The following is a 72,089-nucleotide window of genomic DNA, read 5'->3' as shown; positions in this document are numbered from 1 at the left end:
GCAGCCAAACTGGTTTGTAAGGTGGTTCACTGGAAACTTGCAGCATCTGCCACTGAATGCTGCTGCATGGAGGATAAGGAGCTGGTGATTACTGGAGGGTGTTGTGTGACATGGCAGAGGAGGCACGGGGGTTACTAGCTCAGCACCACGCAGGGGCGTGCAGCTGTGTTTCTGCACAGTGCCAAGTTAATAACCCTTATCCTGGCACTGTTGGCTCTTGACACCAGCTAGAAAGAGTATTGGGCCTTCTTCTTCCATAGAACGATGCTCAGTGATGGGTTCTGGTGGTCTCCAGTGGACCACCCCATGATGCGCAGTTGCTGGGGGGAAGTTTCAAGTGAAAATAGTGTTGCATGAAGTGGTGCTCAGTTGTGTCGTGCTATCTGAAAGAGCTCTATATGGGCTTGGTGTGCTTATGTCCAAGCTAGAAATACATTATGACAGTGGGAATGCTAGTGGCTATATTCATATTTTCATAGCAGTGCCAGTGATAAGACTTCTCTGTCTCCAGCTTGATGCTTGGGATGTTCCCCACCTCTTGTTCGTAGCAATTAGTCTTGGAAAATCTGGCCATGCTCTAAGCCTAGAACTCATGCTATTGTCCTACAGTAATTGTTTTTCTCCTCTCAAAATGAATGGTGCATCCTTGGCCCTAGATCAGTGGGGACCCTCAGCCCCATTGCTTATGATGGTCAGAAATAAAATGGATAGACTTCCAATTGGAACCAATGTCGCTCTGGTAGCATCCCATGGGCTCTCCGTGGGAGCTTTCTCAAACAGCTTTTTAAAAGGTTGAAAACCCTTTTCATTCACCCCTGGAATTAAAAGGGAGGCAAGGCAACATCTGGATAGCATCTTGGAGAAAAGTACCTCCCTCGACATAGTGGGGGGGCTGGATTCCAGGATTATCTCCCCAGAGCTTTACCAATGCAAAAAGCTCTTCTGAGACTCCTATTTCATAGGAGAAAACTGGGCTGATGTGTTCCATAATAATATATGCTTTAAGAAATATCAACAACTCCTGAGGGATGATTTAAGAAATTTAACAATATTTGAGAACATCTGAGGACCTGCAAGATCTGTTTGAGAGAAACATGACTGCACCAAGGAGAAGAAAGGAGCTGGCATCAACTCCCCCCGTACCTCCTGTGTCAAACGTTTCAAAAACAGAAGATATAGGGGAATTATTTACTCTGATAAAGACTTTATCTTTGCAATTTACGGAGCAAGCCAAAAGACTGGATTTGATCCAAAATTCCATCACCACCTTGCAAGGAGTTGTGGATTTAATTAATGCGTCATGGCAAAAAATGGAGATGAAAATTAATGAGCTAGAAGACTGAGCGGCAGGAAATGAAACTACGACACAAATTTGTTTTAAAAATGCCTCTGACAGAATTTCTTAACTGGAGGCCTTCACGAGAAGATCCAATGTATGTATTATTGGGACTAAAAATCTGTCTAATTATGTAAAATTGCCTATTTTTGTGGATAAACTTTTGCATGAGTTACTCCCTATCCCATCTGATTATTTACTTGATATTGAGCAGGCATTTTGTGTGCCAAATGCTAAAGCGACTGACTATACGATCATAGTCCAATTTGCAAAAGTCTCCACAAAGAATTATATCCTGCATTTGGCAAGAGAGGGTGGAAGCCTGTCCTGGAAACAAGATAAAGTTATGTTATTTCCAGATTACATCAAAGAGGTGGCGAATAAAAGCAGGCAATTTATCAAAGCAAAAAATATGGCAAAACAAATGAACTTACAATATTACTTAAAATATCCTGCTATACTTTGTATTGTCTCTGAAGGTCAGATGAAGAAGTTTCTAAATCGTGAAATGGCGGTGGCATGGCTGAACGTAAAAATGCGTGAGATTTCTGTTACAACCCCATGAATTGGAATCTTTAAACAAGCTTTGTTAACTGTTTGTGTTTAGTCTACATGATCCAGGCTAGGTCACAAGATAAATGATTATACATATATTCGTTTATTCTCTTTCATCTTTTATTTTTTCTTGCTTTTCTTTTTATTTTTTATTTCAAAATAGATATGGTATGCTGTATTTAAATTTATTGTTTGAGGGTATATTGTGTACTTATATATCTACTATAAAATATATTACTGACTGTTGAAGGTTTATTTTAAGTTTTATTATTATATAACACTATATTTTTGATTATTATTATTATTATTAATAATAATATAGGCTACTGGGAATGAACTGTAGACCTGTTTCTTTGTTATAAGATTGATGATATGATATTGAAATGTAAGGTTGTTTATTAAACTGTAAAATTGTTAAGGTTATAGATATAGTTTTAAAAATAGAATGGCATCGGAGGCCGGGGGGTATTGGAGTTTAAACTTAATTCTTTAAGGGAAGGGAGAGGGGGAGGGGGAGGGGGAGGGAAGGGGAAGGAATCTTCTTTTTTCTTCACTTCCTTTCCTCCTCCCTTTTCCTTTTTTCTTTTCTTTTTCCTTCTCTTTTTGTTATTGTGGTGTCCTCATCAGAATATTGTATTGTTGGGAAATTGTAGTATTGATCAGGTTGATGGTAATTTTGGTATTATTTATTTAATTTATAAAGATAAAATAAATAAAAATATATTCAAAATAAAATAAATAAAATGGATAAAAAAAGAATCAAGCATAACAAGGAATGACATGCATTTGTTGCAATGTCCCAGGCTCAGCCAGTAGAGGGCCCCTGACCACAAAGCAGCAGCAGCCCTGAATACCAGTCCCATATTTAATTGAAAAGAAAGCCAGAGAAGAAACAGCATCCCCTAAGCTCCAGGTTTACAAATGGGGGCCAGTGTGGTGTTGTCTGCTTTAGAGGTCCACTCAAACTTCCCTTCTCTATTGACACATGTACTTGCTTTGAGTCCAGCGCCGATTTCCTCTTCATTGTTTCCCCCCAGTTTCTGGACAGCTGTCCATCCTCTTCCGAAAACAATGTGCCAGGTGATTTCCGTGGACGCCCTCCCACAATGCCTGGCTCTGAGGAAGGACCCCTCAGTGCCAGGCATTTGGGCCTACCTGCTCTCTAAAGAATCGTGCCGGCTGCTTTTTCTGGCTGATGTGGCCCTTCAGTGAGCCTGCCCACCCTCTGGATCGCCTGAGAGGATCAAGGTGAACCAGAGGGGGGTGGCGGCTCTGGAGAGCCCTGCTGGCTGCTCTCCCCCTGTGGCATTTGCCACAGCAGAAGAGTGGGGGCTGCTGGGGCTCTCCGGAGAACCTGGTGTGTGCTGCTGGGCAGGTGACAGCTCCAGAGAGCCCCGCTGGCAAATGCTGCAGTGGGAGCATGACTGGTGGGACTCTCCAGAGCACCTGCATGCCCCCCCTTCCCCCCTCCGCTTTTGAAGCTGTTTAAAGTCTCATTTCGGCACTTGGAAAGTTAGCCAAAGAAAATTGATTTAATCTAAAGAAATCAAAATTGAAATCACGTTGAGGACCCTGTGGAGCTATGGGGGCTGGACAGGAATGAGGAGTCTCTTGGTCACATCTACATGCAACAGTATACCCCAGAGAGCTCTGCTGGCCCTGCTCTCCTGCTGTGGCAAATGCTGCCAGGGGAGAGCAACCAGCGAGGCTCTCCAGAGCAACTGGTGCAGTGCTACCTTACTGGAGTGAAGCAGCGGCTGGGGGCCCTCTTGGTGGGCAGGGGGGAGCATGCAATTTGCTCCTCCTCCCGCTCCACTGCCTGAGGTAGGGGATCCACCTCACTTCACAGGAGGACTGGTCCTGGAGTTGGTGCTTACATCATACTGCCAGCAATGTGTGTTGAGGCCATCTGGTTGACCACTGTGGGAACAGAATGCTGGGCTAGGCAGGCCTTTGGCCTGATCCAGCACAACAGCTCTTCTTATGTTCTCATGTAACCTTCCAGCGGCCCTATGCCAGTGGTGGGCAGGGACTGAGCTGGCAATAGGCAGCACCTTTCCCTTTCCCTCCCCCCCCCCACACGCACATGCACACGCATACAAAGCAATACAGCACACACCACATATATATGTACAATGCTCTGTCCCCAGAATGAATGCAACTTTTTTTCCCCCCATTGTTGCATTTAGATGTGACCATCTCTAGAAGACTCCCCACTCCTGTCCAGCCCCATAGCTCCACAGGGTCTTCACCATAATCTTGGCTCAATTTTCATTGATCTCTTCAAATTCAATCATTTTTCTTTGGGGAACTTTCCGAGTGCCGGAACGGGACTTTAAACAGCATCAGAAGGGGCTGGTGGGTAGAGCACTGGAAGCTGGGCTCCGCTGATCTGTCCGGTGCTTGCTGAGCACATCTGAAACTTCCCAAACACTTTCAATGTTCCCCAGCTCTTCTGATGTGGTACGATGCTTCCTGAGCGCTTCTGATATTTCCTGAGCACTCCGGAATCATAGAATCATGGAACAGTAGGGTTGGGAGGGGCCTACAAGACCATCGAGTCCAACCCCCTGCTCGATGCAGGGATCCAAGTCAGAGCATCCCTGACACTTCTCAGGAAAGGGGTTTAACTAACCAGGGCAAAGCACATAAGTCAAGGACAGAGCTGGGGATATGGGCAGGTGGGGAGAGTACAGAACACGTTCCAGTGAGCAGAATTAAACAGCAAAATGCAGATCAAAGGCAAGGGGTGTGTGGCAGTGAAAAGGGTCATGCCCAGCATGGAGAGCTTCGTGGGCTGGATTAGGTCCATAGACTCAGAAGTACCCCATCTCTGCTCCAGATCAGCCTTTTCCCAACCTTCGGTCCCCAATAATAAAATAGAGGTTAAAAGAAAAACTTAATGAAAACATAACATGAAAACAAATCAATTAAAAACAATTAAAAACACAGCAGTAAAAGAAATAAGCAGCACCCAGCCAATTAAAGCCCCCTTCAGCAGCAGCCCAGCTGACATGCCAAAGGCCTGCCTGGAGAGAAGTGTCGTTGCCTGCCGGTGGAAGGACAGCAGAGAAGGAGCCACCCTTGGCAGGGTGTGGCACAGCCTCCGAACTGCCATCAGGAAGGCCACCAAAAGTGCCTCTGATGATGGTGGTACTGAGAGAAGGGCCTCCCGCAAAGAACGCAAAACTCTGGCAGGCTCATATTTACCCATTACCTTCCTGTCCCCACAGTGGTTAGGCAGCCCTCCTGCCCTGCTCCCATTAGGATGGTGGAGAAATTCATTCAGCTCACATTTTAAAGCAAACTTACCTAATTATGTACTTTTGAACCAATACGCGAACTGAAACTCAGTTATCCTTTGCAATTTGCGCTTCTCTGAATTTGGCAGTGGTGTTTATCCACCACCACCCATATTAGGAAAAGTGGTGTTTATCCCCCCCCCCCATATTAGGGTGCATATTAGGGAAAAGTCCACACAAAAACCCATGTGTTTGAGAAAATAACATTCAAAAATTCATTACATGAGGAAAATTGCTTGCCAAAAATGTGTATATTAGGCAAAACTGCACACAAAAATGGATGTATTAGGAGAAATGCTTACAAAAAAGAATCTGGTAGCAGATGACTTTGCCTAAGCTCTTGGAGAGTCCTGCTAATTAATTAGTGGTTAATGGATCAGTGGTCAGAGAGCAGGTTGAAATGCCTGGCTCTGAAGGCGGCCTTCCCACAATGCCTGGTTCTGGGAAAGGACCCCTCAGGGCCAGGCATTTCGGCCTGGCTGGCTCTCTGTAGAGTTGTGCTGGCTGCTTCCTCAGGTAATGCGGTTCTCCAGAGAGAGAACTCTTAAAAATGGATTAAGAAGGCTCAAAGTTGAACACATACACAACTACTTCAACATTCTCTTCCAGTACTATGCCCTTAATAGAATAGGATAAAACCATCAATGGGTCTGAAGATATACCATATCCTCTCATATCTTTAATGTCTTTCAGAAATAATATCAGTAACTTCTGATTTTGAGGCATGACCAAAAACTATGAATCATATCTGCTTTTTTCGAGCCACATCTCCAACACTTTGAGTGTGACACGGAAATCACACCTGGCACTATGTCACTAAAGCTGACATAGATTCTACTCAGCCTCAGAGGAGTCAAGTACCACCTATAGAGCATCTTGACAAAACTAACATTGAAGCATCATGTAATTTTAGGTACCTTAATCCATACCCATTTCCCTCTTTCTGCTGATTTTGTCCTAGAGGGGACTTTTTCCCACTTCACCTGACATTGATTTTTAGACAATTCTATTTTAACAATCATTTTATAAAAACCGCTCAATATTCACTGTGACTTATTGGAGTGAATCAATATTTCATATTCAGAGCTTTCTCCTAGGGAGCCATGTTTCCAAAAGAACTGGTTAAGAATATCCCTCACTTGCAAGTATTGAAGAAATGAGAGTTAGGTTTGACGCATTTCTTGTTTAATTTGTTGATCAGATTTAATTAACCCATTCACCAGTAATTTCTTAAATTCCATCAATCCTGCCTCCCCCAGAATTTCATATTTCCCAGTGAATCCTTTAATTCTTTGTTAAAATTGATAGGTGTAAAGGATGATAGACCTGGACTTAGCCTGCTCTTAGACTTTTGCCAAACTGAAAATAAAATACTAATTCATGGATTTATTTATTTCAACAGCTGCTAAGTCTTCCTTACCATAATACCATTGAGAGGGGTTTTTTTCAATTTGTGTTGAGAGATTTTCTTGTTCCAAGATTTTTTTGTTTTCCCTTTGCAGTCAAATATGTACTGCCTCTGCTCATGGAGGCTCTCCTCAGTGATCTTGCAGAGAAGAGATATTACTTGGGAAATGGGAGGCCCTGTGGCCCCTGAAAATGACTCTTGGGGGCCCTGGGAAACAGGGGTCCTGTCACCCCTGGTAGGGGCCCCACTGTACCCTCTGACCTGTCACTTTAATGAAAGTTGTGCCCCTAATACTACTCAGAAGAGCTTCTTGGTGGCTGGCTTGTGATTCTGCTGTCCCTTGGCATGATAATGCCCAGGAAATGATGACATAATAAACAATCTTTCTGCTTCGATGGCCGCGGTGGCTCCTCAGTGGCCAGGTGATTCTCAGTGACAGCTGAAGTAATGGCTGCTGCCAGGTGACAGTGGTGGGAGGAGGTTCAATCCCTGTTATCTCATTTTACAGAATCTTACGTAGCTGTGCTTGAAAGGACTGTTCCAGAAGCGCTACAGAGCTATGGCCAGTTGGAGTACACAGTACTAGACTTCATGGATCATAGGTCTAGCACAGGGATAGGCCACCTTTGGGGGCTGTGGACACATTTGAGAAACTGTCCTGGGCACCACCACAAAATGGCTGCCATGGGAGGCATGACAAACATCAAGGAACCTGCCCAAAACACTGAGTACAAGGCAGAGCTAGGGTTTGAGCCCCAAACACATGAAACAACACACTAAACAACAGCACCAACAGAGACCTATTTCACAGCAATCCCAACTGCTGGTAAGAAAGTGTATTAATTTTTTTTAAAGTAGGAGAGATAGGGCACCTTGGGGGGTGCCAAGAAAGGTGCCCAGGGGTGCATTGGTGCCCACAGGCACCATGCTGCCTACGCCTGGTCTAGCAGAATAAGGCAACAGCTCATCTCTCATCCTATCTTTCCCCTTACATACTTGTGGCCTGCTGCAGGTGCCCTGTCCCATCCTGTTTCCCTCATGCTGCTGCTGTTGCCAGCACCATCAACCAACCAATTCTGCTGGGAACAGGGCAAGTGAGAACCTGGATCAAGATGGGGGTGTGGGAAAGGATAAAGCCTCTCTCCCCTGCTCAGTGATTATGTGTGTGTGAATGTGTGTGTGTGTGTGTGTGTGTGTATGTTTATATGTGTAGTGTATGTCTTGGCCCCACCCACTTTGACCTCCAAAGAGTTCTGCAGGGGCCAATGTGCCCCCAAAGGTTTCCCACCCATCCCCGATCCTCACAATCTGAGACAAGTGGGGGAGGGATCAAAAGTTGCAAAGCTTCTGATTTGTGGTACCAGAATAAGGGAAGCAAATAAGTCTAAATAAACTACTATTTTCTTTGAAAATAGTACACCACCATGTATTTCCAGTTTGTGTGCAATATGTTTGAGTTTTAGGGATGCTAATACATGTATTGCTTTTCAGCATAGGATTGTGGACTGCCCCTGGTAAACTTTGGCATGAGCCAGTATTGTTAATCAGCTTGTTGCCAAATTACACAATTGGTGTAAAGTGAAAACATAATAGCCATGTTGCTTGAATGCCCTTGAGAAGCATTCTCAGTAATAAGTGATGGGCCCTTGGGTTACTGCCGATGTTTCTACCTTGTACTGCAATACGGCAGCGGAGAATAAACATGTTCTTTGTGTCAATAGTCCTGTAGCATTAAGAGGACTTGGAGTTCTTATCTACTAATGTTCAAGGACTGCAAATTAATGCGGTCAAAACAGCCCAGCTGCCTACGTAGGAATGGGATGCAGACCCTTTCATTATTAGCCCGGGCTCCTGGCTTTGAAATATATGTTACTCTGCTAAATACACATGGGCTACGAAGTGTGAGCTGAGGAGGGCTATTTCTTTTATAGAGCGTGAATTTCAATTTGATGACCTTTACCTTATTGGAGCCAAGAAGAAAATGGGTGTGTGTATTCGTCATGAAAAGGGCAGGAGGTGGCTCTTGAATTACAGATGTGCAGCTTAATTGGAAGAGGGGTTTGAAAGCTTTTACATGGCCGAAAGGTGACCTCCCACTCTGTACGTACCAGAGGAGCAGTGAATCCGCCCCAGGTTTCAGTCAAAACCAGTCAGAACTCTAAAGAAGCTATCCAAGGTGCAGATGGCTCCTTTAGAGTTCTGACTGATTCTGACAGAAACTCGGAGAGGATTCACTGCCCACTGACATCATAGCCACCAGCCTCCACTGTTACACACACTTTGGCTTCACCAGCCTGGGACCACTACAGGAGTCATTTTGCCCCATGGGACTTCTGATGATCAGGGCTGAACAAATGTTTAGATGTTATGAGCACAATAAAGGGTCATACTAGATGCGAAGTTAAATGTGTCTTTGCAGTTAATGTGCAGGTTTTTTTAAATTGCAAAGAGCAAAGATGCCCACAAAATGTGTGCATCTGGAGAAAAGCACACAAAAATGCCTAAGAATTTTCATACAAACTTTAAAAAAAATCTCAAAGTTTGGGGGGAACTGTAATACTGGAAAAATGAGAAACTGAGCAGAACTGAAACTGACAGATTCATCCTTCCCCGCTTTCAGTGCAAGCTGGTCCGGTGCTCATAGCAACCGAAGCTGTTCCTGAAGAATCATTATTGCAGTCAGTGGATTCATGAATCACAACTTCCAAATACACTTTTTAAATTGAGTTTGAATTGAGCTTTCACCTGTGAATGGGATTTAGAGCAGATAGCATGTTGTAAACAAGCTGCATTCAACTCTCTTAACTAGGGCAATTCATAGAAGAGAATCTCCCAAACAATACTTGATTTGCCTGCTTTATTTACTAAAGAGAAACTCATATCTCCATTTACTATCCTTGAAATACCATCCAGACTTGAAATGCTGGAATATTTGTTTCAGCAGTGTATCTGGCTGCCGTACCCCAGGGAATACGTATTAGCTCAATGGTTGGGAAGCCCAAGTGCAATAAGTATTCACTTAGCAAGTGGTACAATGCCTCTCCTTCATCTGACACCCCCTAATACTTGTCACCTAAATGGCTATCCTTGATCCTGAATACATTATAGGCCAGGAAGACTTCTATTAGTTGCTCAGAATATCCATAGCCTTCAAAGGGACATTTAGTTGAACAGAGATTGGGTGGGGCAAAGGGAGGGCATAACAAATGGTTGTCTTGTTGTTAGCGTGGACACTCCACAGCATACAGAAGGCAGGTTTATTTTATTGTATTTTTTATACTTACATTCTGCCTTTCTGTTTTAGCCCTAAAGCATACAACACAAAACTAAAAATCATTATAAAACAACTTTTGAAACAACCAATGATGAGAGGGTAAGCAGGACCCATTCTACCAGTCCTCATGAAAGTCTACTTAATTTTTGCCTCTTCCCTCCCCATCACTTTTTCCTTGTGTGTTGTGTCTTTTTTAGATCATAAGCCTGCAGGCAGGGACTGTCTCATTTACTGATTGATTGTAAGTCACTCCAGGGGCCTTTTTTGGCTGAGGAATAAGATAAAAATACTTTAGATTGATAGATGATGACAGATAGCCAGCCTACTTGGTGGATAAAATACCATCAATCAAAAGCCTGTTGATATAATAACAGTTTTCAGAGGGTACCTAAACATAATCAAGGCAGCCTCAGAGTGGATCTCCCAGAGCAGGCTGTTCCACATCCTCAGTGCTATTACAGAGAATGCTGTCATGCATATCCCTCCCAACCAGCCTCACCTCTGAAGGTGGAGGAAGGTGCTGAAGACCCATTCCTGATTATATGAGTGGGTGGCCAGTTTCATGTGTCAGGAAACAGTCGTTCAAGTAGGGTGGCCATAGAATCATAGAATAGTAGGGTTGGAAGGGGTCTACAGACCATCGGGTCCAACCCCCTGCTCAGTGCAGGAATCCAAGTCAGAGCATCCCTGACAGATGGCTGTCCAGCCCCATCTTGAATGCTTCCAGTGTGGGAGAGCCCACTACCTCCCCAGGTAATTGGTTCCATTGTCGTATTGCTCTAACAGTCAGGAAGTTTTTCCTGATATTCAGCCAGAATCTGGCTTCCTGTAACTTGAGCCCATTATTCCGTGTCCTGCACTCTGGGATGATTGAGAAGAGATCCTAGCCTTCCTCTCTGTGACAACCTTTCAAGGACTTGAAGAGTGCTATCATTTCTCCCCTCAGTCTTCTATTCTCAGGCTTAACATGCCCAGTTCTTTCCGTCTCTCTTCATAAGGCTTTGTTTTGAGTCCCCTGATCATCTTGGTTGCCTTCCTCTGAACCCTCTCCAGCTTGTCTGCATCCTTCTTAAAGTGCGGTGCCCAGAACTGGACACAGTATTCCAGAGGAGGCATAAGCAGTGCTGAGTAGAGGGGAACTAGTACTTCCCGGGATTTGGAAGCTATACTTCTATTACTGCAGCCCAAAATAGCATTTGCCTTTTTTGCCACCTCATCACATTGTTGGCTCATATTCAGCTTGTGATCTACAGCAATTCAAAGATCCTTCTCGCTTGAAGTGTTGTTGAGCCACGTATCCCCTGTCTTGTAACTGTGCAGGCCACGTGCGCTTTGCCCCCAAAGAGGAACTGCATCACCCAAAAAAGAGGACAGAAGATGACATAGACCTGCATAACATTTGTATGTGCTAATTTATCTGTATTGATGCATATTTAGAAATCATGGGTATAATTTAAATGGAAATACAATGCATGTGCCCTGTGTGCCTTTTTGATCTGCTTGCTAGATGCTAACTGTTGATGGTCCATTTCAAGACCCTTCCTCTCCATTCTTATAATTCTTTATCTTTAAACTGGACCTGGATTGGACTGCCCCACAAATAGACAATGCCTTCAAATAGAGAACTGTCCTCTGTAAAGTAGGACAGATGGCTATCCTGCCTTCCAGTAACTGGGCCCAAGCTCTTTAGGGAGTAATCCTATCAGATCCACCCTTGATACTGGTAAGTCTCCCAACTTGATGGCATATGAGTATCCAGTGCAGAGTGGGAGGTGTGGCAAAGGCGATACTTGTCTCTGCAGTGCCTCCCGCTCTGCATTTTAGCAGATGGGCATTTTCCCCCATCTAGTTGAGGCATCGGGGAGGGGGAGGGATGGAGTGGAGGCTGGGGAAGCCTGGGGATATGGTGTAAGCCATGCCCTCCCCTCCCCACCCACCTGCATGCCCCCTTTCCCTCGTCTCTGAGGTCGCTGTTGCAACCTTGGAGATGCAGCAGGCACCATTATTTCCCCGCCGGCTATCTAGGGGCAGTAGGATTGCCATAGACTCTGCCAAGGGGCCATAGAGTTGCTCTCCCCGGGCTTTATTTTAGGTTTGATTATGACTAGTTGGCAGTGTACATTGCCAATTATGATTTGTGTATTAGGGAGGAAGGAGAAGGGGAAATTCCACAGGTCCTTTCTAAGAAGAAGAGACTGGCTAAAAAAAGAGAAAAAGTTAGGAAACTTCTGACTTCAGGGTTCTGTCCTTTTTGTGACATGAGTGATTCACAAGAAGTGAATCATCAACTGTAATTTCCTTTGCTGGATTTGTAGCATGTGCAGTCGGCTCTATGTTTTGTCTGTATTGGCAAGTCCAGTGTAGGAAGACTCGGGGAGGCAGAAGCATCCTGGAACAAGCTGTACAATTTCAATCAGGGACAGGGTGGTGTGAGATGACGCAGAGCCAACACTACTCCTTACACAGTGCAGATGCTGACACTTAGAGCATATTTGTCTGCAGCTGAGACTGCGTGAATTGTTGTAAATCAATCAGTGGCAGCCAGTGCGCACTGGGACTGGTGGGAGAAAGGGCAGGGCAGCTAACAGTAGGCGGAGCCAACAGGATCACAATTTGTTGTTGTTTATTTGGTCAGTTGCTTCTGACTCTTCGTGACTTCATGGACCAGCCCATGCCAGAGCTTTCTGTCGGCCGTCGCCACCCCCAGCTCCCCCAAGGTTGAACCCGTCACCTCCAGAATATCATCGATCCACCTTGCTCTTGGTCGGCCCCTCTTCCTTTTGCCTTCCACTTTCCCTAGCATCAGCATCTTCTCCAGGGTATCCTGTCTAGGGATGTACAAATCACTTACCTGTTCCAGTTGGGGCATCCGCTGGGGGGGGGGAGGCGCTCCGTCCCTCCCCCCAGGAATCCTCGCTGGCCGGCTCTGCTCTGCGGGGATTCTGCAGAGCCGCCAGACGGCTCTGCCAGCAGCCAGACATCCGGCCACTGGCTAGCAGGGACGCAAATGGCAGCTGCCGTAGCCGCTGCCATTTGCGTCCCTGTATTCAGCCGTGATAGGCTATATAAAGACTTACGTCGCCTATCACGTCTGGGTTAAAAAAAAAAAATGCATATGCAAATGGCGGCCCACTACGCTATTTGCATTCTCCCTTATTTTCGCCGTCTTAGTCTACGTAAATATTTACGTAGACTAAGACGGCCAAAAATAAAGAACGCAAATGGCGGCGGCCGTAGCCGCCGCCATTTGCGTACGCGCTGTTTGTTTGTTTTTAAACCCAGACGTGATAGGCTACGTAAGTCTTTACGTAGCCTATCACATCTATGTAAAAAAAGAAAAAGAAAAAAGAAGCGACCAGACTGCAAATGGCGGCGCTGGCTAGGGATGGCGGAGAATTCCTCCACGAATCTCGGGGAGGCCGAATGCCAACGCATTCGGCCCCCCGAAATTGGCGGTGAAATTCTTCGCCACCTTCCCGCCCCCCCCTGGGATGGGACTTACCTCCTTCGAATGTCCCTCTCGGCGGCGGGTCAAGGCGGCGTTTCGGCGGGGGCGGCGGCCGGTCTTCCGTAAATCTTTACGTAGACTACCCGGTCTTCCTTCGTAAATCTTTACGTAGACTACCCGGGCCCAAATAAGGAATGCAAATGGCGGTGCCCATGGGTGCCGCCATTTGCGTACGCGCTTTTTTTTTTCCTTTCAAAATCACCCGTGATAGGCTATGTAACGATTTACGTAGCCTATCATGGCTGAGTTTGGAAATCTAGCTGTGATAGGCTACACAAATCGTTACATAGCCTATCACGGGTGTGTGTTTTTCTTTTTTTTACATTTACTTTTTTATTTCATGGCCGGGGAGACGGGGCGCTTCTCCCCAGCCTGAATTTCGGCAGCGAGGGATGGGGCACCTCCCCCCCGGCCTGAATTTTGGCCGGGCGAGGCGGGGCGCCTCCCCCCCCCGGCCTGAACTTCGCGGGGAGAACCAAAGCGCCTCCCCCGCACCGCGAAGCAAGCTGCGGGACCAGGTAAGGAACTTTCATCCATCCTTAGCGGTGGCAGCTGGTTGGAAGACCAGCTGCTGCTGCTGAAGCTGCTACTGGAGTAGGGATGCACAAAAGTAACTTACCTGGTCTCGCAGCTTGCTTCGCGGTGGGGGGGAGGCGCTTTGGTTCTCCCCCTGAAGTTCAGGCTGGGGGCGGGAGGCTTCCCTCCTTGCCCAGCCAAAATTCAGGCCGGGGGGGAGGCTTCCCGCCTCGCCCGGCCGAAATTCAGGCCAGGGAGGAGGCGCCTCGCCTCACCCGGCCGCGAAATAAAAAGTTAAAAAAAAAAAACGCCCCCGTGATAGGCTACGTGACGATTTACGTAGCTTATCACGGCTAGCTCTGCAAAGTCAGCCATGATAGGCTACGTTAATCGTCACGTAGCCTATCACGGGTGACTTAAAAAAAAAAAAAGCACGTATGCAAATGGCGGCCCCCATAGGGAGCTGCCATTCGCGTTCCTTATTTGGTCGCTGTAGTCTACGTAAAGATTTATGTAGACTACAGCGAAAATAAGGGCAACGCAAATAGCGTTGCCCTTATTTTCGCCGTAGTCTACGTAAATCTTTACGTAGACTACAGCGACCAAATAAGGAACGCGAATGGCAGCTCCCTATGGGGGCCGCCATTAGCCGTACGCGCTTTTTTTTAAAAAAAATTTAAGTCACCCGTGATAGGCTATGTGACGATTTACGTAGCCTGTCACAGCTGACTTTGCAAATCTAGCCGTGATAGGCTACGTTAATCGTCACGTAGCCTATCACGGGGGCGTGTTTTTTTTTTTTACTTTTCTTGGAATGGCGGCGGTGGTAGCCGGTCAAAAGACCGGCTGCCGCCCCTGCCCCTGTCGAAGCCCTGCCGAACCGCCTCTGCGACCCGCCACCGGGAGCGACATTCGGGAAAGGTAAGTCCCATCCCGGGGGGGTGTGTGTGTGCGGGGGGCGGGGGGGTGCGGAGAATTTCTCCCCGAAACTACTTCAGGGGGCCGAATACGTTGGCACTCGGCCCCCCGAAGTTTTGGGGAGAAATTCTCCCCCATCCCTACGCTGGAGCCGCCGCTGTCCGGAACATCCGCCCCAGGTAAGTCTCATCTTGGGGGGATCCATGGAGGGCGGGGGGGGGGTGGCAGGCTGTTCCGCCATGGATTTCGGGTGGCTGAATGCACTGGCATTTGGCCTCACCAAGATCTGTGGCGGAATTCTCTGACATCCCTAATCCTGTCTTCTCATTATGTGGCCAAAGTACTTCAGTTTTGCCTTTAATATCCTTCCCTCAAGTAAGCAGTCTGGCTTTATTTCCTGGAGTATGGACTGGTTTGATCTTCTTGCAGTCCAAGGCACTCTCAGAATTTTCCTCCAGCACCACAGTTTGAAAGCATCTATCTTCCTTCGCTCAGCCTTCCTTATGGTCCAGCTCTCGCAGCCATAGGTTACTACGGGGAATACCATTGCTTTCACTATGCGGACCTTTGTTGTCAGTGTGAAGTCTCTGCTCTTAACTATTTTATCAAGATTGGTCATTGCTGTCCTCCCAAGAAGTAAACGTCTTCTGATTTCCTGGCTGCAGTCAGCATCTGCAGTAATCTTTGCGCCTAGAAAGACAAAGTCTGTCACTGTCTCCACGTTTTCTCCCTCTATTTGCCAGTTCTCAATCAAGCTGGTTGCCATAATCTTGGTTTTTTTGAGGTTTAACTGCAACCCAGCTTTTGCACTTTCTTCTTTCACTTTCATCATGAGGTTCCTCAGCTCCTCCTCGCTTTCAGCCATCAAAGTGGTATCATCTGCATATCGGAGATCGTTAATGTTTCTTCCAGCGATTTTAACTCCAGCCTTGGCTTCATCAAGCCCAGCACATCGCATGATGTGTTGTGTACAGGTTGAATAGGTAGGGTGAGAGTATACAGCCCTGCCATACTTCTTCCCAATCTTAAACCAGTCCGTTGTTCCGTGGTCTGTTCTTACCGTTGCTACTTGGACGTTATACAGATTCCTCAGGAGGCAGACAAGATGACTTGGTATCCTCATACCACCAAGAACTTGCCACAATTTGTTATGATCCTGGGGAAGGAGCCTGGGGAAGGAGGACCAGCCAGCAGCTGCACCGGGTGATCCTGAGCCTGAGCCTGCTTCTGCCCCCGCCCACAGGTACTTAAGGCGGGGCTGCCAGAGGCAGCGCCTCGGCGTCGCGCCAAGTGCGACGCTAAGTGCGCACTTAGCGTCGCACTTGGAGTCGCGTAGGACCTGAAGAGCTACCCACCTGCTTCTCCAGAGACACCAGCAGCCACAATACCAGAAGCAAATAGCGGCAGCAGAGGGCAGCATCTTTAAAGACAATGGGAAAGGGGCAAACGTGGACTTTATCTGCTCCTTCTTAGCTGCTGTTCTCTTTTATCTCTTTTATCTTTTATATTCTTTTAAACTGTTGAATCATTTTATACTCTAACATTTTAATATGTGCCTGGGAGGACTATTGGGCAACTCAGGGGGTCGGGGAGGTGCCACCATAACTGTGGTCACGGGCAGAGGGAGGTATGGCGTTGGGGGATTAACAGGCCAGCTGAGGAGAAGAGGGGCTAGACATCTTATGGCTGTCCCCTCTTCTGGTTCTTCCCCCAACCTGATGGTTCCTGGCAGCCTTACCAGTCTGCCCTCGGGTCTGGTGGTGCTGCTGCTGAATGCCAGGTCGGCCCAAAATAAGACCTCCCTCATCCATGATTTGATTGTGGATGAGGGGGCTGACCTGGCATGTATTACTGAGACCTGGGTGGGGGAACTGGGAGGGGTCACTCTCTCCCAGCTGTGCCCTCCTGGGTACTTGGTGCAGCACCAACACCGACTTGAGGGTCGGGGAGGGGGGGTTGCCGTGGTCTATAGGAATTCAATCTCCCTCTCCAGGCTTCCTGCTCATTCGAGTGCAGATCTTGAGTGTTTGTATCTTGTGTTGGGTACCCGGGACAGATTAGGGATTCTGTTGGTGTACCGCCCACCCCGCTGCCCATCAGACTCCCTGCCTGAGCTGACGGAGGTGGTCTCGGACTTGGTGTTGAGGACCCCCAGGATGATGGTCCTGGGGGATCTCAACTTCCATGCTGAGGCCGCTGTATCTGGGGCGGCTCAGGACTTCATGGCCGCCATGACAACCATGGGGCTGTCCCAACATGTCATCGGCCCAAAGCATATAAAAGGACACACGCTTGATCTGGTTTTCTCGACTGGGCAGGTGGATGGTGATCTGAAAGTGGAGGAATTAACAGCTGTCCCTTTGTCATAGTCAGATCACTTCCTGCTGAGGTTTAGACTCCTGGCAGCCTTTCCCCTCTGCAAGGGTGGGGGACCTATTAAAATGGTCCGCCCCCAGAGATTAATGGATTCCGATGGATTCCAGAGGGCTCTGGGGGATTTTCCTGCTGGTATGGCTGGTGCTCCTGTCGAAGCCCAGGTCGCTCTGTGGAATGCAGAGATGACTCGGGCGGTTGAAACAATCGTGCCCAAGCGCCCCCTCCCTCTGAGCAGAGCCCGGCCAGCTCCTTGGTATACACCTGAGCTGAGGGCAATGAAGCAAGAGGGGAGACGGCTAGAACGCAGGTGGAGGAAAACTTGTGCTGAGTCTGACCGAACACAGGTAAGAGCCCACTATCGAGCCTACTCTGTGGCGGTGAGGGTGGCAAAGAGGCAGTTCTTTTCCACCAGCATTGCATCTTCTCAGTGTCGTCGAGCGGAGCTTTTCCGAGTGGTTCACGGCCTGTTACATTCTGGGCCAGGGAGAGAGATGGTGGAACCCTCGGTAGCACGCTGTGACAAGTTTGCGCAGCACTTTGAGGATACAGTCGCTCAGATTCGTCATGAATTGGACACCACCATTAATGCAGTTCCATTGGTAGAGGCGTTCAGAGCACCGTCTGGTCCAGTTTTATTGGATGAGTTTCAGTTACTGAGGCCTGAGGATGCGGACAAGGTGCTTGGCCAAGTCCGATCGACCACTTGTGTGCTTGACCCTTGCCCTTCATGGCTTATTAAATCAAACAAGGAGGGGTTGTCTGGCTGGGTCCAGGAGGTTGTAAATTCCTCCTTGAGAGAGGGAGTGGTGCCTGCCGCTTTAAAAGAGGCGGTAATTAGACCACTCCTGAAAAAGCCTAACCTGGACCCAGAGGATGTTAACAATTATAGGCCAGTGGCCAACATCCCCTTCCTGGGCAAGGTGCTTGAGCGGGTGGTTGTAGGACAGCTCCAGGCACTCTTGAATGAAATGGATTATCTAGATCCATTTCAATCGGGCTTCAGGCCTGGTTTTGGAACGGAAACTGCCTTGGTCGCCCTGTGGGATGACCTCTGCCAGGAGAGGGACAGGGGGAGTGTGACCCTGTTGATTCTCCTGGACCTCTCAGTGGCTTTTGATACCATCGACCATGGTATCCTTCTGGATAGGTTGTCTGGGTTGGGAGTTGGAGGCACTGCACTACAGTGGTTCCGCTCCTACTTGGATGGCCGATTCTAGAAGGTGGTGCTGGGGGATTATTGCTCTGTGCCATGGCAATTGTGCCATGGGGTTCCACAGGGCTCTATTTTATCCCCCATGCCGTTTAACATCTACATGAAACCGCTGGGGGAGGTTATCCGGAGGGGTGGGCTGAGGTGCCATCAATATGCAGATGACACCCAGCTCTACCTCTCTTTCTCATCAAAACCAGGTGAGGCAGTGGCTGTTCTGAATCAGTGCCTGGGCACGGTAATGGACTGGATGAGGGCTAATAAACTGAAACTCAATCCAGACAAGACGGAGGTACTGTTAGTGGGTGGTTCGTCTGCCCGGCTAGGTGATATTCAACCTGTTCTGGAGGGGGTTGCATTCCCCCTAAAGGATCAGGTTCGTAGTTTGGGGGTGCTCTTGGATCCAGAACTGTCACTTGAGGCACAGGTGAACTCAGTGGCACGGGGCACTTTTTATCAGCTTAGGCTGGTATACCAACTACGCCCTTATCTGGACAGAGATAGCCTAGCTACAGTTATCCATGCTCTGATAACTTCTCGTCTAGATTACTGCAATGCGTTATACGTGGGGCTGCCTTCGAAAACGGTCTGGAAACTTCAGCTGGTCCAAAATAGGGCAGCAAGATTGTTAACAGGGACTGGCCTGTGAGCTCATATTATGCCAGTACTTTTCCAGCTGCACTGGCTGCCAGTCCATTTCCGGGCCCGATTCTAAGTGCTGGTGTTAACATTTAAAGCCCTTAACAGCTTGGGGCCAGGTTACCTGAAGGATCGCCTCCTCCCATATGTGCCTGCCCGGACCTTAAGATCATCATCAGCGGCCCTTCTCCGTGAGCCCCTGCCAAAGGAAGTGAGGCGGGTGGCTACTAGGAGGAGGGCTTTTTCTGCTGTGGCACCCCGGCTCTGGAATGAGCTCCCTAGTGAGGTTCGCCTGGCGCCTACATTGTACTCCTTTCGGCGCCAGGTGAAGACCTTTTTATTTTCCCAGGCATTTTAGCATTTTAGCTTTCTAAATTTTTATCTTTGCTGTTTTAAATCTGTATTTTAAACTCCTGTACTGCTGCTAGGTTTTATTGTGGTTGTATTGTTATATTGTGGTTTTAATGTTCTATATATTTTAAATTGTTTTATTGTGTGTTGTTTGGTTTTAATTTTTGTGAACCGCCCAGAGAGCTTCGGCTATTGGGCGATATAGAAATGAAATAAATAAATAAATAAATGATCCACACAGTCAAAGGCTTTAGAATAGTCAATGAAACAGAAATAGATGTTTTTCTGAAACTCCCTGTCTTTCTCCATTATCCAGCGGATATTGGCAATTTGGTCTCTAGTTCCTCTACCTTTTCTAAACCCAGCTTGTACATCTGGCAATTCTCATTCCATGAATTGCTGGAGTCTACCTTGCAAGATCTTGAGCATTACCTTACTGGCATGTGAAATAAGTGCCACTGTTCGATAGTTTGAACATTCTTTGGTGCTTCCCTTTTTTGGTATGGGGATATAAGTTGATTTTTTCCAATCTGCTGGCCATTCTTGTGTTTTCCAAATTTGCTGGCATATGGCATGCATCACCTTGACAGCATCATCTTGCAAGATTTTAAACAGTTCATCTGGGATACCGTCATCTCCTGCTGCCTTGTTATTAGAAATGCTTCTTAAGGCCCATTCAACCTCACTCTTCAGGATGTCTGGCTCTAGCTCACTGACCACACCATCAAATCTATCCCTGATATTATTATCCTTCCTATACAGATCTTCCGTATATTCTTGCCACCTTTTCTTGATCTCTTCTGCTTCAGTTAGGTCCTTGCCATCTTTGTTTTTGATCATACCCATTTTTGCCTGGAATTTACCTCTGATGTTTCTAATTTTCTGGAAGAGGTCTCTTGTCCTTCCTATTCTATTATCTTCTTCCGCTTCCGCGCATTGCTTGTTTAAAAATAATTCCTTCTCTCTTCTGGCTAACCTCTGGAATTTTGCATTTAATTGGGCAGATCTCCCCCTATCACTGTTGCCTTTTGCTTTCCTTCTTTCTTGGGCTGCTTCCAGCGTCTCAGCAGACAGCCATCTTGCCTTCTTGGTGTTCTTTTTCTTTGGGACGTTTTTTGTTGCCACCTCCTGAACAATGTTGCGAACTTCTGTCCATAGTTCTTATTTATTTATTTATTTATTTATTTCATTTCTATACCGCCCAATAGCTGAAGCTCTCTGGGCGGTTCACAAAAATTAAATCCAAACAACACACAATAAAACAATTTAAAATATACAGAACATTAAAACCACAATATAACAATACAACCACAATAAAACCTAGCAGCAGTGCAAGAGTTTAAAATACAGATTTAAAACAGCAAAGATAAAAATTTAGAAAGCTAAAATGCTAAAATGCCTGGGAAAATAAAAAGGTCTTCACCTGGCGCCGAAAGGAGTACAATGTAGGCGCCAGGCGAACCTCACTAGGGAGCTCATTCCAGAGCTGGGGTGCCACAGCAGAAAAAGCCCTCCTCTTAGTAGCCACCCACCTCACTTCCTTTGGCAGGGGCTCACGGAGAAGGGCTGCTGCTGATGATCTTAAGGTCCGGGCAGGCACATATGGGAGGAGGCGATCCTTCAGGTAACCTGGCCCCAAGCCATTAAGGGCTTTGAATGTTAACACCAGCACTTTGAATCGGGCCTGGAAATGGACTGGCAGCCAGTGCAGCTGGAAAAGTACTGGCATAATATGAGCTCGCAGGCCAGTCCCTATTAACAATCTTTCTGCCCTATTTTGGACCAGCTGAAGTTTCCAGACCGTTTTCGAAGGCAGCCCCACGTATAACGCATTGCAGTAATCCAGACGAGAAGTTATCAGAGCATGGATAATTGTAGCAAGGCTATCTCTGTCCAGATAAGGGTGTAGTTGGTATACCAGCCTAAGCTGATAAAAAGTGCTCCGTGCCACTGAGTTCACCTGTGCCTCAAGTGACAGTTCTGGATCCAAGAGCACCCCCAAACTACGAACCTGATCCTTTAGGGGGAGTGCAACCCCCTCCAGAACAGGTTGAATATCACCTAGCCGGTCAGACGAACCACCCACTAACAGTACCTCCGTCTTGTCTGGATTGAGTTTTAGTTTATTAGCCCTCATCCAGTCCATTACTGTGCCCAGGCACTGATTCAGAACAGTCACTGCCTCACCTGGTTTTGATGTAAAAGAGAGGTAGAGCTGGTGTCATCTGCATATTGATGGCACCTCAGCCCACCCCTCCGGATAACCTCCCCCAGCGGTTTCATGTAGATGTTAAACAGCATGGAGGATAAAATAGAGCCCTGTGGAACCCCATGGCACAATTGCCATGGCACAGAGCAGTACCATGCTCTTCCGGGACCCTTTCTACTAAATCTAGTCCCTTAAATCTATTCTTCACCTCCACTGCATATTCATGAAGAATATTCGTGAGCTCATATCTAACTGATCTGTGGGTCTTCCCTATTCTCTTTAATCTGATTCTAAATTGTGCAATAAGTTCATGATCTGAACTACAATCAGCTCCAGGTCTTGTTTTTACCAACTGCATAGATGTCCGCCACCTTTGGCTACAAAGGATGTAGTCAATCTGATTTCGGTGTTGACCATCTGGTGAAGTCCATGTATAAAGTCGTCTCTTAGGTTGTTGGAAGAGAGTGTTTGTTATGCACAGTGAGTTGTCTTGGCAAAATTCTATCAACCTATGTCCTGCTTCATTTTGTTCTCCCAGACCGTGCTTGCCTGTAATTCCAGGTGTCGTTTGACTACCCACCTTAGCATTCCAGTCTCCTGTAATGAAAATAACATCTTTTTTTGGTGTACTATCCAGTAGGTGCTGCAGATCCTCATAGAACTGATCTACTTCTGCTTCTTCAGCATCTGTGGTTGGGGCGTATATTTGGATCACTGTGATGTTAAATGGCTTACCCTGAATTCGAATTGAGATCATTCTATCATTTTTTGAATTGTATCCAAACACTGCTTTAGCCACTTCACTATTAATTATGAAGGCTACTCCATTTCTTCTGTGCTCCTCTTGTCCACAGTAGTAGATCTGGTGGTCATTTGATGTGAAGTGGCCCATTCCAGTCCATTTCAGTTCACTGACACCCAACATGTCTATATTTAATCTTGACATCTTCCCAATAACCACATCCAATTTGCCCTGGCTCATAGATCTTACATTCCAGGTTCCTATGGTGTGTTGATCTTTAGAACATCGGATTTGTCATTCACCACCAGCACCATCGGCTGCTAGCCGTCCTTTCGGCTTTGAGCTAGCTGCGTCATCACATCTGGGGCTAGTTGAACTTATCCTCTGTTCCTCCCCAGTAGCATTTTGACCATCTTCCGACCTGGGAGTCCCATCTTCCGATGGTATACTGACATATCTCTGGTTGTACTGATCCATTTAGTTTTCATGGCAAGAATACTGGGGTGGGTTGCCATTTCCTTCCCCAGGGATCGTATTTAGTCTGACCTTTCTGCCATGACCTTCCCATCTTGGGTGTCCCTTCACGGTTTAGCTCATGACGTCATTGAGGTGCTCAAGCTCCAGCACCATGACAAGGTAACGATCTCCTTTGCTGAAGCAGGATCACAATAGGTGGAGCCAAATGTCAGGAATGAAGCTAAGCGTGTGGAGATGTCTGGCAGCTCAGATTTGGAATCAGAATGGGAACAGCAAGAACAGAGGGAGGCAGCCTCCCTAGTGAGCCCAGATATGGTGAGACTTTCTTCCCAAGACCTTGACACACAGATGGCCCAGCCTGAACTGCTCCCCCATTCCTCCACCATGAGAACTCAAGGCCCTCTTCTTTGTAGCCATCCACCTCACTTTCTTTGCTGGGGGCTCCTGGAGGAGGACTGCTGAAGGTGATCTTAGAGCCCAGGTAGGTATATATGGGAGGCAATGATGCTTCAGGTAATCTGGCCCTAAGCCATTTAGGGCTTTGAATGTTAATGCCAGCACTTTGAGCCGGGCTCAGAAATGGACTGGCAGCCAGTGCAGATGGAAGAGTACTGGCATAATATGATCATGCTGGCCAATCCCCACTAACAATCTCACTGTCCTATTTTGAACCAGCTGAAGTTTTTGGACCATTTTCAAAGGCAGCCCCATGTATAACTCCTTGGAGTAATCCAGACGAGAGGTTACCAGTGCATGGATAACTGTAGCTAGGCTATCTCTGTCCAGATAAGGATGTAGTTGGTATATCAGCCTAAGCTGATGAAAGGTGCTCTATGCCACCAAGTCTGCCTGTGCCTCTAGTGGCAATGCTGGATCCAAGAGCCAGAAAAGGGGTCCCCATGTTCTAGCTGATTTCCTTCATCTTCGAAACATTAGTGAACACTCTGAGAAGACTAGCAGTGGAGGCTGCAGGGAGTGTCTTTGGCAGGGGGAGGAGAAATGCCTATGTTTGGTAAGGCCTGGAGTTCCAGAGGAGCCTGTACTTTACTTTTCACGTTGTCATCAGTCCTTTTTTTTCTACATCAGCTAACATAATACAACTTTTGCATGACTTGCATGACTTCCCAGCAGCTGTGTGGGTGGGAAGTTTCAGTCTGTTTCCTGTCTCCCAGCTGAGCAGAGCAGAGCAGAGGAAGCTGCTCCAGCTGGTCTAGGGGCTATACAAGCAAGCAAGCTCCCAGAGATAGAGAGAGCAGAGCGAGCAAACAGGGGAAGCAAACAGGAGTTGGTCAGGGGAGTTTGGCAGGGGAGGTCAAGGGGGAGGCCCCTAACATTTTTAAAAACTTTTTTTAAAAAATTGTTTTCTTGTAACACACACTTCCATGCCAGTGGGACTCTGTTTTTAACCTCCAGTGAGTAGAGTACCAAGCACAGGCTACTCTACAACAATCAGAAAGCTAGGCACAAAAAGGGAAAAGAGACTATGGAAGGAAAGACTCTCCAGTGGTGGTGACCTGCAAGGTCTGTGCAATGTTTGTTTGTTGTTTTATTTACGTTAAATATTTACGTAGGCTAAAATGGTGAATCAAAAAGGGACACAAATGGCACCCGCTATGCTATTTGCATTCCCCTTTATTTTCACCGTCATAGTCTATGTAAATATTTACGTAGCTTAAGATGGCGAAAATAAGGAACGCAAATGGTGGCGGCTGTAGCCGCCGCCATTTGCGTACGCGTTTTTTTTTTTTTACCCAGAGCCCTCCGCAGCTGGAAATCCGGCTGCAGACGGCTCTGGCCTGGCTGGGCCTGGCCGGCTGCTCCGCGGAGCTGCCGCGGAGCACAGCCAGCCGCGGAGGATTCCGGGGGGGAGGAACGGAGCGCCTCCCTCCCGGCGAGGATGCTGGGGGGAGGGACAGAACGCCCCCCCCCACCATCAACATAATCCGCGAAAGGTAAGTGACTTATGTACATCCCTAGCTAGATGAAACAACGATCAGGTGGATCCACAGTTGGCTACAGAAAAGGACTCAAAGAGTGGTTATCAATGGGATCTTCTCAAACTGGGGAGAAGTAACGAATGGGGTACCGCAGGGCTCAGTCCTGGGCCCAGTGCTCTTCAACATTTTTATTAATGACTTGGAGGAGGAGGTGCAGGGAATGCTGATCAAATTTGCAGATGATACAAAATTGGGTGGGGTAGCTAATACCTTGGAAGACAGAAACAAAATTCAAAGTGATCTCGATAGGCTGGAGTGCTGGGCAGAAAATAACAGAATGACATTTAACAGGGATAAATGCGAAGTTCTGCCCCTAGGAAAAGGAAACAAAATGCACAGTTACAAGATGGGGGATATTTGGCTCAACAACACTACAAGCGAGAAGGATCTTGGAATTGTTCCTTCACAGTGGAGACATTCAAGACGAGGCTGGACAGCCACCTGTCAGGGATGCTTTGACTTGGATTCCTGCATTGAGCAGGGGGTTGGACTCGATGGTCTTGTAGGCACCTTCCAGCCCTACTATTCTATGAATTTTTGAACTGCACAAATGGTCTTTTACAAATGGGCATTTGTGTATTTGGTTGTACGTTTTAAAAAGCCCTGGTGATGTTTTGCATTCAAAGTATGTGCTCTGCCATGGAGCTACAGCTCTTGTAGCTAAAACATGGACTTAATACCCTGTTAAGGTGCAAGGTACATATATGCCAAGGCACAATCTGAAAAACAAAAAGGACCCCCATAACCAAGGTGTTTATATCAGTAAGGGCACAATCGTAACCGAACTCGGAGGTGACCACCTATCCAATGCAGGGTAGGAGAAGCACAGAGGGGGTCATTCCCTCCATGCTTCTCCTGCCCTGCATTTTCAGCTAGTCAGCTGTCTAGCCGCGGGATGGCGGATCGAGGGAGGAGGCTGCTGGATGATACATTGGATGTGTCATACCAGCATTTCCGCCCTCCCCACCCCTAAAAGCCCCCTGGAACACCCTGTTTCGGCTGCTCTGCACTCCTCTTGTGAGTGTGGAGCATGGGGTTTTTCCACGCTGCCTGCAAGGCGGCATGGAAGGGGGGGGTCAGTCCTCCAGGAACCGACCTAGGAGAGCGGGATCTGAGGTCAGTTCCCAGAAAACAAGATATCTTATGGCCATCTAGCTGCTGACTAGCGGCCATAGGATTGCTCCCTAAGTTTATACTGTTATAAACAAGATTCTCTAGTATATGATAGCAGTGTATTGTAGTGGTGAACACTCTTTTCTGGTCAGAAGTCACATCTGATTGAAAATGAGCTACAGAACATTGGGCAGTATCCAGTGCTGACATTCTGCTTACACCATTGATGTAGTGCTAGCGTAAGTGACCTCTAGTCTAGCGCAATGCCCATAGTGTATGCTGGTGCAACGGGTTTCCCTGAGAAACCCATCGCACCAGCATATGTTACTGGTGTTGCGCTAGAGGTCACTTACACTATTGCTATGTCAATGGAATAAGCGGAGTGGCAACATTGGATACAGTCCAGTGCTACAAACAAGGACACATTTTTGGCCTCCAAATATGAATATGGATATTCTTCAAAGGGCAGAAATTTCAACTCTTACTTTTATACCCCCCAATTAGGTAGTGATCTTTCTAGGATTGTACTGAATTGACAAGGACCATTTCTCAGACATTTAATCTATCTTGATATCAGATGCTTTGTTTCTGCTATATATTGGGGGAGGTGTGTGATGTGAAATTCCTGGAGGTGGGGAGAAGAGATTTGGAACCCTTCTGTTTTTCCCCCAAAGCCCTGTCCCAAGGTGCTTTTTGAATCTAGGGAATATCAAAATGGCTATCACCCCCACCCCCAAATTAGCTGCCTCCTTTGCCATTCACTGTGGGCTGCCATTATTGGGAATACATACATGCTGAATACATATAGAAAAACACACACTTTTACTGAGTGAGCAGACTTTTCATCCAGCTGTTCACTTTATTTGAGAGGTGCAGTGTTAAATACCTCTCCAAAGAAAGGGCAGTTATTGGAGCAGGCCTGTTAACAATATAAAGTCACAGTGTGACATTCCATGCCACTCTATTTTTAAACCCAATATTTTTTTTTAATGTTTTCATCCCCCCCACCCACTTTTTAAGAATGTCTCGTAAAATCCCCAAAACACCATCCCATGCCATTTTTTCTTAGGGGGTGGGGAGAGGGGTGGAATCAGAGATTAAGGGCACAATCCTATGCAGGTTTAGACATAAAAGGCCCTACAACTGCCAGCATTCACTGGAGCATGCTGAGAATTGCTGGACTGACCAAACATGCATAGGATTGCACCCTAACAGTGCACTACTATGCATGTCTAATCAGAAGTGCATTCCACTGAGTTCAATGAAACATGCTCCCAAGTAAACATGCTGATGAAATGATTTGGCAAAACAAATTTGGGGACAAAAATGTCATGTTTTCTATGTCAATTTCATAAAGTTTTGGTTGAACCACCATTTCTCTACTATGCCAAATCTTTCTAAACTAGTCAAACTTATACTGTTATTATATGTGCACATTTAGGACTGCAATACTATTTATTTTCCTATGTCAGGGGCGCCCGTTTAACGCTGTTGCCAATCAACAAAGCCCCTTACCGGAGGGTTACACTGAACATGAGGGAGTTCTTTAGAACTCCCTCTTTAGAGGGAGGAGCCAACCAGATCAGGGCTGTGGCATGGAGGAAGAGAAGGGGTTATTTAGCCCTTTGCCTCCACTGTGGTCCCAGTCCAAATTGGGACCACTCATGGTTGCTATCTGCCCTAAAAGGATAACTGCCATTAGTACCAGGACATATAACGTGTGTGTGTGTGTGTGTGTGTGTGATTTGGATCAGGATCACAGTGATGGATGTGGTCCTGATCCCCCCTCCTGTTTGTACCCCCCCTCCACTGTGGCCGCTATTTAATAAACAAAAGCAAGCATATAAGGTCATGAGGTTAGTGTCCATGTCTAGTTTGGCACATATCTCGAACAATGTGACCAATTTAAGTCTCTTTGTTTTCAGTGGGACTCAGGGCCAAGTAGGCATGTACAGATTTTATGGAATCCGTTCCATCTGTGTTTCGCGGATGGACGGGTATCTTTTGTTCCTTCGTCCACTCAGTGATGGAATTGTTTTTTTAAAAAAACAGGATTTTGTTCTATTTGTGCTAATCTGCATGAATGGTAATTCGCACTTGCACACTTGCGCAAATGCACTGATATGCATTCGTTAATGTGCATGCGAATTTGCGCCAATGCAAATTAGTGCCAAATCCCCCCCCCCAAGTAAAAAACTGGTCCACAAGTCTACATGGCTCAGAAAAAGCCAGTCCACTGTGGAATCCACATGTTGGATTCTTAACCCATTTGAATTCGTTGTGGATTTCTCCGACATCCCTAGGGCCAAGTTACATGGTATGTCAAACACATTGTTTACCGCTGCATTTTTTTTTCCTTTTAAAATTGCTGGGTGGAGGGGAGTAATCAGCATCATCATCAGGACAATGGTGTGTAAGGAAGGGTTGTTAAGACTCCCCCCCCCCCACTGCAATCCCCTCCCTCAAAGCTGCAATTTGTCGTAGGAGGAAAGATGATTGCAGTTTCAAGGAGGCAATTTTCACTGGGACTGCAGCAGAGAGGAAAGGGTTAACCCACTCTCCCCTGTGTGCCATGGTCCTGATCCTGATCACCCCACCCCATGTTGCTGCCATTTTAAAAGAAACTCCCCCCAGCTAGATATGCAATGGCAAACTATGTATTTTTAACATACTGTTAGGCTGTAATCCTAAACACACTTACTGAGGTGTAACCTGCATTGAACTAATGGGATTTACTGCTGAGTAAGTATGCTCAGTCAGGAAGGCCTGGAGTGCTCTGGTCCATGGGGTCACGAAGAGTCAGACACGACTGAACTACTGAACAACAACAAAAGTATGCTCAGTGGACATTGCATATAGAATTTACTTCTACCTAAGATGTATAGGACTTCTGCACAGTGAGTCACAACTTCTTTAGTTGGATTGGGACCCAAATCTTAAAAACACCTTTGACCAACACCGTGAGGTTAAATATGTATGGTTCTGCTAAACCCTTACTGTGGGAGCTCTGCACCATTTCTTAGCCCCCCACCCCCACCCCGGCCTCTCTCCCAGAGCACAATGTATTATGCTACAACTAAAGTAATCTCTATGTCCCACATTTTGGCATGCATTCTTCCTTTGATAACACTGAAATGCTTTCATTCAGGCCATAGCCTATTTTGCTTGAAATCAACCACCAAGTATGAGTTAATCTTGCATTCTTCTTGCATCATTTCCAAAGAGCAGCCTTTTCCAGAGCATTTCACAGACTGCACATGGGGGATCAGACTATCCTAAAATGACTAAGGCAGGGCAATGACTCTACAGTTATTACTACCAGTGTATACATGGCCAATTACTCTTGAGTAAGCAACAAAAACAAGTCTGTTCCTTTTCTTTGTGGTTAATGCTAGCATACGTATTTCAAATAAACATGTGGTTCCAGCATTATGTTTTGTGCAGGGGTGGGGAAGCAATGTGGAATGTTCTTCCAGATGGAGGGCTCCTAGCAGTACCAGTCAAAAGGTATTGTGTGCTGCTATTCCATCTTTGTCTCCTTGACAGATTTTCTGCATTAAGAAAAATGAAAGAAGCAGCAGCAGGGGGGAAATACAGGAGGGCTGCAAGTGGAAGGCTCGTCATCTGCATCCCTCACAAAATTACATACATGAGGCAAGGCGGTGGCATAATGAAAGCTTCATTGGGAAGAACCCAGAGTTTAAGGGGCTTATTAATCCAAAGGAAACAACTGTGGGTGCTTCCTGGAAGAAAAATGTCTGAAAAAGTGTTGGGAAAACACAGAAGGATTGCAAGTGGAAGACGACAAATTCCATGCACGAGGCAGGGTGATGGCAAAAGAAAAACCTTGTCTGGAAGCACCCTGTGCATCAGTGGTGGGCAACTTGTGGCCCTCCTGTTTGGGGGCGGGGGGCTACAACTCCCATGATTCCTCACCAGTGGCTATGTTGGCTAGGGCTGATGGGAACTGTATGGCAAATCACTTTAAAGGTGCAATCCTATTATTTTATTTATTTAAAACATTTCTATCCTGCTCTGTATTATTAAGACCTCAGGGCACCATACAGATAAAATCAATCCTATGCATGTTTAGCCAGAAAAAAGTCCTACAATCCCCACCATTCCCCAGCAAGCCATACCGGGAGTTGTTTAGATGGAAAAAAAGTCCTACATGCATAGGATTGCACCCTAAGTCCATAAGTTGCCAACTCCTGTGGGCTATGAACCAAGGTTGATCAGAAACCAAGGAGAGAAAACAAGCACAGGCTTAAAAACTAAAGAACAATCTGTCAGGTCTTCATAAAAGCGATCTACTTTGCCATCTTTGTGCCTTCAAGAAGGATCTACTTGGGGGGTTACAGACACCAGCCTGGAAAGCCAAACCATCGAATGACAAGCTATTGCCAGAGGGGCAATTTGTCCATGTGGTTTCTTTCAAGTTAAGAACAGTCTTCTAAATATATGCCTGAGAGATTTCTACCTGGCGTTTACACGATTCTTTCGGCCACGGCTCAGAAACAGAGTAAGCAGAAAGAAGCCAAACGCGGGGGGGAGAGGGAGAGGGAGAGAGAGAGAGAGAGAGAGAGAGAGAGAGAGAGAGAGAGAGAGCGACTAGCATGCCAGATGCTTCCATTGACGACAAAACCTCAGGACAGCCCCCTGACTTTTCCTTAGCCAATAAGGTGCCCACTTTGGGTCGAGCCTCCTTCAAGCCTTCCCCTGCTTTTACTGTGATAACCTCCCTGGCAGTCATGTGATGGGGATATAGTACTATGCTAGGAGAGCTAAAGGACACATCACCAGCCGTATTGCTGGTCTCCAATCGGGACCCCGTTTGCCTCCAGGCGGTTCTCAAGGACAACTCTGGCCACCCAGTCAGTCATCTTCTTGGGGGAATTGTTGGGGGTTTAAAGTATCCTTGATTATTATTATTTATTCATTATTATTTTCCCCCTGATCTTTTTTTCAATGTTAAGAGCAGCCGCTGCCTATTGGGATCCTTTTTCGTGATTTCACTTTTTTTTTTGTGGGGAGGGGCTTTCTTCCCCCTCCCCAGACTAACCCTCATCCCGGGTGTTGACAGAAACAATTCAGGTAAGAAGCAAATGACACAATCCTCACTCATAAGGTAATTTGGTGGTGGTGGGAGGCGGGAGGGTGGAGGCTGCAAGACGGAAGCTTGGGGGGGGGGGAGAAAAAACCGCAAGGGGAAGAAGACGCTAGCTCCTGCAACGGAATCCGACAAGCGGTGTGTGCACGCGCGTGCAGCGCTATGGATCGGTGGGCTGTAGATCTCCAGGGTCGCTGGAGAGAAGCCCCGGCTCCGATCCGATTAGCCGCCTCTACTGGGGAGGTTGCGTCCAGAATTCCAGGAATGTGGATGGAATGGAGAAGGACAGGAGCAGATCCGCCGTGGCTCCGAGAAACGGCGGCAGGACGGTGCGTGTGCGTGTCTACAATGCGCGGTAGAAGGGGAACAGAATCCTACGACGGATTCCCCCCCGGCCCCCCCCCCCGGCCCCGCGGAGGACGAGATCCTCGCCTAGAGATTCCGAGGCATTCCGATCTCCTGCCCCTGTTGGAGCACGGAGTTTCCGAGGAAGGAGCGAGACGTCATTTCCCACCATATGTTAAAAGCCGAGCCCGCCTGGTGGTGGTGGTGCTTCGGGGCTTCCACCGGCGAGGCGCAAACGCTCGGCGCTGCCTCCTCGGGGCGGCGCGAGCGCGTGTGTGGCGGCGACCCAATCGCCGTCCCTTGAATCGCAGATGAACACGCAGGTGCTTTCCCGCTTCCTATTTTTGGCCGCGAGGTGAGATTATCCTGTTTCTCTTTGCCACCGGAGGGGGATCCGAGGTCTGCGCCTTCCTCCACTGCTGTAGAGATGATGCCCCCTTCCCTTTTCAGCCACGCTTTGGACTCGCAGGCTTGCTTCCTTCCAGCAGGTGAAAAAGTGGCTCTGGTTTATTTTAAAGTTTCATCTCTCTCTCTCTCTCTCTCTCTCTCTTCCCCCTCCCCCGCCTCGCTACCCCGTGGAGCGAAACACAAACACTTGGGCTTTGGGATAAATGGCTGGGCATTGCACATGGCGATCGGTTTGGGGGTTTATTGTAACGTCGAGTGCCTAGGCGAGCAGTAAAAGACAGCTGCTGCTGTGTTTGAATCCCGAAAGCGGGAGAGCTGACAAAACTGGCAGGAGGCTGCATGCATGCATGTATGTATGTATGTATTCAAAATGGATTGATTTATGTGGTGTAATATAGCAGGGCAGGTTTTGAACTACAACAGCCTTTCCCCAAGATGGGGTGAACTATAACCCCCATCATTCCCCAGCCAGCATGGCCTGGGGGATCATGGGAGTTGCAGTCCAATCCATCTGGGGGCAACTAGGTTGGGGGATGGCTGAGCTACAAGGAACTTTTCACCTGAAGAATTCTGTGTGATTCAAAAGCTGGCACAGTCTGATGCCAATACTGATAACTGAACCGAGAAAGGGCACCGTATTTCCTCGTTGGGGAGCTAATCATGGAATATGACCATTGGGAATGGGTCCATCTCATGTAGTCAGTCAAAATCCTGCCTTTGGGATAGATATCGATTACGTTTTCTCTTCAAAGCCTTTGGAGAAAGATATTCCATAGGCTTGCTAGGAAGCACAGGGCTGTTTCACATCTTGGTGTTCTCCATCTTGAGGGTAGGTGTGTGTGAGTGTGTGCATAAGTGCATTGGGGAATCATGTGTACACCATCACGTGAGAAAACCTTGGGCTTATTTTGCCACATGTCAATATGGTGGTTTCCAAGCATATGGCAAAAACACCCCACCATGTGACTTTTCACACATGGTGGTGAACCTAAGGCTTTACGTTTGGCCCCTACACATCCATGTAGGGGAAAAAATGGTGTGTGAAATGGCCCTCTGTGCTATTTCTGAACTGCTGTCAGAATTGGGACGTCTCTTCCTCCTTCCCTCCCTATTTAAAACAGATGACCTTTCCTGCAGTTTAAACCTCTTGCTTCTCTCACCTCGATGATGGGTTTTTCCTTTCCGACATAATTTTACATACTGGAGAAGGGACGGCGGGAGGTACACATTCAGTACGACTTTCTGCTGCAGAGAGCAAGGATGTGTTTACTGTTTTCCCCTGCACAGCTTTGGGTAGGGCTCGTTTTGGGAGATAGCGGTGGGAAAGTAAACTACAGCAGCAACAGGAGGAGGCAGCTGTGTGCTTTGCTCTGTTATAGCTGTTGTGGTAATGCTGGAAGAAAGAGGGAGAGAGAGAGAGAGAGAGAGAGAGAGAGGGTTGCAGGGTTACTGTCGGTCACTCTGAGCTTCAGAGGCCAAAGGGAGGGAGTGGAGAAGATCGTACTCCACCAGTGAGAGTGTGTATTCAGTCAGTCTCTTTAATGCCTTGTGAAGCTGAGGCTGGGTTTTAAACACACTTGGCTATTCAGAGGAAGCAAAACAAGCCCCCTGCTAAACCACAGCCTGAGTCTTGCGGGGATCTGAAATGTACCCTTCCGTCTACATTCCTCCTCCTCCCTCTCTTCTCCTCCTCCCCCCACCCTCCATGCCCAGTGCAATGTATCCCAGAGCTTTTATCCATTCCCATTGTGATAGATGAGCATAGACAGGCTTGGGACTGCATGTGTGTGACCAGCATGAATGCCAACGTGGAATGTGCACCATCTAGAGCTGCGGATTAAAGTCTTTGGCCATTATTGCTGTAAACAAAGCCTTTCCTCCTTCCGAAAACAAAGGAGAATGGATGTATTTTTAAAAGCCAATTCACTTTGGATAAGGAAGGGGAGTCCTTTTCTTTCCCCTCCTCCAGGCCTGCAGAACTGTCTGTGAAACACAGCTTGCTAGACCACATTTTGATCCTGTATCAATACTTCCTTTGCATTTATTACCAGGGATCTTAGTTTACTGTAAGTCTACCAAGCATGGTAGGTTATGTATTCTAAATTTCTAATTGGAAAATAGGAGGGAGGAGGTCCCATGGTGGGCAGCAGGTAGAGATAAAGTTGTGGAGATGGTCCTCTATGGGGAGAAAGAAGGAAAAAGTTTTTTTTTTTTAACCTTGCTTGCTAGACATTTGTCCTTGACCCCCTCTAAGAGTCTTTTTCAGATGTTCTGTTGATCTTTTAAATATTCACTCCAGGCGTGAGATCTAGAAACTTGCCCTGTGTCTTGAAATGAAATCCAGTGCTTGCAGGAATTGAGAGGATGGTATTGGTATCATGCCTGATCATAATCGTACAATAAGAGCAGACCCTGAATTAATATACAGAAACTATTGCTATACACTGTCAAAACTTGCCTTTCCCTTAAATGAATAACTAGCACAACTGTACAATCCTGTGCTCGGCAGATTGGAAGGAAGCCTTTCCTACAGTACTTAACAGCAAGCATATTTTTAAACCAGCCCGAGAGCAGATGACAGTCAAGGGTGATGATGACGATGAGGTGCTGTATGACATACATTTGGTACATTCCTTCATGTTGACCCAGCATACGCAGCAGAACATATGATGGGCTTGTGAATGTGCCTCTTATGGCAGGTTTTAAGCCAAGTTGAACAATGACTGCATAGTGTCCAGAGAGCTGGACTTGGGCCAGGCAGTCCGAGGTTCAAATCTCTGCTCAGCCATAAAGATCAGTGGGTGGCCTTGGGCATGTCACTGTTTCTCAGCTGAGCCTATCTTATGGGGTTGTTGTGAGGATGAAGTGGGACAACCCCATGTATGCTACCTTGAGGGGCGACTGGGATAGATGTTCACAGGAGGGGCTGTAGCTCAGTGGCAGAGCACCTGCTTTGCACCCAGAAGGTCCCCGGTTCGATCCCCAGCATCTTCAGGTAGGGCTGGAACAACTCCTGCCTGAAAACCTGGAGAGCTGCTGCCAGTCAGTGTTGACAATACTGGGCTAGATGGACCAAAGGTCCGACTCGGTATAAAACCGCTTCCTGTGGTCCTATGGTAGCAACAGCTAGCCTTTCCCTCATCCCACGGGCCATGCATTCAGCCACAGTGAGAATGGGTCCTCTGTGTGCAAAGATGTATGCACATAGGGCTGTTTCATTCAGGGGAATTCTGACTGGTCCACAATGTATCCTCACATGGAGGAGCTCTGGGTGTGCACACTTGTACATCCATAGGGCCCATTCTTAACACATGGCTGGGCGGGGGCATGGCCGCCAGGTGCATCAATGGCAGGAAGCAGGGCTACCCTCTACAGCAGCCTTCTCCAACCTGGTGCTGTCCAGATGTTTTGGACCAACTCCCATCAGCCACAGCTAGCATGGCCAGTGGTCAGGAATGCTGGGAGTTGTAGTCCAAAACATCTGGACAGCACCAGGTTGGGGAAGGCTGCTCTACAGTTAAGCAAAGACTGGAACTCCATAGAATAGTAGGGTTGGAAGGGGCCTATGAGACCACCGGGTCCAACACCAACTGACAATTCCTTGATCCATACAAACCTAACAGTGGTTGCTGGACTACACTGGGTCCGGGTTTCATGCTTTCCCTATATGAAAACAATGTCATCTGCAGGTAATGTAATTCTTGGAATTTCTGGGCCACAGCATTCCAGTGAACATTCCAGTGGCATTCCAGGGATGCAAGGATTTCTTTGAAGGTACACATTGATATGTCCCAATCTGACTTGCACATAATGTAAGCAAGTATATCTAATTATATTTGTTCAATCTGTGTAGTAGGCCGAACATGGATTTGGGGGATTGTTTTGCATGAAAGAGGTGTTGGCAACCCTAGAAAGGAGCTGTCAGCATATCCAGAGCTGTTTTTAAAAAGCACCAAATAAGTTTACAGTGTTAGTGGGGACATGGCACCCCCCACCCTGCAGCGCTCCAAACATCCCCTGGAGTGACAAGCAGCTCAATTTTTGCATAGCTTTCTGCACTCTCTTCTAAATGCTAACTTTGACATACAGCAATACGCTGGCATCTAGTACATTTCCTGTCTTTTTAATATCTAGCTGGTGACCTAAAGAGACAACTGTTGCTCAGGACAAGGCAACTCTTAAGAGCAAGAAAGCTACTGCAGAGACTTGGGGCCCTACTGTGTGCTGTGAAATAGCCAATGTTTCACCCCAGAGCTGGTTGCATTTCAGTTGCAGATGAAAGGAATCTATTCATTGATAAACTGTTGGGAGCAGGCCTCAGTAAATGAAAATACAGATCCCCCCCCCCAACAACTGAAACACAATTTATCGTTATTACATATTTCTTTGAGAATCTCAGGCCAAAGAAAGTATTTGGTGACTAGCGGGAAATAATTAATCATGCACATTCCTTTAATACCAAGAATTCCCCTCTGCTTCAGTGACAGCTTTGATAGGGCAAGGAAAGTGGCAAAAGATGTCATGTATGTCTACTGACCCTTATGCCTTTGCTTTATGTTCATGTTTCTTCAGTGAGACAGCATTGATTTGTGCCATATGGGTATGGAAATGTAAGATAAATAACAGCTGGCCCTTTATTAGAAAGCATACTCATGATCTGGCGACTCCTATGTCATTCCTCCCCCTTCTTCCTCTTCTCCTCTATCCTGATAGAAGGGCTGTATTTTCTGGAATTGCTAAAATTAAACATCATTCTTTTCACTGGTTGAAAAGGTAGTTTCCAAACTGACAAGGACAGTTTAAAAAGTACAATAACAGTGAAATCCTATACTTTCTACCCAGAAATAAATCCCATTGAGTCAATGGGGCTTACTCCCTGGAAAATAGGTATAGGGTTGCAGCCTGCAAGATTCTGATTATTTTTCTGTCTGCCTGCCTGCCCATCTATTCATCTATGCTTCTCTTCCTGCCCTTCTGGAGTACACACTTCCCTCCTAGAATACTGTTCCTCCTGGTGCTTTACACAGCAGTCTAGATACACCAGCATTTTTGGAGGTTAGCATGGTCACAATCACGCTCCGGGAGAGAGCGCAGGACAGGAAGGCCTGGCGTACTATGGTCCATGGGGTCACGAAGAGTCGGACACGACTGAACAACAACAACAACAATGGTCACAATCCAACACCAAGTTAAGCATGCTTTCAGTCCATTGATATTGATGGCCTTTAGGCTGCAAGCCTATACACACTCACTTGGGAGTAAGTCCCACTGAATTCAGTGTGACTTACTTCTGAGTAGACATGTATAGGATTGGGCTGTAAGGGTGCAATCCTCTGTGTGTTTAGACAGAAAAATTCCTACAACTCCCAGCATGCCCCATGCTGGGAGTTGTAGGGCTTTTTTCTGTCGAGACATGCATAGGATTGCGCCCTAAGCGTGCCTAACTCTGTGCTGGATGGTGGCACTAAATTCTAAAGGTGAGAGTTGCATTCTCAAACACGTGGAGACACAAAGCAGACATATGCCAGGAAAGTATGATTGGCCATAGTTCTCCAGTATGTGCTCTCTCCATGTTTGGAGACTTATGTTCCCATGGACCTGTGGAAATCTGATGTACCTAGGCTGTTGTGTAAATTGTGAAGTAGCTCTTACAGCACAACACTATGCATGTCTCAGAAATATGTTCCACTGAGTTCACTGGTGCTTACTACTAGATATGGTTGCAACGTTAGAACTGGATCAAACTGGGAATAATCGATTTAATTAATTTATTTTGAAACATTATATTCCACCACACGGCTCAACAGTACCCATAGAGCAGCTAATGATAATATTAATACAGCCATACGGAACTCGCACAATAAAACACCATTAAGTACATGTTTAAAATGGCAATCTAAAAACATCAGGACATTAAGAACAGATTCAGAGCAGCATAATGCAGTGACAAGCAATTGTAATAAAAATATTGTCCTCCCCCACCCCAGGCTTGCTAGAATACAAGGTCCCCCCCCCTTATTCTTAAAAGCAGGGAGCAAACCAGCCTGTTGGACATCTCTGGGGAGGGCATTCTATTAGGAGGGTGCCATCACTGAGAAGATGCATGTCCTTATTCCCGTCAATCTAACTTCAAAAAAGGAAGGGATTCAGAGCAGGGCCTCTTCCAAAGGCCTAGATGTTTGGGATGTGGGACAGAGTTGTTTACCTACTTTGATTTTTACTGAAACCTGAGTTCCATCAACTGATGCCCATGGGGTGAAACCATACTACTGATTCTCATGAACCCCTTGGGATGACCTGCATACCCAAACAGAAATCTGCATCCGAGTTACTACAGATCAGGGATTCTAACAGCATCATTTAATAGTACTAAAAATTATTGCTGTGAAACAACTGGAAGTTGGAAACCCTTGTGGTTGTATCCAGTGGGTTCTTCCGAAGTTAATTTAACTTGAGTCCCATTCATTTCAATGGGTTTACTCTAAGTAGGACTAACATTGGATACAGCCCTGATGAACAAATGCAAATCACTCAGAGATCTGCCAGAAGGTTCTGGTTTACCTTCTGTCCATCTCTGGTACCCTGGCAAAGTTCATTTAGGGGGCTCTAGATTTAAGACATGTGCTGGATTGTGCTCAGAAATGGGTTGAGTTCTTTCAGTGCTGGTGTTATGTGCTCCCAATGGCTCTCTCCCACTACTAAGCAAGCTGTTACATTTTGAACTAATTGAAGTTTCCAAAACGTTTTCAGTGGTAGGCCCACATAGAGTGTGGTACAAGTAGTCCAGCCTGGAGGTTACCCAGGCACACATCACTGTGGCCACATCACTATAGTTTTTAGGAGCAGATACAACTGACCTACCACCTTAAACTGTTCAAAGGCACTCCTGGCCACAGCTGCCCCCAGCTGGGATTCCAGGAGTACTGTTAGACCCAGACCCTGCCCCCCCCCCAGCTTCTCATCTGATCCTTCAGGAGGAATGCCCCTGCCCACCCCAGCACAGAAGAACTGCCAACACCCAGGTCAATTGAATCTCTCAGCGTTAACATCTGGGATGAGTTTACTTTGTTCACCCTCATCTAGTCTATCACTAGCCCCAGATCACTTGATCAGGGCTTCCATCACCACACCTGGCGTTGCTGGAAAAAAAGGAGAGAAATAGAGCAGAGTGTTATCAGCATAGAAATTATTAGCATACAAATTATACCAATGGAGGCTGGTGGCTCTGATGTCAGTGGGGCAGTGGATCCACTCCGGGTTTCAGTCAGAACTTCAAAGGAGCTATTGAAGGACTTCTGATTGAAATCCGGAGTGGATTCACTACCCCACTGACATCGGAGCCACCAGCCTCCACTGCCTTATACTAAATCTCTATCAATGGTTTCGTGTACATATATGTAAAAAGCATGGGGGATACAACGGAACCCTCTGGAACTGCATAGGATGGGTCTCTGGTCCCCAGCACAACCTTTTACTTCCTGCCAAGGCTGTTTTGGAAAACCAAATGCAAACATATTGTAGCTCTACCAGTTGCAACAACTGTTGCCATACCTGCTTTTTACACAATCAAGGATGCAAGAAGATGCCAGATGGCTCTTTTGTAGGCTATTCACATTGATTTAGTAGATTTGTCCATTTTTTCCCAGATGAAATTTTGGGATAGATTTATGAATTAAAAGAATAATCACCTGCCTGTTGTGTGATTAATCAACTAATTAATTGATTCAACTTACCTTCATGTGTATATTACCAATACTTCTATATAGATGATTTTTTTTTGGACATATTAAAGGGAGCATGAGATAATTTATAATTTAATAAGCACTCATGGTTAGAAAGGAAAGCCACCTTTAATATTTTCTTTTTCATTCCCTATTGCACTAACACACCAGCATCAAAACCGCCTGAACAAATATACCAATGTGTTCCTAAGTTTCAGCCCCCCTGATAAAAACAGTTTTCCTGCCAGTTAATCAGCTAAAGCTTGAGTTGAGTAATCTACCAATTAAACTGATTAAAGCTGCAATCCTGTGCACACTTCCCTGGAAGTAAATGCAATGGGGGATAGGTCTGAATAGAGACACATATAGGATTGCTCTGAAAAGCTTTGCAGCACCAGGGAGAGAAAACTGTGGAACAAATGCTGTCTTGTCATTGGGGTGGAATTTGGCTCGCTTTGTCTTTAGGCATATAACTCAGGTATGTGAGGCATCACTTTTACTACTCAAAAAATGATTATGGGCTAAGATCACACAACATGGGCTCTAACCTTTGCTTGAACCTCCTTCCATTCAGCACATGTGAACATTTCATAAGTGTTGTCAGTTGACAGGAAGAGATGTCTGCCGTTTGTGTGTAAACCAGGAAAGCGTGCTGCTTGGCAGGCCAACAAGTGTCTTTTCTTCAGAGCTAACTATCCACATCCCCAGCCTTGCCTCAATCAGGAAGCCATATCTTGAAGAAATGTACTTTTACTCATTCAGGCTTCCTGTGGAATGTTAATGGACAGGTCCTGATGGAGCATGTGAGGGGCATTGTGCAAATGTCTCTTGCCAAATCAGCCACAGAGCACGTGCATGGGATTTTATTTCCTGAAGTGGAGGAAAACAAAGATGGCCAGGGGAGGGCTGGGCTGGGGGAAGGAATTAAGTATGCAGAATAAGCAGCGTGGATTAAGCAAGGATAATACGCATCTTTCCCGCTGGACAAGGTCAACAGTTCGTGGTGACTTGGTCGTAGCAGCAACAGCGGAGGAGTGTGTTAAAAATGACTGTGTTTGGTATTTCCTTTGATTAGGCCACACATGCCTTGCCTTTTAGTAAAACAACTCTTCTCTCTCTAACTCAGATCAAATGATTTGCCTCCACAATTTCTATTTATTTTTCTATTTATAATACTTCTATATCGCTTAATCCAATAGAATCTCTAAGCGGTTCACATGGAAATGCATATATCATACAATATAAAAGACAATATTAAAGCAATTTAAAATAAATAATTAATAACAATACAGCAAAGGCAACAATAAAACAGGGCAGTTTCATAGTCCCTTACAGGGCAGGGAAAGCCTGTGCAAGCAAACACCTTTTCAAGAGGCATTTGAAGCTTGCCACAGTTTCTGCCTTTCCAATCATGTATGGGAGAATGTTCCAGAGGGTGGCTGCCACTACTGAGAAGGCCCACTTACATGCTGTTACCTGGCACCATTTTATTGGTTGAGGAACAACCAATAAGGCCTCCTCTGAAGATCTCAAAGCTTGACTGGATTTATATAGCGGGAGGTGGTCAGTCCACGTACCTTCACACAGAAGGGGCTGTATTCTTAAATGCATTCACAGAGCTCTGTTTTCAGTCAGTCACCGTGTCCAGGTCAAATAATTGTGGGCCATCACTGTAGGCCTCATAAAGTTTCTTCTTCCTTTCACAACTGAAAGTGCAAGCTGCGGGCTTTGCTATGCCTCCTGTGCAAGTTTTGCTGGACTGAGTCTGCACCTGACTCCCTCCCACCCCTTTGATGGGCTTCTATAGGCACGACAGTTTCAGGCCTTTCTCCCGAGCTGATGAGCAAATTGATACACATCTGCCAGAGCCCAGCACTGAGGTTGGCCACAACGCTTTGGAATGCAAACCAGAATGTGGTGCTGGCTCTAAGAAGAGTCTTCCAAATTTAGAAGCTGGCATATGGCATAGATCATCCCAAGGCAGTATTCTCAAATGATGGGCAGAAGGGCATGTGGGACTGAAGTCGCTCTAGTTTCACAGTGGACTTGTGGACGTGCTAGGGGTTGCAAGCCAGAGCCAAATTTTGACAATAATCTTTTGCCCGTAATCTTGTTTCTTTTTTTTCTGGGGCAGTGGGGGAGGGGAGAGACGGGGAAAGAAATGGGACCCTATTTGCCAAAGTATGACAGTTGATTAGTCCAGCTGGGTTCAAAGCCATATAAGGAGCAGCATCGAAGATAATGGTGCTAGAAACGTGATTCATTAATCTGGAGAGAAAAATCCTCCTAGTGTATTCACTGTTGAAGGCAAGCCAATATTTTTAGCTCCTGCCACACTGAGCCCTTGCATTACACCGATTAGCCTATATTTGTATATGGGAGCAAGTTAAAAATAAAGCCAGTGGAAAGCTACAGCCCAGCAATAAGCACTCTATTTGACAGGGAGGTTTGGGGATGGTGAAAGTTGCCATCACTTTCCCTCTCTGTGTCCTTTAGCATTGGCTGTAGGATGGATTCATGATGAAGTGAAAGGACACAGAATGATGACATCTTTCCTCTTGCCAGCAATCTTTTTGGAACAGAGGCTGTTGTAAATCTAAAGGACGTATAGTTGTGAAATGGTTTTCTGAGAGAATTCTTTTGCAAGCATGTGGTGCAATCTTGGAAAAGTCTTTTGAGCACTCAAGAAATCTTCTTGGGTGATACCGGCAAGATCAAAACATGTAGCAACATGGGCGCTCAGCAAGGATTATGAGCCAAGCTACAGAGGGCTTTGTAGTTTCAGCTTCTCAAGATGAATGATTAAACCCGACTTCTGACTGTCCATGTTTGTGTTTCCCATATTCAGGCTTTCGCTTTGTTGGTACATGCTGGTGGGATACGCATAAAGAGATCATCCAGGAATGGTGGATCACTTGCTTCCTGCGGATGAATCTTTCTCATCCACAAGGCCCTCGATCGGATACTTTAGGGACATGACAGCAGTAGGGAGGTCCTACCAAATGCTGCCCTCCCCCTTGTCTGAAGATGACAGCGATTCTTCTAGTTTTTGCTCTTGTTCCAGCCCTGATTCCCAGGTTCTTGGCTCAAGCTACGGGAGCTCATCGAGTGCCGAGAGTCAGGACAGTATCTTGGACTACTTGTTGTCCCAGGCATCCTTAGGGAATGGCCATGCCTCTTGGTGGGACAAAAGGAGACTTCAGCCCATCGTGAAGGAGGAACATTTTAGGATGCCAGAGTTCATGGTGGAGATGGAAGATTCTGGACCATTCCAGCCCACTCTTGAGGAGATAGAGGAGTTTCTAGAAGAGAACATGGAGACCGATCTCAAACAAGGGCCTAAAAGTGAGACCAAAGACATGAGAGCTTGTAGCCAGATCACTGTGGCTTCCATACAGCAAAAAGACCACGTGGTGCCCAGTATTACTTTAAAAGACAGTAAAAGTGAACAGTTGGGCAGCACAACGGAAAGTAGCCATGCATCAAATGGAGCAGTGTCCCTTGATGGAGGGATACCAGTCATGCTCCAAATCCAACCAGTGCAAGTTAAACAAGCATCAGACATGTGCCCTAGTTCACAAGGACCAGCGCAAGAGAACATTAAAATTGCACAGCTCCTGGTCAACATCCAAGGGCAAACATTTGCTCTGGTGCCACAGCTTGTTCAGTCTTCCAGCTTGAACTCATCTTCCAAATTTGTCCGCATAGCCCCAGTTCCAATAGCTGCAAAACCTATTGGGCCAGGAGGTACAATCCAGGGGCAAGCTGGGGTCATCATGGGTCAAAAGTTTCAGAAGAATCCTGCGGCAGAACTCATTAAAATGCATAAATGTACTTTTCCTGGATGTACCAAGATGTACACCAAAAGCAGCCATTTGAAAGCCCACCTGAGAAGGCACACGGGAGAAAAACCCTTTGCATGTACTTGGCCTGGTTGTGGATGGAGGTTAGTACCGAGATACGGTGGCAGGTGATCTTTCACAAATACCACCATTCACTCCACATCATTTGTCAGCCAGCAACTGTTAATGAAATTCACAATGAGCATGCATTCTTCTCTAGTACCTGGTCATTATTATTAGAATTTAAGTACATTTTCTTAAAATTAGATCATCTTAAGAATGTCTGTGAATTGAACAGCACAACCCATTTAATGGTACAGATGTCACTTTAAAAACCCTAAGGGTGCAGTCCCATTGGGGTTCCTATCAGCCTCCGAACTTGGAGGCTGACCGGCATCCTATGCATAATGGGAGGAGCAGTGGAGGTGTTTCACTAAACAGGCTTTCTTGCCCATCTAGCTAGAGCTCTGCAGAACAGGAGGGAAGGTGGCTGGGGAGGCCAGGGGATTCTTCTAAGCCAGCCTCCCCAGTCCCCTCTCCTCCTTGCCAACAGAACCTCCCCATTTCCCTTTTCTCCAAGGATGCTTTTGTGACATTGGTGAGGCAGCTGGCATGGTTCTCTCCACATCGGCTGTGAGGGGGAGGAGGAGGAGGAGGGGCAGAGTTCGGACTCCTGAGTCCGAGGTTGGAGTGCTGTCTCTGACCTTGGATCCAGGAATATGAACTATCCAATGGCCCCCAGATGCTGTCTATGGGCCATAGGATCGCTCTCTTAAACTGGTATCATTTCAGAAAGGAGAAATAAAGTTTGTTGGAGGAGGCATCTCCATTTATATAATGTTGGTCCAACTGCAACTTACTTTCTACAAGTGGTACCACAGTGAAGAGTAGGAACTAACTATAGCTCAGTGACAGAACATATGCTTTGCATGCAGAAGGTCCCAGGTTCAGTCCCCACCATCTTCAGTAGGGGGTGCAGAACCTCAGGTCCAAGGACCAAATCCGCCCCTCTGAGGTCCCAACCTGGCCCTCCAGGGCTCCCCAGAAGCCCTCCCCCCTTCCCCTAGCCCCACCCTCCCCCCAACCCCAAATCATTTGGTGGTTTCCTGGCTTTTGTGTAGTTCCCTCCCATTCTGAAAAGTTGAAATGCCTCTCCTGGAGCTCAGTTACTGGCAGTAAGAGCTTTAAGGTAGAATATGCTGGTATTTTTGGCTCCGCCCCTTTTGCCATCAGCCCCGCCCACCATTGGAATGCGGCCCTCGGGCTGAAGGAAGTTCTGCACCCCTGTTAAATTGTCAGGTAGCAGGAGAAGGGAAAGACCTCTGCCTGAAACTCTGGGGAACCTCTGCCAGTAGACAGTACTAGGCTAGATATCCCTATAATTGCACTTAGCAAAATTATTGCATTATTTAAAAACAACAACCATCTTTATTATGTGATCTGACACATCCAGATCCATGGAAATTTCCATTTTGTGAATGGCAGTCAACACTCATTAGGATTGTGAGTCAATGCTAGTTCAGCATGCGTTTGCAAATCTGGTCGGTTGAATCTTTACAGGCCTGCAACTCATCCATGTATTTTGGAACCTCTGATGTGACTGACCTCCCTGTCCTTCTGTACTGTGAAGTGACTACAAAGGTTGTCTTGCAGTGGAAAAATAATAACTGCATGAAGGTTGATTGTTACAATGTTTTGTTCCTGGATACATGGATAAAATACATGTATCTCATAGGGAAGGGTTAGTTAAACTGCCCCCTAACCTCTGACTGCTGCAGGCTCTAAAGGTGCAATTTTACACATGCTTAGAAAGAAAAAAAAAGTCCTACGACTCCCAGCATTCCCCAGCCAGAATGCTGAGACTCATAGGACGTTTTTTTTCTGTCTAAACATGCATAGGATTGCGACCTAAGTGAGTAAGCATAGACAGATACATTGCTGCTTAATTACTTGGTACTGGTGTTGGTTCCGCCTGGAGGCATGACACTTGATTGGGCATTTGGCTTGATTCAGTATTTAGGTCCTTGAATTTCAAAATTTGCAATACTTCTCTGGGTTGATTTAATTATATGAGTCCTGTGCCTCTGAGGGATGATGTTTCTTCCCTGGGTTCTTTAGGGAAATATTTAACTATTAACTACAAGATGTGCCTTCTATCCTGATAACATCCTGTGTAGCTATTTATAATATTTGCTCTCCATAAAAGTAAAACCTATTGTAAATACCTCTAATGGAAAATACCTCTGTGAGAAAGGGTGTGAGGAGATAATGACCAATGTTCGGTTTTGGGTTTTTTTAAACACCAGTACTGGCATTGTTTAGTCAATGGACTTGAATTCTGATAAGGCCATCTGAGATCTGTAGGTGACTCTCTGGTTCAGGGGTAGGCAACCACATGCCCTCCAGATATGTTGGAGTACAACTCCCATAATTCCCAGTCAGCATGGCCAATGGTCAAGGACAGTAATTCAAGTCTATGCCCCATCCACTGATGCCGAAGAAGCTGAGGTTGATCGGTTCTATGAAGACCTACAACACCTTCTAGAACTAACACCAAAAAAGATGTCCTCTCCATCATACGGGTTTGGAATGCTGAAGTAGGAAGTCAAGAAATCACCGGGATAACAGGCAAGCATGGCCTTGGTGTACAAAATGAAGCAGGACAAAGGCTAATAGAGTTTTGCCAAGAGAACACGCTGATCATAGCAAACACTCTTTTCCAACAGCACAAGAGACGACTCTACACATGGACATCACCAGATGGTCAATATCAAAATCAGATTGATTATGTCCTTTGCAGCCAAAGATGGAGAAGCTCTATACAGTCAGTAAAAACAAGACCTGGAGCTGACTGTAGCTCAGATCATGAGCTTCTTGTTGCAAAATTTCAGCTTAAATTGAAGAACGTCGGGAAAACCACTAAACCATTCAGGTATGACCTAAATCATATCCCTTATGAATACACAGTGGAGGTGAGGAATAGATTTCAGGGATTAGACCTGATAGACAGAATGCCTGAGGAACTATGGACGGAGGTCCGTAACATTGTTCAGGAGGCAGCAACTCAATCCATCCCAAAGAAAAAGAAATGCAAGAAAGCCAAGTGGCTGTCTGATGAGGCTTTACAAGTAGCTGAGGAAAGAAGGGAAGCGAAAAGCAAGGGAGAAAGGGGAAGATATCTCCAACTGAATGCAGAGTTCCAGAGAATAGCAAGGAGAGACAAGAAGGCCTTCTTAAATGAACAATGCAAAGAAATCAAGGAAAACAACAGAATGGGAAAGACTAGAGATCTCTTCAAGAAAATCGGAGATCTCAAGGGAACGTTTTGTGCAAAGACTGGCATGATAAAGGACAAAGAAGGCAGGGACCTAACAGAAGCAGATGAGATTAAGAAGAGGTGGAAAGAATACACAGAAGAACTATACAGGAAAGATCTGAATGTCCCTGATAGCCATGATAGTGCGGTCACTGAACTTGAGCCGGACATCCTCGAGAGTGAAGTCAAGTGGGCCTTAGGAAGCATTAGTAACAACAAAGCTAGCGGAGATGACAGTATTCCAGCTGAGCTATTTAAAATCCTAAAAGATGATGCTGTTAAAGTGCTGCATTCAATATGCCAACAAATTTGGAACACTCAACAATGGCCGCAAGACTGGAAAAGGTCAGTTTACATTCCAATTCCAAAGAAGGGCAACGCCAAAGAGTGTTCAAACTACCGCACAATTGTGCTCATTTCACATGCCAGCAAGGTGATGCTCAAAATCCTACAAGCTAGGCTTCAGCAGTATGCGAACCGAGAACTACCAGAAGTACAAGCTGGGTTTCGAAGAGGCAGAGGAACTAGAGATCAAATCGCCAACATTCGCTGCATCATGGAGAAAGCAAGAGAATTCCAGAAAAACGTCTATTTCTGCTTCATTGACTACGCTAAAGCCTTTGATTGTGTGGATCACAACAAACTGTGGCAAATTCTTAAAGTGATGGGAGTACCAGACCACCTTACCTGTCTCCTGAGAAACCTGTACGAGGGTCAAGAAGCAACAGTAAGAACCAGACATGGAACAACCGATTGGTTCAAAATTGGGAAAGGAGTACGACAAGGCTGCATATTGTCACCCTGCTTATTTAACTTATATGCAGAGTACATCATGAGAAATGCCGGGTTGCATGAATCACAGCTCGGAATTAAGATTGCTGGGAGAATTATCAACAACCTCCAATATGCAGATGATACCACCCTAATGGCAGAAAGTGAAGAGGATCTCAAGAGCCTCTTGTTGAGGGTGAAAGAGGAGAGTGCAAAAGCTGGTTTGAAACTCAACATTAAAAAAACGAAGATCATGGCATCTGGCCCCATTACTTCCTGGCATATAGAAGGGGAAGAAATGGAAGCAGTGACAGATTTTACTTTCTTGGGCTCCAAGATCACCGCAGACGGTGACTGTAGCCATGAAATTAAAAGACGCTTGCTCCTTGGGAGGAAAGCTATGGCCAACCTAGACAGCATAGTAAGAAGCAGAGACATCACCTTGCCGACAAAGGTCCGTCTAATCAAAGCTATGGTTTTCCCAGTAGTAATGTATGGCTGTGAGAGCTGGACTATAAGGAAGGCTGAGCGCCGAAGAATCGATGCTTTCGAACTGTGGTGCTGGAGAAGACTCTTACAAGTCCCCTGGACTGCAAGGAGGTCCAATCAGTCCATCCTAAAGGAAATCAACCCTGAGTGCTCATTGGAAGGACAGATACTGAAGCTGAAGCTCAAATATTTTGGCCACCTAATGCGAAGAGAAAACTCTCTGGAAAAGACCCTGATGCTGGGAAAGACTGAAGGCAAAAGGAGAAGGGGACGGCAGAGGATGAGATGGCTAGATAGCATCACGGATGCAATGAATATGAACGTGAGCACACTCCGGGAGAGAGCGCAGGACAGGAAGGCCTGGCGTGCTATGGTCCATGGGGTCACGAAGAGTCGGACACGACTGAACGACTGAACAACAACAACAAGTCCAAAACACCTGGAAGGAACCAGTTTGCCTACCTCTGTCCTTTGTTTTTAGACATGCTTTATCTGAAGACGTATTTTATTATTACAGATGCAAATAGATGTTATGTTCCTAGTTTCTGGAGTGTTAAGGCTGAGCATGGATGGTATGAGTAGAAGTGTCAAGAGGACAATGGGTGAAATTTAATGAGTCTTCCGCAAAGCACTGCATTAGAGTAAGCCAAATGGGATCCCCTGCTGTTGCACAAGAGTGAATGTGCATGGGGCTTTCTTAGAGGGTTGGATGTGATCATGCAGTACATTCACAATCAGTAGATGATTCCCCTTTGATTCATAATCTAGAAGTCAACATTTAGGGCCCCTATGTTCAGTGGGATCCAAATTGCTGGTGCACAAGAGGTGGAACCCAGGGCTGGCCCAAGACATTTTGCTGCCTGACACAAAGCAGCCAATGGTGCCCCCCACCATCCCTACTCGCCTAAGGTTCATAGTATCCAAAGCCAGCCAAGTTATTTTGGTACATGAGGCAGGACATCCCATAAGGACCTCTCGCCATCCCTGGCAATAGAAGTATAATAATAACAAAGTGAATAACTAACACTTTGACACCTAAAATCTGCTGCCTGAGGCAACTGCCTCACTCTGCCTCATGGAAGGACCAGCCTGTTGGAACCTGCACTTTTTCTACTTCCCCTATAGCGATGAGGCACTGTGCTGCTTCCATACAGACATACACAAAATATTTGAGAGTGCTTTTGTATGAAGACTATAGACTATAGTGGGGAACTTGTGTGGCTGTCCAGATATTTTGGCCTGAAATCCTCATCATCCCTCAATATTGGCTATGCTAGCTAGGGCAGATGGGAATCGTAGGCCAAGACACCTGGAGAGCCACAAGTTGCCCACCCCTGGACTAGACTATGTTCAATTTCCCCACTATTCAGAAAATGGCTGATGCTCATTTATCAAAGGAGAGAGAGCAGTGGTTGTTTTGCAGGTCATATGGAAGTATGTTACGCTAATGTGTTGGATTGGTGGGATGGGGAATCTGTTTGTAGTTTGGATTTATGACTGCTTGCATGCTTGTGTGATTATAGGCTGACCAACAAGAATGTGGTTCATTAACCATGTATGGTGGCCCACCACAGCATTGCCAGACCTCCTGTTTTTGCTACCTGCCTGGGTCTATGGAACAGGCCACAAGCTGTGCAGTGTACACTGTTAGATGCTTGATACCCCCTTCCCCCCTACTTTTGCTGCCTGCCTGGGTCTGCAAAATGGGGGGGGGGTATCAAGCATCTATCAGGGAACAATGCACAGCTTGTGCGTTGCTCATGGCTAGGTGTGTCATAAATTGTGTAGGCTTGGTTTAGGCGGAAGAGAGACTGTGGCATATGGGTCTAAGTGCTGCAGCTTAGAAAGCGAAGAGGATCTAAAGAGCCTCTTGTTGAGGGTGAAAGAGGAGAGTGCAAAAGCTGGTTTGAAACTCAACATTAAAAAAACGAAGATCATGGCATCTGGCTCCCTCACTTCCTGGCATATAGAAGGGGAAGAAATGGAAGCAGTGACAGATTTTACTTTCTTGGGCTCCAAGATCACCGCAGACCGTGACTGTAGCCATGAAATTAAAAGACGCGTGCTCCTTGGGAGGAAAGCTATGGCCAACCTAGACAGCATAGTAAGAAGCAGAGACATCACCTTGCCGACAAAGGTCCGTCTAATCAAAGCTATGGTTTTCCTAGTAGTAATGTATGGCTGTGAGAGCTGGACTATAAGGAAGGCTGAGCGCCGAAGAATTGATGCTTTCGAACTGTGGTGCTGGAGAAGACTCTTACAAGTCCCCTGGACGGCAAGGAGGTCCAATCAGTCCATCCTAAAGGAAATCAACCCTGAGTGCTCATTGGAAGGACAGATACTGAAGCTGAAGCTCAAATATTTTGGCCACCTAATGCGAAGAGAAAACTCTCTGGAAAAGACCCTGATGCTGGGAAAGACTGAAGGCAAAAGGAGAAGGGGACGGCAGAGGATGAGATGGCTAGATAGCATCACGGATGCAATGAATGTGGACTTGAGCATGCTCCGGGAGAGAGCGCAGGACAGGAAGGCCTGGCGTGCTATGGTCCATGGGGTCACGAAGAGTTGGACATGACTGAACGACTGAACAACAACAAGCTGCAGCTTAATAATACAGAGGTCCTTCACATTCTTTAATCAAAAACAACCAGTCCTGTGGATCACCACATCCTTTAATCTTTTGGATAGGTCCTACTCTTTGTTGTTCACATTGAGCCAGTCCCTACATCACCTGAATCAGCTGATAGGGTCATTTAACAGCTCTGATACCCAGTCAATATGATGAGGGGACTCACAGAACATTGCAGATCAAATTCTACAAGCAGTGAATGTTTTCAAACCAGAAATTCCTGCTTTTGGAAGCTGATCTGCAAAAGTCTGTGATTGCCCTCCTCTTCTACTGGGGAGCTGACCACTTATGTGAGCTGCTAAGTAAACAAATCAGCCAACTCAGGTAATATAAGGATTGCTCTTAGGTGAAGGATTAATTGAACTGTATACAAAGAAGGCTTGTCATTGGCAACAAGCGAGTCTTGGAACTTTCTCCAGGCCTTTCCTCAGGGCTGGACCAGTGCACTGAGGAAATCTTCAAGCCACCGATCTAATCCCACTGTAATTCTGGTGTCATTCTGATCTCGGTCCAGACCTTTGCAACTGGGATTTGTTACGAAAGGGAAGAAGGGAGGTGGCTGCACATTTTCCAAAGGGCTTGTTTCCTTCAAGCAGACCTCCCTCTAGGGTACACCTGAGATTCCAGCACATGCTGTGTGTTCTTGAACATCAGAGTCAGATTGGCAATTAGCTAGAGCCACCCAAGCCTGGAATTACATAGTTCCCTTTTATCAGTGGATGTTTACTTTTCAGGAGTTCAGAGAAAGAAAGAGAGAGGGAGAGGGAGAGAGAGGGAGGGAGGGAGGGAGGGAGAGAGAGGGAGGGAGGGAGGGAGGGAGGGGACCTCACATGACTGTGCTGAGTACATTTGGAGCCTCTGTTCTTTTCCAGTTTTCTTTATCATCCCAAATGAACACACAAGCCCAAGATACTTCTGGTATTTTTCCTCTAGACTTTTCCTTTTTTTATTTGTGTCAATGTGGGTAGGGTTTCTTTTCTGAATAAATGCATTTAAGGTTGTCGGGAGGTTTAAAATCTAAAATAATAAAAAAATCTGCACAAAGAGCAATTAAAGACACTTTCCCTGGTGTATGAAAATGGAAATATAACATTTAGTTATGGATAGAGCAAAACCTGTTCCTTCTTTCTCAGCTGATGGGACAGTGGAAATTAAAAACAACTTCTCCAGCTCCTACTGGCTGCAATATGGGATTGCCAGCTGTTTATTTTTTTTTACCTAAAAGAAGCCTTGGGGCAGAGCTCAGCATGGGTACAGGTGTGGAGTCAGGGGATAAACCCCTGTGGGGTTTTGGGGTGGGTCTGGGGGCAGATCCCCACACAAATGCAGCTTATTCACTGAAGGTGTATAGCTTTAAAAACCCAAACCAAACAGCTGAGGGGTGGAAAAAACATTCCCCTTGCTTTTCTGACTTGAAAGCAAAAAAACAAAACAAAACAATCTAGCCAATCTTGATTTTACAAACAGGATTTTGAAATAGATTTTTTTTTTTTTTTACAAAATGTTCTGATTGGTTGACAACCCTGTTCCGATATCTCCCCTGCTGAGTTTTCTTGGGATGGCCTTCCTCAACGTGGTGCCCCTCAGATGCTTTGGACTTCACCTCCCATCAGTCCCAGTAGCATGGCCAATGGCTAGGAATTTTGCAAGTTGTTGTCTAAAACATCTGTAGAGTGTCAGGTTGGGGAAGGTGGTCTTATGACTGGAGGAAGCTGCCTTATACTGAATCAGAGCACCGGCCCATTTAGCTCAGTATTGCCTATAGTACTGACTGGCAGCAGCTCTCCAGGGTTTCAGATAGGGGTCTTTCCCAAGCCTACCTAGAGATCCTGGGAATTGAACCTGGCTCCTAGCTCCTTTCACACGCAAAGCATATGCTCTACCACTGAGCTACGACCCTTCCCCAAAGGACTCTACACCATAGAGTCTGATTCTCACATTCCTGAGGACTTCTTTAATGAGGTGTGTCTTCAGTAGGACTATTCCAGAGTAAGCGGTTTATGGATCCCAACGCTCCATGAGCCCTTGACAACCCTCTTTATATGTTGATGCAAAAATTAGTGGGCCAGAGTCTTGTAGGTATTAGCATGTCCAGGACTGTTGAGTGTTGAGGCTCCTTTAGCTCTGTACCCTCTCTTGCACAGACACAGAGAGAAGAGCAGGAGGGGCACATAGGTAGATGGTGATGGGAAGGACAGCCCTGTTTCTGGAAGAGCTTTCATTTGGGTCACACTGCCTTCCAGTGGTGCCTTAACCTCCACAGTGCCAAATAAAAAAGCTGCTGTTGCCACCACACACTAGTTCTAGCAACCACCACCACCACCATATTTCAATTTCTTATACATCTTTCTAAAAAAAAGCTGTCTAAGAAATTTAAGGTGACTTACAACAGAATTAAAACATAAAAAAATTCAAAACAGCTAGAGCAATTATCCCTTAAAATACAAACATCCCATAAAACAACTTAAACTTCCATGGGTTCCATGGGGTAAGACGGCAACAGAACAATGACGGACATCTGAAGCTGAAAGGTGGAAAATTTAGGCTGCTTCCACATGAGGCTTTTATTGTGCAATGACTTTGTTGTGCAAGGAGACTTATTGTCTTCCACATGAGGCTTTTATTGTGCAATGACTCACAATATAAGAAAAAAGACAAGTGGAGGAAATTCTTAGAATTTTATGGAGTCTCCAGATGTCATCCCATGTTCTCCCAACATTTCAGTCTTTTTTCTTATATTGTGAGTTTCCCTGTCCAGAGGGCCAGAGCTCAGCGACAGAGCAGATGCTTTGCATGCTGAAGGTCCCGGTTTCAATCCCCAGCATCTCCATTTAAAAGGGAGATGATATAGCAGATGATGTGGAAGCCCTCTGCCTGAGACCTGGGCCAGATCCACACCTCGTGTTGTATCCCATCATGCTGAGGTTATATCCCTCTTGTGCATTTACACCTCGTAGTGTACACAATGACATCTGTTGCAGTTTTGGATAATTATTTTGGATAATATGTAGTAAAAAACACACACACCAAGAAATAACACCAGAAACGTGATATACAGAATGTGTAATGTGCCCCAACAGTTATCAGTGCACTTCAATACCAATAAGAAGCACTAGCGCAGACTTGGCCTTGGAGAGCCACTGCCAAGTAGTGTAGACAGTGCTGAGCCATATGGACCAATGGTCTGGCCAGCCGAACGGCAGCTTTCTACGCCCCTAGGGCAACCTCTGTTGAAGGTAGGGAAACTCACAACGGGCAGTATCCTACAAGGTGCCACCGCTAACTTACATTACGTTGTGCTAGTGCAATGCCAATAGCTTTAGCTGGCCCACTGATTTCCAGGGGAAATGCTGTTGGCCTTGTGCTAGAGAGAGTACTCGATGCTAGCGCCACCTAATTTACACTAGCGATTGTGTCCCATGCTGCACAGAATGCTGGAGCCACAGCATGTGGTGAGTGTCCGGAGATGTTACATATCAAGCATGGAAACGCATCACAAGAAAGGAGTGATGCTTTGGAAATGGTACCACCTAGGCCAGCCCTGACTCATTTTCAGTCACATTGATTGTTTTTATTACTATTACACCATTATGGGATTCTACAATTACCCTATAGGGGTTTTATAGTCTCAGACAAGCCCTGCGGTAAGATAAAAATATCTCCTCTTGGAAGAAATGCTTTCCCATGATTTTCTTAAACCTCTGGATGAGTTGGCATGAATAACACTGCAACTCAGTGATCTTGGCAATGATCTCCCTTACAATGGAGGTCACTTAGGCCTGATATAATTCATTTGCACTAAATCTCCTTTATGAATGTATGTCAATGTGTCAACCTATATATTGATTCTGCATATGGTAAAAAGAACACCAATAGAGCTAAGTGTTAACTTGGGAAGCAGCACTAGGCAAATATCATAAGAGGGATTGGTAAAATAAGTTATTGGACTGCCATAATTACCTTTGAAATCAATTCTGCATTCAAAAATCCAATTTGGAATCTGCTGCTGTTCACATACCTGAACTCAGATTTCATGCTGAAATGCAAATATCCAGTTCCAAGGTTGGAATTTGACCTATGAAATTGATATTTAAATCCCATCATTGATATTTTAGGATATGATACCTGTAGTTTTATATAACTGCCCTAGGAACTCAAAGGAACTGCCCCAGCCATTTGTATATATTCGCACATCATTTCTGCCCAGTTTCATTGAAAAGTTGGTTTCTAGATCCCAAAGTTGAAACAAACAAAGAACAACCCATGTTTCTGTGTGAGTGTAATCCATGCGCAGTTCCAGAAGAATGAGCTTGGCCTTTATTGTTGCTGTTATTATTATTGGCCTTTAAAGTCCTCTGTAAGGCATGGGAAGGCATTGTGCTATATCAGTAGTTCTTAACTAGTATAGAGGAAATTCATGGCCAAAAAAGAGGACCAAAGTGGACACAGATTTGCAGAATATTTGCATATACTAATGCAGATTTAATCTGCATACAGATGCAGATTTAGAAATAATTACTAGAATTTAAATAGACAGACATGACATCTCACCATAAGTGGGAAAGACTGTGACCAAGGCCAGATCTACACCTTGTGTCATATCGTTATGATCCCATTATGGTGACACTATATCCCTCTCATGCATTTATACCTTGTAGGACCCACAGTGGCATTTGTTGCGTTATATTGGATAATGTGAAATAAAAAGCAGGAAGTAACACTACAAAAGTGGTATATCAAATGTGTAATGTGCCCCAACAGTTATCAGTGCACTTCAATACTGCTATAAAGCAGTAGTGTAGATCTAGCCCAGGTGACCTGTCTACCTGCTCAGTCTCCTCTCCAGGTGCTGTTGATGGGCTACTTTGAGGCTTTGGCTCAATCTTCTTTCAGTTTTTTCTCTTTAAACCACACTTGGCCAAACAGCCCTTCAAACAGAGGACTGTCCTTTGTAAAATAGGACTCATGGCCACCCTTTTCTCAGTTTCTGGACTCAGCTAATTACTGATTTTTTGCTGAAAACCAGACAGCTTACTAGAGTGGTTTCAGGATCTACCATAGGTCAATAGACCTACTGCCTGTTTCCCCAAGACCATCTGTTAGTCTGTTTACAGATATGTTGCGCCATTTCATGTACAGTAAAACTGCATGGCATAAAGGCAAGCCAAAATGGACAAAGAAAAGTTTGTGAAGCACTTGTTATATTACTATGGTGAAGGAGCTTTACATAACAACCCATAAGATTATACCTGTTTCTTATGTTCTAACCTTTAGTTGATTTTTTTTTTGTAAACACATAGCAAGTAGTGAGTTTATTTCTGTGGGTATAGTAAGCTGATCTTTATAAGTAAGCTGGGCAATAGCATAGCAACATTGTTACCTGATCAACTGCAGGCTTAGTTATGATGCAAAGTATATTTTTATCGTATTAACTCCTGTTGCTTTCCATGGCTCAGATAGCACATATTTTGGATGTGCATGACCATCTCCACCCCCCCCCCCCATGCCACTCATGATAAAGACAAGTTGCAGTGGACTTAGCATTTCTTGCTTTGTTCAGGTATACTAAATAAATATCAGAGAATTTACATAGACAGTGAAATCTCTATTTAGGTAGGGAAAATACTTGGAATTGTATTGGGATGGTAAACTGGAAACTTCACCCTCTCTTGATTCTGAAGAGTGGGGTTAAAACAGAAACAGAATTGAATCCAAGCATGAAACAATGATTGGCAGTAGTTGAATTCTGACCCCCAAAGTTGGTGGGTCAGAATTCAACATTACAGTTGATCTGTAATGGGATGACCCACATTTCTCTGGAGGAAAATGAACATCCTTCTCCTTTTGAAAAAAAAATGCATTTGCTTAAGCACCGTGACCTACTGTGTTTTTATGCAAATACAAATTACAGATTCCCCCCTTTTAATTTTCAGTTAGTAAAGGAGCATGACTTAATTTATTTACTATAAACAAACAGCTGATGGCATTTCTTAGGAATTCCTTTCAGTGCCAGACTTTGTTACTGTTCTGGCTGACATCCACTTTGTGATACCACATTGAAAGGGACAGTATTTTCAGCAGTTTATCATGAACCCTTGGATTTTCTACAGGAGTGTCAGCTAGAGGTGTGTGCAGATGTTTTTTTTCCCCATATTCTCCACCCCATTTGTGGGCATAGAAACTGGGGTGCATGTGTTCCATTTAACTGAATTTCTACAGTGGGAAATTCAAAAGTTTCTCAGGGCTGGGCTCATCATTAACAGTGGCAGTAGCACAGTTTCTTTTTTCCTATGGGATGTTGTTGTTGCTACCACCGCAAGAAACATTGCTATCCATTGTACAAGTGGCAGCACCAGCAACTGTGTTTTTTTCCCTGGGTAGTGGTGGGAACACCTGGAGAACATTCTGCAAAGTGCCCTTGTTTTTCTGGGAGGTGAGGGTGAAAGAAAGAAAAACCTCAGAAATTTTCTCAGACAAATGTCTTCTGAGAGATTTCAGCTCAGCTCTAGTTTCAGCACTGATCAGGCTAGGAATTAACATTGCCCCTCTGCTTGGCAACTCTTTATCAGGGCTGGCATCAGTGGTAGGCATGGTCAGGCATCTGCTGAGGGCTCACACCCCAGAAGGGTCCACTGACAAGAACCTCCTGGCATTGTTCCTCTTCTTCATCCTGCTTGTTCATCTGCCTCTCACTCTGGCCCAGGGAATGGTAGTGGTAAAAAGGAGGAGCAGGAGATGCCATGGCCTACTTGCTCTCTGGCTTTCTGCCTGTCAAACAAGCAAGTGGTAGGAATGATGAAAAAGAGGATGAGAGCAAGAGAAGCTGGTGACAATGGCAGTGAGAAGGCAGACTCACTGAGGGAGGGGGCTTGCTGAGGGTGTCTTGTTCAAGGGCCTTCAAAGGCTTGGAGACAGTACTGCTTTTTATGAATTTATCTCAATATTTTAAAAAATATTCAGGGTTTTATTTCCCCTTTCCTGAGGGTAGGTGGAAGCAGTTTAAAGGGTAAGAAGTTCAAAAGATTAATTCTACCAGCTGAGGGCCACGTTTTCCTCCCTATCTATATTAGCATCAATCTGATTGAACTGCAATGTGATTAAGATATTGTTGATCTCCTGTGTGAGAGGAGAATTTGCCAGTGAGATATTGTGAACCTCATCATTTTTAAAATTGCCATCAGTGGCTAAGAAATGACTGCTTTTAAGTATCCTTGATGGCAGACAGCTACCTCTGTAGAGCTCGTAGTTCAACGACAATGGCTTACCAAACATATTGGAGAATTTTCTCCATACTGCCACTGTTCTGTTGAAGGTCTTATGATGGCAAGGGGAAAATAGCTTGATCTAGACACCATGTGAAGTCAGCTGCCATGGAAAGTAATTAAAAGTGGTTGTTTTGTGCCTGGCAGACTAAAAATGGAAAAGGGGAGAAAGTGTACCAAAGTGGCCTTCTGCTTGTTAGCTGTCTTTGGATAACACCCAATGTTACTCCTGCTTAAAGTAGACCCACTGAAATTAATGGGACTTCAGTCATGGCTAACATAAGCCCCACTGATTTCAGTGGGTCTACTCTAAGCAGGACTAACATGGGATACTACCCTTTGTGCCCCAACTGATTCAGGCCATCATCGACTAGAAAGAGCAATGGACAGTGATGTTTGTAAGCCAAATGCATAAATTAAATTTGCTGGGCCCATATAGAGACAAACCAATTCAAATGGTACAAAAATTCCCACTAGTATTATGGGGCTTAATTTTTAGATGTTGCCTTAATATTGGAAGAGGGCCAGAATTGAAGTAGCAGGAATGTGCAATAGGTTCCTGTATCTGTATGTGCACTGGGTTGGACTGTATATGAGGAAAAAATATCCCCATTGTGGATGTATAGATCTTGGAGGCTAGGGTGAGGGGGCTTCAGTCAAACAGATCAGTCAGTGATAATTTCTCTAAACATCATACGCTCATGAAGAAGCCACTATGTGTGTGTTTTACATCTGCCAGATTAAAATTCCAGAAATTATGGATATCATGGAGCTGCAGCAGTAGGAAATAATGGACAACCATTAAAGGCAGGGTCATATTTTTGAAAAAGAAAAGGGGCATTTAGCAATTATTTCTTACAGGTCTGTGTGTGACATCATAGGGTAGATCTTACCAGTCTATTAATACTTACACTTCAGTCATTTTTACATACCTGCAAAGCAAGTCGCTAGTGTGCATTTTAAAGTGCAGTGAAACTGAACATATATGCCTGTACCCTTTGTACTACTCATACAAAATGTGTATTTGGTACTCAGGTATTCTGAGAAGAGCTGGTGCATGTAGTGGCTATGAGTAGTCCCTGGTTCTCATAGCTGAGAGATATAGGCCACCCCGGTCTCTGTGTTCTGAGGGGGAGGGCTTGCTGACCATACTGCGGCCTAGTGAGATTCATTTGGCTATTGTGAGGAGGGTGGCCTTCTCTAGTGAACTTCTTTGTGAACCGCCTAGAGAGCTTCAGTTATTGGGCAGTATAGAAAATACATAAGTAAGTAAGTAAGTGTGGTGCTCACCATGTGGAATGATCTCACTATTGAGATCAGGCGGGCTCCTAGCGTGGAGCGCTTCTGCCAACAACTGAAAACCTACTTTGTTTTGCTTAGGTGTTTCCCTGACTGGTAGTATTGTCAGCTGCCCATGGTTATTTTAGTGAGATGTTACTGTTTTTATCGGTGTTTTAATTATTGGTTTTATTGTATTTTATCAAGATTTTTTTGTTTTTTTAAAGGAAAAGCGGTATAGAAATTCTCTGAAATAAATAAAAATCTCACCTCAGCTGTAAACTCACTGAGCTTGCATTAGTTTGAACCCGCACTCTTGAAGAGCAGTAATTTGCTCCAGAGGGTGCCTCCTCTCAACAGGTACAGATGCTCCCAAGTAAAGAGAAGTAGTTTAGTCCCCACAGCATTTGCAGTGCAGGCGGTACAAAAGAGAAGGAATGCACTACTGAAGTAAACTACTGCTGTTCTAGGGGGTAGGTGGGGCCTAGGAGGCCTCAGGCAAGCCACAGTTTCATAGCTTGAGTCTCCCCACCTCCCTGCCCCACCGCCTGCATCTGTGGTGTAGAATAATAACACTGACCTAATCATGATAGGCTTATTGTAAGGATTACTGGAATAATGTATGTGAAAAAATTACTTTTTAAAACAAATCCTTTAAAGCGCTATAAACGGGGGTGGGAAACATGTGGGCCTCTATAACGATGCTAAGTCTTCTGGTTGATACTTTTGAATGTATGGATGACATTCCCTGAGCCAAAAGCGACCAACTGATTGCCGTTTCTCCTTCACTTCTAGGTTCTCACGGTCAGACGAACTTTCTCGGCATAGGCGCTCCCATTCTGGAGTGAAGCCTTATCAGTGCCCCGTGTGCGAGAAGAAGTTTGCTCGGAGTGACCACTTGTCCAAGCATGTCAAAGTCCACCGGTTTCCTAGAAGCAGCCGCTCCATGCGCTCAGTGAACTGATGTTGTCCTGCCAGCTCCTTTCCACCTGTCCATCCGAGAACAGCAGCCGGCAGCAATTTCTTCAGTCTCTGGCTCACAATAATTTATTTGTCTCCATATAACAGCCAAGGCCGTGACTTCACACACGTATCTTCTTTTTTCGTCACCTTCGCCTTATTTTGTCCCATTTCTTTGCTGCTGCTGCTTCCTTTGAAAATTACAGTGTTTTATTTTTAGCTGTTTTCTCCTGCACCATGATAATTTATGGGCTACTTGCTGCTAGTTAATTATAGTTCTGGCATTCCTGAGGGCTTTGCTCATGTACAGAGCTATTCATTGTGAGTTCTTTTTTAATGTTTATTATTATTATTATTTTTATTATTATTATTAAGCTGGCCTATTTGTCCAGTTTGGAAACAGCAGATTCCTTTTTGAAATGAAAACGACCCCTTTGTTTGTGTGTGTGTGGGGGGGTTGTTTTTGTTTTTTGTTAAAGAGGTGCTGTGGGGGGTTCATTAGCTAGGAGTGTGCAGCGATTATCAAAAGAGGAAGAGCAGGAGCAGGTCTGGTGTGTGTGTGTGGGGGGGAAAGGAGGTGGTTTGCCAACCCATGACGCTTTTACCCAGCTGAGCACTAAAACTGTATTCTGTTCATAACCAGAATTGTGGTCGGAAACATAAACTCCAGATTTTTTGTGTTTGGTGCAGAACCTGCTAATGTCTGTTAGGCTTGACACCCATAACGCACCAGTTCCTGCCCTTCACCCCTCACCGGCTCCCCTCCTCATGGACAAGATTCTTCCATTCTGCCATAGCCCACAGCAACAATTATTTCTGAAATCAGAAGTTGACAACCCCAGTGTGGAAGAGATAGAAGGGCAAGGACAAAGGGTTGGGTGCAGGGCTGATCCATTGAAATCAGTGGATCTTATGTTAGTCATGACTAACTTAAGATAGTCATGACCTACTTTAAGAAAGGCCTGATTTCTAAAATACACCCTCCCTTTGCAGCCATTCAGTCCAGGAATAAAGAACGTGCATGGGGTGGGGTGCATCTTTGTGTGTACAGGCCTCTCATCAGATGTTCTTGTAAACATGCATAGATCACGGACAGAGCTGTCAAGATGCCCCCTGCTAAGGTGGTCATGTGTCCTACTTGAGAGAGGACAGTCCCCTATTTGGAAGCATTCCCTATCCTCTCTTGAAAGGGCTGTCCAGTCCACGCCTGGTATAAAGATTAAAAAAACAAAAACCTAGAGCAGGAGTTTGTCACCATCCTTTAGCAGCTGGGCAGCAGACTGATCAGGCACACTGGTCTCAGTTTTCCCCGCTCTGGTGAGATGCTAGTTAATTTAAATGGTACTCTATTTAAATTACAATCTTTGTGTCTAAATTTGCATCTATATCTGCAAATTAGCACATGCACATTTAATGCAAATTCGCACCCTCTTTTGTGCTCTTTCTTGATGACATATTTCCTCTTTTTCAGTGATGTGCAAGCGGCCATCCTACACACCATGCATGTTCCTTGTTGGCAGACAGAACAACTGACAAGGCCTAAGACAATCGCTGAGTTTTCCCCCTGCCCCACCTAGGCTGGTGTTGGGGAGGAGCACTGAATACTGTTCTTTCACAGGAACTCAGAGTATAGATTAGTTAATGTGCTATACAGAAGATTGAACAGTGGAGTGGGGGTGATGCCCACATGTTTGCAGAAATGGTGCTTGTCATGTGGCTTAAATAGGTCCTTCAGCAGGCCAATGATACATAGTCCCATGATCATGATGTGGGAGGACTAGTGATAAGGCTGATATCTTGTTTCCGTTGCTCACTGTGCCGCTGTGTTTCACTGTGTGGGCAGCTTTAGTCAAGTGGCAGTCCTGCAAGAGTCTGTGTACCTCTGGCAAAAAGCTTTAGCATTATCTTTTTGTAGTTTCTAATGGCCACAGCGGTAACTGTGATGGCTTAGCATCTTCCCAGACTGAAGTGTGAAGAAATGCTGGGTCCATTTCCCTCTGTTTGTGGTATGGATTAAAATCCTTATCCTCAGTGACTTGGGTGGGAGGACTTAAGACTTAGTGAATGTTTTGTAAAAGCACTTTTAGAGCCTTAGGTGACAAGCGGTACCCAAATGTGGAGTATTCTCATGGGCCACTACTCAGAGAGCAATGCAGATGGGACATCAGTTGTTCTAGCTTGCTAGAGTGGTAGCTGGCTTGAGGGCTAACCCCCCGTCCACCCCAGAATACATACATACACGCGTACATATAAGTAAATATATACATATAATCTGATGCTGGCCGCAAAATTATTGTGTTAGGCAACATTTCCCCCTGTCTTTTTTTTTCTTTGTATACCCTCTGCTGAATGTAGGAAGCTTTTTAGCAAAATAGAATCTGGTAATTAGAGAGGTTTTTAAAAAATATATAAAGGATGTTACATCTCCTGTCTGATCATAGATAGTGTGTCTATAGGCAAAACAAAGCAAACATTATCCTTGGCTCAATCCCATTGAAAGCAACAGGACAGGATTAGTTAAAGCCAGCTTAAGCTCCATTGATTTCAGTGGAACTTGGTTGCAATTCATTTCTTTAGGATTATGCTCTGTTTTTTTCTTTTTCTTCTTTTTTTGTTGTCAGCCAAATGGGAAATAAAGCACTGCAATTCTAGCATTAGTAGGTCAAAATGGAGACCATGTTGTCATGTAAGAGCAATAGCTCCACTAACTTCCTCTAGGAATGCATTCCTTTTGTCCTCTAGAAATAAGTATAAATGAATCTCTCTTCTATTGACTGGTTTTTATCTCACATCCTATGAATGTATGTAAATAAAATTGTACATATTGCATATCTATATAAAATATCTTTTAATAACATATGAAAAATTGTGTAAATTGGAAACAAAAGAATATCTTTAAAGCCAGTGTACATAAGTTACAATTCTGTATATTTTTTTCTTTTGTTCTTCATAAAATATATTTACTTTGACAATAAAAAGAAATTTGAGATTTTACAAATGATGTGATGTGTTTTTCTTGGTTTCCTTTCCAAATACATGTTGGCAAGTACTTGAGGCATGCATGCAGTCTTCTGGTGGCCAGGTGTCCTCTTTCATAGAGGATGGTCCTCTGTTTGAAGGGCTGCCCTGTCCAATTCCAGTTTAAAGATAACGCACCATAAGAACTGTTGACCATCACCAGCCGGCACCTGGACAGGAGGTTGAACAGGCAAGCACACACATCACCTGGTCACAATCTTCCACATTATGGTGAGCTGTACTACATTTCTATTTAAATTATAATAATTCTTTGTAAATTTGGATCTATACATATAAGTTAGCATATGCAAATGTTATGCAAAGAACTCTTGCCCTCTTTTTGGGTGATTCAGAAGGGGCCACCCTACCGGGTGGTATGAATCAAGAGAAGCAGCAAGCGTTGCTGGCAAGCATCTAGGTAAGCTGGCAGGACCAATGGCTACCATTTGGCATTTTAACATCCAAGACAAAATCACGAATGGACATGTGCACTGGATTCAGTGACCCTTCCTCCCCCTTCCTGATTTGGCTTATTTATTTTATTGATTTAGTTAAAACATTTGTATCCTGCCCTATATCATTACGATCTCAGGGTGACATACAGATAAAATCAGTTTCAACAGTATGAAACACTGAATAATTTAAACAGGTAAAAGCATATTAAACTGCTGAACAAGCTAATACCAATTAGAAAATCTAAAACAACAAAACAGTTAAAACAGTGTGAAACTTTAGGGAATTCAGTTAGCCCTCAAAGGCTTTGGTGAAAAGCCATATTTTAACTTGGTGCTGAAATGAAACCAATTTCTGTGCCAATTGGGCCTCCAAGGGGAGGGCATTCTACAGCTGGGTGCCACAACAGAGAAAGCCCCCTCCCACATTCCACCATACTGTATGTCTTGCACTGGTGGGACGCAGAGGAGGTCCCCTCCAACATATCTCAATCTTCAGAGAGGTGCTCCCTCAAATATCGAGGTCCCAAGCTGCTTAGGGCTTTAAATGTCATCACCAGCATCTTGACTTACAACTGGAAGCATATTGGCAGCCAGTGCAATTGAGGCCCAGTGAGATCTTCTGCTGCCTATTCCCACCTTCTGTGCGGGGCTCTGGTTGGCCCTGTGCCTTCCTCATCTCACAGCAAGGGATTATCCCTGAATTACATTTTTATAGTCCTATCAGCTAGTTGATTCTTACTGGGGTTTACAAATATCCCACACTACAAAATAAGCCCTGCTCCTTACAGCATGAAGCAATTTCCTTGAGTCGCTGCATAAGGCTGGCCCTAACAAATTCTAAAAGCCTTATTGTCAAAAGATCTTTTGATGGCCCAGAGGGACACATCTAACTGAGCATTAAAATAAGTTCCCAGTATTCAGAAATGTTGAGGAGACACTGAACAACATGTGAGCAACATGTTTGTATTTCTATGATTGGTTGCTATGTTATATCCAAAGGTTGGATCCAGATTTACACTGGGTCAACTGGGTTGGTGGAAGTGGACTTCCCTGCCCCATCTTCCCAGAGCAGGCCTTCCAGCCCCCTGAAAATGCTACACAGTCAGGAGGCCCTGCTGAATAGGGTGAGCTGAGTGGGAGGGGGAGACACCCAAATTTGGTTGGAGGGACTTTCTATGAGCAGAGCCAATCCTCTCATGGAAGGCAAATCCTGGATCTAACCCAAAGTGTTTGATTTTTTTGCTTAACCATGTGTCAGAATGCTAAATATTCATACAGGTCAGTATAGATAGGTATGTGTAAGCCTTGGTTCAGTAAAAATAAAAATTCTAAGCATTGTGGGGAGGCATGCAAGCCTGAGCATTACTCCTGCAGCCCACTACATTTGTAGCATGCATTCTGGGGTTGTGTGAACTGACACGATGTATCTAAACATGGCTTCTGGTGGCAGCGGTTTACAAACCATTTACTAAAGGGATGCACTTGTATTAGGCTGTGATTAGGTATGCGCGAATCCGCCAATGTCTGGGCTGGGGCATGTCCATCACAGGGAAATCTGGCTCTCTTGGTTCTTGATGGATTTCCTCGGAGGCCCCAGCCTGGCTTGCAGATTTTTTTGGCGCAATTTTTTCTCTATAAAAATGGCAAGATATGCGAATCGTGACTACAATTTGCATATCTTGGGCAAATTATGGCTGCAATTTGCCCATCTTGCCGTTTTACAGAGAACCAATTATGTCAAGATCCGCATGCTGAGCCAGCAGGGAGAGCTGGTTTGCCACAGATTCCGCAGGTCAGATTCTCAGGAATCCAATGTCATTCAGGTCTGTCGAGGATTTCTCCAGCATCCCTATCTGTGATGATGCATTTATCCCCAAACCACTATTGGCAGCTTGGGATTTTGCCTTTAAGATGTCTGCTTGATGTATCAGACAACTCACTGTATGGGAATCACTGATCTAGAAAAAACTGGAACCCTTCTCAGCTGAACAAACAGAGGATTGGAGACATGGTGGAAGTCTAAAATATCTGCAAGGCACCAGGTTGGGGAAGGCTGGTCTAGGATAGCCTTCCACAACCTGGTGCCCTCCAGATGTGTTGGACTACAACTCTGGTCATCTTCAGCCAGCATGGCATTGGGGAAAGGCTGGTTTAGGCAATTCTGCCACTGTAAGACCTTGAACTGGGATGACCCTCAAGGCATCCTCCAGCTTTGTGAAGTAAATGACATGTGTTTCTGTCACCACTTCTTATAATATTTAAACTGGATTCATGGATATTGCTTGCTGTTATATCCATGAGCTCCTGAAGTTACTTGAGGGCTCATAGACCTTTTCATGAGTGACTTGAGGGCCTGTAAGGCCCACCTCACACACTACCTCTCAAAAAAGAAGTGCGGAAGGGAAATGCACAAATCCATTGCACCTTTGCACGCTCCGGTTCTTTGAAACGTATGAACCAGCTCTTAATCTGTGGCAGGAAGGGCACAAAGTGGCACAAGAAAGGGCCATTGGATATAATCAGAAAAATAGAGTGTTAATTGTGTACCCCAGCTGCACCACTTCTTGCTACCACTTCTAGTTGAGTGCTTCCACTGTGAATAGCAATACTGTGAACACAGATAAGCAGCAATGTATCAGAGAGAAGGAATCAGTCTTCTCCCTGATAGGCTAGTTTTGAGGTCCCCCCAAAAACTATAACCAAGGAAAACCTGTACGGGACATTTCTGCTGATGGTACAAATGGGCCCTGATTGATAGCGGCATGTATGTAACTTTCTATTTCACTGATTTTTTTTTTTTAAACCCCCCACACAAATAAATGCCAGCCTCCTTCTATGACGGATGCCATGTCTAGCAAAAGGGGGTGCCAAGCAATGCCAATGGCATCCTTCAATTTCCCTAGTAAGTCTTTTAGATTTTCTGGTTGTTATGCTGTGCATGATCAGTGCCACTCTCTTGTGAATCCATTAGAACTTCTTGGAACCATTTGAATGAAAGAAGGTGGATCTCAAGCCTTTTGAAACTGGTGTTCCCTGGCATGCCTTTCCACTTCTTCCCCTTCTTCCTTGAGCTCTATGCATCCTCCAGGAACACAGCAGCCATGGGCATGTTTTTTCCCCTTCTCTAACATCTAAAGCTCCCCTTCATGGATCACTGCCTTGTTGTGGCAAAGGGGCTTGTGTAAGTAAGCGTAACTCAGTGAAGCCATAAGCTATGCCGTGTAGGGCCACTCAAGACGGACAGGTCATGGTGGAGAGTTCTGACAAAATGTGGTCCACTGGAGTAGGGATGTCAGAGAATTTCTCCACGAATCTCGGGGAGGCCGAATGCCAGCGCATTCGGCCCCCCGAAATTGGTGGAGAAATGGTCTGCCCCCCCCCCCCCCCCGGGACAGGACTTACCTTGTTCGAATGTCCCCGGCGGCGGCGTCTCCGGCAGCGGTGCAGCGGCGGTGCGGCGGCAGCAGCTGCGGCGGCCGGTCTTCCGACTGGCTGCTGCCGTCGCCATTTCCAAGTAAAACAAACAAACAAACAAACATGATAGGCTACGTAAAGATTTACGTAGCCTATCACGGCTAGATTTTTAAAAAACACCATGATAGGCTACGTAAATGTTTACATAGCCTATCATGGCTGACTTTGAAAAAAGAAAAAAAAAAGCGCGTACGCAAATGGTGGCGCCCATGGGCGCCGCCATTTGCGTACGCGCTTTTTTTTTTCCCCCAAAGTCAGCCGTGATAGGCTACATAAACATTTACGTAGCCTATCACAGCTGACTGCAGGGACGCAAACGGCGGCGGCTATGGCCGCCGCCATTTGCGTCCCAGCAGGAAAGGAGGTTTCGCGGCCGGAGGGATGGGGCGCCTCCCCCCCAGCCAGAATTTCAGCCGGAGGGACGGGGTGCCTCCCCCCCAACCAGAATCTCAGGGGGGAGGGACGGGGCGCCTCCCCCACCAGCCAGAATTTCATGGGGAGGGACGGAGCACCTTCCCCCCCCCCACCAAGCAAGCTTCGGGATCAGGTAAGGGACTTTCTTCCATCCCTACACTGGAGAAGGAAATGGCAACCCACTCCAGTATTCTTGCCAAGAAAACCCCATGGGACGTATCACAAGGCTAAAAGAGGTGACGCTGGAAGATGAGCCCCTTAGGTCAGAAGGTGTCCAATATACTACTGGGGAAGAGCAGAGGGAATTTCCAAGTAGCGCCAGAAAGAGTGAAACGGCTGGGCCAAAGCTGAAAGGACACTCATCTGTGGATGTGTCTGGTGGTGAAAAGAAAGTCTGATGCTGTAAAGAAGAATATTGTTTCGGAACCTGGAATGTCAGATCAATGAATCAAGGAAAGCTGGAGGTGGTCCAACGTGAGATGGCAAGATTGAACATCGACGTCTTGGGAATCAGCGAACTCAAATGGACAAGCATGGGTGAATTTAATTCAGGTGACCATTATATCTACTACTGTGGGCAAGAATCCCTTAGAAGAAATGGAGTAGCACTCATAGTCAACAAAAGGGTGGGAAAAGCATTACTGGGATACAATCTCAAAAATGATAGAATGATCTCAGTACGAATCCAAGGCAAACCATTCAACATCACAGTAATTCAAGTCTATGCCCCAACCACTGAGGCCGAAGAAGCTGAGGTTGATCGGTTCTATGAAGACCTACAACACCTTCTAGAACTAACACCCCAAAAAGATGTCCTCTTCATCATAGGGGATTGGAATGCTAAAGTAGGAAGTCAAGAAATCACTGGGATAACAGGCAAGCATGGCCTTGGTATACGAAATGAAGCAGGACAAAAGCTAATAGAATTTTGCCAAGAGAACACGCTGATCATAGCAAACACTCTTTTCCAACAGCACAAGAGGCGACTCTACACATGGACATCACCAGATGGTCAATATCGAAATCAGATTGATTATGTCCTTTGCAGCCAAAGATGGAGAAGCTCCATACAGTCAGTAAAAACAAGACCTGGAACTGACTGTGGTTCAGATCATGAGCTTCTTATCGCAAAATTTCGGCTGAAATTGAAGAATGTAGGGAAAACCACTAAACCATTCAGGTATGACCTAAATCATATCCCTGATGAATATACAGTGGAGGTGAGGAATAGATTTCAGGGATTAGTCCTGATAGACAGAGTACCTGAGGAACTATGGACGGAGGTCCGTAACATTGTTCAGGAGGCAGCAACCAAATCCATCCCAAAGAAAAGGAAATGCAAGAAAGCCAAGTGGCTGTCTGATGAGGCTTTACAAGTAGCTGAGGAAAGAAGGGAAGCAAAAAGCAAGGGAGAAAGGGGAAGAGATATCCACCTGAATGCAGAGTTCCAGAGAATAGCAAGGAGAGACAAGAAGGCCTTCTTCAATGAACAATGCAAATAAATCAAAGAAAACAATAGAATGGGAAAGACTAGAGATCTCTTCAAGAAAATTGGAGGTATCAGGGGAACGTTTTGTGCAAAGACGGGCATGATAAAGGACAAAAAAGGCAGGGACCGAACAGAAGCAAATGAGATTAAGAAGAGGTGGAAAGAATACACAGAAGAACTATACAGGAAAGATCTGAATGTCCCTGATAGCCATGATAGTGCGTTCACTGAACTTGAGCCGGACATCCTAGAGAGTGAAGTCAAGTTGGCCTTAGGAAGCATTAGTAACAACAAAGCTAGCGGAGATGACAGTATTCCAGCTGAGCTATTTAAGATCCTAAAAGATGATGCTGTTAAAGTGCTGTACTCAATATGCCAACAAATTTGGAACACTCAACAATGCCACAAGACTGGAAAAGGGCAGTTTACATTCCAATTCCAAAGAAGAGCAATGCCAAAGACTGTTCAAACTACCGTACAATTGTGCTCATTTCACATGCCAGCAAGGTTATGCTCAAAATCCTACAAGCTAGGCTTCAGCAGTATGTGAACCGAGAACTACCGGAAGTACAAGCTGGGCTTCGAAAAGGCAGAGGAACTAGAGATCAAATCGCCAACATTCGCTGGATCATGGAGAAAACAAGAGAATTCCAGAAAAAATGTCTATTTCTGCTTCACTGACTACGCTAAAGCCTTTGATTGTGTGGATCACAACAAACTGTGGCAAATTCTTAAAGAAATGGGAGTACCAGACCACCTTACCTGTCTCCTGAGAAACCTGTATGAGGGTCAAGAAGCAACAGTAAGAACCGGACATGGAACAACTGATGGAAGCAGTGACAGATTTTATTTTCTTGGGCTCCAAGATCACCGCAGACGGTGACTGTAGCCATGAAATTAAAAGACGCTTGCTCCTTGGGAGGAAAGCTATGGCAAACCTAGACAGCATAGTAAGAAGCAGAGACATCACCTTGTTGACAAAGGTCCGTTCCCAGTAGCAACGTATGACTGTGAGAGCTGGACTATAAGGAAGGCTGAGCGCCGAAGAATCAATGCTTTTGAACTGTGGTGCTGGAGAACACTCTTAGGAGTCCCCTGGACTGCAAGGAGGTCAAATCAGTCCATCCTAAAGGAAATCAACCCTGACTACTCATTGGAAGGACAGATACTGAAGCTGAAGCTCAAATATTTTGGCCACCTAATGCGAAGGCCCCTTCATGGATCACTGCCTTGTTGTGGCGAAGGGGCTTGCGTAACTCAGTGAAGACATAAGCTATGCTGTGCAGGGCCACCCAAGACGGACAGGTCATGGCAGAGAGTTCTGACAAAATGTGGTCCACTGGAGAAGGAAATGGCAACCCACTCCAGTATTCTTGCCAAGAAAATCCCATGGAACGTATCACAAGGCTAAAAGATATGACGCCGGAAGATGAGCCCCTCAGGTCAGAAGGTGTCCAATATACTACTGGGGAAGAGCAGAGGGTATTTCCAAGTAGGACCAGAAAGAGTGAAGCGGCTTGGCCAAAGCCAAAAGAACACTCAGCTGTGGATGTGTCTGGTGGTGAAAAGAAAATCCGATGCTGTAAAGAACAATACTGTTTAGGAACCTGGAATGTTAGATCAATGAATCAAGGTAAGCTGGAGGTGGTCAAACATGAGATGGCAAGATTGAACATTGACATCTTGGGAATCAGCGAACTAAAATGGACAGGAATGGGCAAATTTAATTCAGGTGACCATCATATCTACTATTGTGGCCAAGAATCCCTTAGAAGAAATGGAGTAGCACTCATAGTCAACAAAAGGGTGGGTAAAGCAGTACTGGGGTACAATCTTAAAAATGATAGAATGATCTCAGTACGAATCCAAGGCAAACCATTCAACATCACAGTAATTCAAGTCAATTACTTGAATTACCCCAACCACTGATGCCGAAGAAGCTGAGGTTGATCGGTTCTATGAAGACCTACAACACCTTCTAGAACTAACACCAAAAAAAGATGTCCTCTTCATCATAGGGGACTGGAATGCTAAAGTAGGAAGTCAAGAAATCACCGGGATAACAGGCAGGCATGGCCTTGGTGTACAAAATGAAGCAGGACAAAAGCTAATAGAGTTTTGCCAAGAAAACACGCTGATCATAGCAAACACTCTTTTCCAACAGCACAAGAGACGACTCTACACATGGACATCACCAGATGGTCAATATCGAAATCAGATTGATTATGTCCTTTGCAGCCAAAGATGGAGAAGCTCCATACAGTCAGTAAAAACAAGACCTGGAGCTGACTGTGGCTCAGATCATGAGCTGCTTCTTGCAAAATTTCGGCTGAAGAACGTAGGGAAAACCACTAAACCATTCAGGTATGACCTAAATCATATCCCTGATGAATATACAGTGGAGGTGAGGAATAGATTTCAGGGATTAAACCTGATAGACAGAGTGCCTGAGGAACTATGGACGGAGGCCCGTAACACTGTTCAGGAGGCAGCAACTCAATCCATCCCAAAGAAAAAGAAATGCAAGAAAGCCAAGTGGCTGTCTGATGAGGCTTTACAAGTAGCTGAGGAAAGAAGGGAAGCGAAAAGCAAGGGAGAAAGGGGAAGATATCTCCAACTGAATGCAGAGTTCCAGAGAATAGCAAGGAGAGACAAGAAGGCCTTCTTAAATGAACAATGCAAGGAAATCGAGGAAAACAACAGAAGGGGAAAGACTAGAGATCTCTTCAAGAAAATTGGAGATCTCAAGGGAACGTTTTGTGCAAAGACGGGCATGATAAAGGACAAAGAAGGCAGGGACCTAACAGAAGCAGATGAGATTAAGAAGAGGTGGAAAGAATACACAGAAGAACTACATAGGAAAGATCTGAATGTCCCTGATAGCCATTATAGTGCAGTCACTGAACTTGAGCCAGACATCCTCGAGAGTGAAGTCAAGTGGGCCTTAGGAAGCATTAGTAACAACAAAGCTAGCGGAGATGACAGTATTCCAGCTGAGCTATTTAAAATCCTAAAAGATGATGCTGTTAAAGTGTTGCACTCAATATGCCAACAAATTTGGAACACTCAGCAATGGCCGCAAGACTGGAAAAGGTCAGTTTACATTCCAATTCCAAAGAAGGGCAATGCCAAAGAGTGTTCAAACTACCGCACAATTGTGCTCATTTCACTTGCCAG

At 45.5% G+C, this 72,089-nt stretch overlaps 1 protein-coding gene across 1 annotated transcript; it reads left to right on the top strand.

Moving 5' to 3' along the window:
- Positions 1-30,682: 30,682 nt before the first annotated feature.
- Positions 30,683-63,056, top strand: KLF15 (KLF transcription factor 15). Its single transcript, XM_084840201.1, has 4 exons — positions 30,683-31,025; positions 42,364-43,461; positions 59,898-60,383; positions 61,534-63,056. Exons 2-3 carry the CDS (start codon positions 42,419-42,421, stop codon positions 60,064-60,066), a joined length of 1,212 nt encoding a protein of 403 aa, XP_084696327.1. The 5' UTR covers positions 30,683-31,025; positions 42,364-42,418; the 3' UTR covers positions 60,067-60,383; positions 61,534-63,056.
- The last annotated feature ends 9,033 nt before the right edge of the window (positions 63,057-72,089 follow it).

This window comes from Heloderma suspectum, chromosome 2, assembly GCF_057233095.1.
Source record: "Heloderma suspectum isolate Gila_16-S chromosome 2, 16-S_ref, whole genome shotgun sequence".
Lineage (NCBI taxonomy): Eukaryota > Metazoa > Chordata > Lepidosauria > Squamata > Helodermatidae > Heloderma > Heloderma suspectum.
The sequence above is the reverse complement of the archived record's forward strand: the minus strand, read 5'-3'. Positions and strand labels throughout refer to the sequence as shown.

Coding starts and splice junctions, on each gene's coding strand:
- KLF15 (XM_084840201.1), top strand. CDS start 42,419: ATGGTGGATCACTTGCTTCCTGCGGATGAATCTTTCTCATCCACAAGG. Junction 43,462..59,897: donor TGGCCTGGTTGTGGATGGAG/GTTAGTACCGAG, acceptor CTTCACTTCTAG/GTTCTCACGGTCAGACGAAC.